This window comes from Homo sapiens, chromosome 7, assembly GCF_000001405.40.
Source record: "Homo sapiens chromosome 7, GRCh38.p14 Primary Assembly".
NCBI lineage: Eukaryota > Metazoa > Chordata > Mammalia > Primates > Hominidae > Homo > Homo sapiens.
Genome location: NC_000007.14, coordinates 16,845,237 through 16,917,325, shown reverse-complemented (window position 1 = coordinate 16,917,325; position 72,089 = coordinate 16,845,237). Strand labels below are relative to the sequence as shown.

Here is a 72,089-nt window from a genome sequence, read left to right as displayed (position 1 = left end):
TGATACCATCACCCTCAGGAGGAGAAGGAACACTTCAAGCACATGATGATGGTTTTAATAAATTCAATAAGATTTTATTCCCAGGCACTTAGGATCAACCGTCATGGACTGGACTAGACTATGTTGTTTCTCTGGCATAATACAAAAACCAGAGTCCCTTTACTGGAAGCCACATCTGAACATTAGCCCTTGTCATTTTACCTTTTCCACAGCAAATCAGGACAGACCTAAGATGAGAGAAAGCTCTCTCAGGCATCCCCAGGACAGAGAGGCCTTCCTAAGCTCCTAAGCATGGCAGATCCCACAGGTCACATGGGAGGGAGCATAAGGACAAAAGCAACCCCAAGAGGCCCCAACACACAAAAGCATCGCTTCCAATTTATTCATTCTTCACACTGCGCTGCCCCCCGCCCAACTCCTAGCACCACGGCCCATCAGTTTTCTTCCCTTTAATACTATTTATGGTGTGTTGACTAAGCACAACTCATGTTGTATGCAAAACACAACTTTATTTTTTGCTTCCTGTCGCCTTTTAAAATATATCCAGTGGGGGTAATCTTTCTTTGCCCCAGGATAAACAGCATGTCCCATGCTTTTTCTGCTCATTCTTAGGTACATACATTTCTACATACATTGGAAGTTGCCAACAGACTAATTTCAAAAAATAAAACTTTCAGTACAAAATATAAATCAAAACTACTTTGATTAAACAGCAAAACCTTCTCCCTTTTCTTGGCTCAGGCTGGCTTCAGGCTAAACCTACAATAGGAGAAAGAGGCACAGATGGATTATTTTGTATTTCTCCTGCTTGTACTTTTCTCCCTCCTGTCTCCTTCCCTGTTTCCTAGCTGGTTTGTTCTTCCTCCTGAATGGAGTGAAGGGCTGGGTACAGGATGAGAAAGAGCAAAGCATTGAAATTAGATGAGAAATATCTTACCTGAAATGGTAGCAAAGACAGCTTGCAACTATCTGGGTCTGGCAGAAGTAAGGATGACTCACTCTTGTAGACATACCATTGTAGGCTCTTCATAGGGGTGCACACTGGGGATTTCTCTTGTAAAGTTTCCTTGACTCGGGCAGATGCTTCTCCAGGCTGGGTGATCACTTGCAACTCCTTCCTTGACCCTTAAGTATTAGGCCTTTTCTTCCAAGTTGCTGCTCCCCTATAGGCAGCACTCTTTAGATACAAATGTCCCTGCTGTAGGAGGGCAGGTCCTCAAGTGGCCTTTTTCGACCCAGCTCTCCCCTCTCCAACTTGTAGTTCTCAGAATTACTGTAGAATTTCTGCAGAATGCATTAACATAAGAAAAAAAGAAACAGGCTAGAATAGCCAGAACTATGTTCCTTCTAGAGCAGGATATTCTGCAAAACTTGAGCTTAGGGAGCAAATGATACCCAAGGCGCAAAATACAAGATGATGTGCTTTGCGGGTACCTCAGCTTCAGTACAATATGGGACACACACAGACAAGACTCTATCCACACTGGAGAGCTTTCCTGAGCCCCGGGGGACCAGCCCACCATGGATCCTAGACTATGTGTTTTTGCTGTCTATCAGTGAATAATAAATTTGCTTTGCCTGACTTGTCGTGAAAGTTCTGTATCTCACTGTCCTCATGCGAATAGTAGAAAACCTTTGCATCTGCCAGTACATTCCACATCTAGACCACAAGAAACAACCATGCATTACTCATCACTCGCAATAAGCCCTGGGGTAACCAACTCTCCTGGCTTCACAATCAGCACTGAAAGCCCATCTAAATACTTTCTATTCATGAAGATACTAGGGTTCTAGTGTTGCAGAACAGGTTCTGGACCATTTTGTACCTGCAGGGTAGGGTGTATGTTACATCACACATTTTGTGATAATGCTTTAACTAGTTCTATAATTCCCCGTAGTAAGTAATTATGGCTTCCTGGAAATTGCTGAAGTAACATATTGAAGACTGAAGCCACTGCGGTTTGCAGGCCCTTATGATTTTTATTTACTTCATAACGCATACCAGCATCTTGGGAATAATAGAAGGAGCATCTTAATTTCAGGTCAAATAATAGTCACTAAAGTCTACATAGGCTAAATACTTTATAATACTTCTCACAGATCTTCTTCCTCAATAATTTAACCCCCTAACAATCAGAATCTTAAAATAGGGACTTGAGAATCGTTGTACCTCAAAAATATCTTCTGGTGATCATAGAATGCTTAAAATGCTAACATAAATAGCGCAAGCCAATGAACACTTGAAAATAGCCAAGTGAGCCTAAGCACACCAGGTCTCTTGATGAGCCACACAGTGCTCAGAGCCAGAGGGCTCCTCCCTGACATCTGACACCAACAGAGGCTATGATCAGGGAGCAAGGTCCGCACAGTTATGAAACAGAGGAGTGATTGCATTGATGTAGCATATTTACCATCACGGATCTAGATGCAGGGTATTGAGCCACATATACACAATGGCAGGGAATCTGTCATCCTAAAATATCAGGAAGAGGAAATTGAAGATTAAAAGAAAGACTGTATTTTTGCTGTTGCCATTTTTACAAGAAACCTTAGTTTTTCACAGTCTTTCATCTATAAACTTAAAGGAGCTTGGACTTGGAGAAATCTACTATCAAGCAATAAATAAAATCCTGTTATTTGTAGAAACATGGATGGAACTGAAGGACACTGTATTAAGCGAAATGAGCTAGGCACAGAAAGGCAAGCAAATATCATATGTTCTCATTCATATGAGAGAGCTGAAAGAGCTGATCTCATAGAAGCAGAGAGTAGAATGACAGTTACCAGAATCTGGGATGGTTACCAGAAACGGGGGAGGCAGAGGATAAAGAGGGGCTGGTTAATAGGTATAGAAATACAGTTAAAGAGAATGAATAAGATCCAGTGTTCTGTAGCATAGTAGGGTAGCTAACAATAACATTGTATATTTCAAAATAACCAGAAGAGTGAAATTGGCATGTTCCTAAAACAACAAAATGATTAATGTTTGAGCTGATGGGTATTCCAATTACTCTGATTGATCATTACACATTGTACGCTTGTATCAAAATAACACATATATCCCCCATAAATACATACAACTCTCTGTATCCATAAAAATTATTTAAAAATTTTTTAAAATAAATAAATCTTTTAAAAAATAAATAAAAGAGGAGGAAGCAGAGCAAGATGGCTTAATACAACTATCGACACAGGGAAACGCATCCTAAGAACCAAAAATCCTGTGAGCACTCACAGTACCTGGTTTTAACTTCATATCACTGAAACAGGCACTGAAGAAGCAGATAAAACAATCCTGAATCTCAGACGTGACCCCTTCCTCTCCCTCAGTAGCAGCAGCAGCAGTGTGGTGCGGAGAGCTCTCTGGGTGCTGGGGGAAGAGAACACAGCAATTGTGAGGCACTGAACTCAGTGCTGTCCTGTCAGAGCAGAAAGAAAAAACAGACCAATCTCAGCTGACACCCACAGAGGGAGCATTTAAACCAGTCCTAGCCAGAGGGGAATTGTTCACCCCAGGGGTCCAAACTTGAGTGCTGGCAAACCTCACCACTGAGGATCAAGGTGTGCTTGGTGTCTAAGTAAACTTGAAAGGCAGTCTGGGCCATAAGGACTGCAACCCTTCGGAGAGTCCTAGGCTGAACTAGGCCCAGAGACTATAGACTGTGGGAGCACGCGACATACTGAGATATCAGCTGGGTCAGCCAAGGAAGTGCTGGCATCATAGCCCCCCCAACCCTAGACTGCACAGCTCACAGCTCCAAAAGAGACCCCTTCCTTCCACTTGAGGAAAGGAGAAGGAAGGCTGGAGATGACTTTGCCTTGCATCTTAGATATCAGCTTAGCCACAACAGGATAGGATATCGGTCAGAGTCGTGAGGCCCCCTTTCCAGGGATCTCATACCCTAGGACAGAAGGGAACCCACTGCCTTGTAGGAAAGGACTTAGTGCTACCAGCATTCATCACCTGCTAACTGAAGAGCCCTTGGACCCTGAATAACCAACAGCGATACCCAGATAGTACATCAACTGCCACGGTGAGCCTCTGGGACTTGCTGGCTTCATGTGAGACTCAGCACATTACCAGCTGTGGAGTTATGGGGCAAAACTCCCCCTGCTTGAGAAAAGCAGAGGGAAAAGTAAAGGGGATTTTGTCTTGCATTTTAGGTATCAATACCACCACAAGGGAGCAGAGCACCAAGTGGGATTTTGGGGTCCCCAATTCCAGGACTTGACTCTTGGATGGCATTTTTGAACCTGCCCGGGGTCAGAGGGGAGCCCATTGCCCTGAAGGGTGAGGCCAAGGCCATGCAGCATTCACCACAAGCTGACTTAAGAGCCCTTGGGCCTTAAGGGAACAGTGGTGGTAGTCTGGCAGTACTCCTCATGGCCTAGGGTGGTGGTGCTATGGGCTGAGACTCCTTTGCCTTTGGAAAGGGAAGGCAAGAGAGGGAAGGACCCCATCTTGTGGTTTAAGTGCCAGCTCACCCACAATACAATAAACCACCAGGTGGACTTCTAAGGTTTTTGACTCTAGTCCCCGACTCGCGGCACTTCTGGACCCACCCAGGGCCTGAGGGACCTCGCCACCCTGGAGGGAAGGACACAGTCCTGGCTGACTTTGCCACTTGCTGATTGTAGAGTCCCAGGACCTTGAACAAACCTGGACAGTAGACAGGGAGTGGTTAGAGCAGGCCTTGGGTAAGACCCAGCACTGTGCTGGCTTCAGGTCTGACCCAGCACAGTCATAGTGGTGGTGGCCACAGTGGTGCTTGTGTCACTCCACCCCTAGCTTTAGATGGCTCACAATAGAGAGAGAAACTCTGTATGTTTAGGAGAAAGTAAGGGAAGAGAATGAGAGTTCCTGCCTGGTAATCCAGAGACTTCTCCTAATTCTTATCTGAGACCATTAAGGTGGCACCACTACAAGTCTGCAAGAACCACAGTGTTACCGGGTTCTTTCAAATATCTGAAAGCCTTCTCAGGGAGGATGGCTACAAATAAGCCCAGACAGTGAAGACTAAAATAAATACCTAATTATTCAATGCCCAGACACTGAAGAACATCTACTGGCATCAACACTATTCAGGAAAACATGACTTCACCAAATGAACTAAATAAGATACCAGGAACTGACCTTGGAGAAACAGAGATATGTGAACTTTCAGACAGAGAATTCAAAGTAACTGTTGAGGAATTCAAAGAAATTCAAGATAACAGAGAGAAGAAATTCAGAATTCTATCAGATAAACTTAACAAAGAGACTGAAATAATTAAAAAGAATCAAGCAGAAATTCTGGAGCTGAAAAATGCTACTGACATACTGAAGAAGGCATCAGAGTCCCTTAATAGCAGAATGGATCAAGCAGAAGAAAGAATTAATGATCTTGAAGACAAACAATTTGAAAATACCCAGTCAGAGGAGACAAGAGAAAAATGAAAAAAAATCATAAAACATGCCTACAGGATTTAGAAAATACCCTCAAAAGAGCAAATCTAAGAGTTATTGGCCTTAAAGAGAAGGTAGAGAAAAAGACAGGGGTAGAAAATTTATTCAAAGGAATAAGAACAGAGAACTTCTCAAGCCTAGAAAAAGATATCAATATCCAAGTACAAGGTTATAGAACACCAAGCAGATTTAACCCAAGGAAGACTATCTCAATGCATTTAATAATCAAACTCCCAAAGGACAAGGATAAATAAAGGATCCTAAAAGCAGCAAGAGAAAAGAAACAAATAACAAACAACAGAGCTCCAACACATCTGGCAGCAGATTTTTCAATGGAAACCTTACTTACTAAAGACTCTCAGGAGAGAGTAGTATGACATATTTGAAGTGCTGAAGGAAAAAAATTTGTTACCCTAGAATAGTTATCCAGCAAAAATGTCCTTCAAACATAAAGGAGAAATACTTTCCCAGAGTAACAAAAGCTAAGGGGTTTCATCAAAACCAAACCCATCCTAAAAGAAATGCTAAAGGGAGTACTTCAATCAGTAAGAAAAGGACATTAATTGGCAATAATAACCAGAAGGTACAAAACTGACTGGTAATAATAAGTGCACAGAAAAACACAGAATACTATAACATTGTAACTGTGTTGTGAAAACTACTCCAACATTCCTAAGTAGAAAGACTGAACAATAAACCAATCAAAAATAATAACTACAGCAACTTTTCAAGACACAGTACAATAAGATACAAATAGAAACAGCAAATGTTAAAAAAGTGGGGGATAGAGTTAAAGTGAGTTTTTATAGTTTTCCTGTTGCTTGTTTGTTTATGCAAGCAGTATTAAACCGTTATCAGGTTAAAATAATGGGTTATTACTTGCAAGCCTCATGGTAACCTCAAACCAAAAAACATACAATGGATACACAAAAAATAAAAAACAAGAAACTAAATCATATCACCAAAGAAAATCATTTTCACTAGAGGAAGACAGGAAAGAAAGAAGGAAGAGAAGACCACAAAACAACCAGAAAACACATAACAAAATAACAGTAGTAAGTCCTCACTTATCAATGATAACATTGAATGCAAATGGCTAAACTCTGTAATCAAAAGACATAGACTGGCTGAATGGATGAAAAAACAAGATCCATTGCTCTGTTGCCTACAAGAAACACACTTTACCTATAAAGACACATACAGACTGAAAATAAAGGGGTAGAAAAAGATATTTCATGCTAAAGGAAAGCAAAAAAGAGCAGGAGTTGCTGTATTTATATCAGAGAAAACAGATTTCAAAACAAAAACTATAAGAAGAAGGGGTCACTATATAATGATAAATGGGTCAATTCAGCAAAAGAATATATCAATTTTAAATACATATGTACCCACCACTGGAGCACCCAGATATATAAAGGAAATATTATTACAGCTAAAGAGAGAGATAGGCCTCAATACAATAATAGCTAGAGACTTCAACACCACACTTTCAGCACTGAACAGAACTTCCAGACAAAAAATCAACAAAGAAACATCAGTCTTAATCTACACTACAGACCAAATGGATCTCAGATATTTACAGAGCATTTCATCCAAGAGCTGCAGAATACATTCTTTTTCTCCACACATGGATCATTCTCAAGGATAGACCACATGTTAGATCACAAATAGGTCTTAAAACATTTGAAAAATTGAAATACTATCAAGTACATTCTCTGACCACAATGGAATAAAACTAGAAATTAATAAGAGGAATTTTAGAAACTATACAAGTATGTGGAAATTAAACAATATGCTCCTGAATGACCAGTGGGTCAATAAAAAAATTAAGAAAGAAATTGAAAAATTTCTTAAAACAAATGACAATGGGAACCAAACATACCAAAACCTGTGGGATACAGCAAAAAATAGTATTAAGAGGGAAGTTCATAGCAGTAAGTGCCTACATCAAAAAAAGAGGAAAAGCTTCAAATAAACAACCTAACAATGTGTCTTAAAGAACTAGAAAAGCAAGAGCAAACCAAACTCAAAATTAGTAGAACAAAAGTAATAATAAAGATCAAAGCAGAAATAAATGAAATTGAAAAAAACAACACAAAAGATCAATGAAACGAAAAGTTGGTTTTCTGAAAAGTTAAACAAAATTGACAAACATTTAGTCAGACTAAATAAGAAAAAAGAGAGGTCTAAATAGATAAAATCAGAAATGAAAAAGGAGACATTACAACTGATATCGAAGAAATTCAAAGCATCATTGGTGGTTACTATGAGCAACCAGTTGTGAAAGACAAACAATGTATGTTATCCCATATTTATATATGGGATCTAAAAATCACAACTGAACTCATGAACATAAAGAGCTGTTTATCTTAATTTTTTCTACCATGAAGACACAGGTAAATTTAGCATAGTTTGACAGATGAATAAAACCTACTATTTGATAGCACAACAGGGTGACTATAGTCAATAATAACTGTACATTTTTCAATAACTTAAAGAGTGTAATTAGATTGCTTGCAACTCAATGGCTAAATGTTTGAGGGGATGGATACTCCATTATTCATGATGTGCTTATTTCACGTTGCACACCTGTGTCAAAACATCTCATGTACCCCATAAATATATACACCTATAATTACCCACAAAAATTTAAAAAACAAATAAATAAATAGTTGAATTTTTTCTTAAAAAGAGGTAAATGCTACCACTCTGTTCTTGCATTCACCTTATCTGAGAGAGCAATTTTATTGAGAGGTGAGAAATTGGCATCTGAAATAAACTATTTTTCTTTTAAAGTCAGAATTTGCAGCACAACAGAGTGATTACAGTCAACAATAATTTATTGTACATGTAAAAATAAAAGTATAATTGGATTGTTTGTAACAATAAACAAAGGATAAATGCTTGAGATGATGGATACCCCATTTGCCCAGATGATTATTACACAATGTATGCCTGTATCAAAATATCTCATGTACCCCATAAGTATATGCACCTACTATGCACACACAAATTCTTTTTTAAAGAATTTGCATTGGTGACACCACTAATCTCTAATTCCGTTTGTTTCCAGCAGTGACTGACCTCTATTCTAAATTCCTGAAATGACAACTGGGAGTAAGACTTCATGACTATCCACTGACGATCCCTGACCAAAAATAAAAGCCTTGGGTGTCTCATGTCAATCCCTCAAATCGGCACCACTTGGTCATTTTTTTCCTCTCTTTGGATATAATCATACACACAATTACAGAAATTAGAGAATATCTAAGAAATAAATCAGAGTTAAATTAATAGCCTGTTGAGGAATGAGAGAAATTAGGAATTTATTCCTTGTTTGATTGCCTCTTTGGTCCTAGATGTTGACAGGTGGATACCAATTGTAGTCACATAAGGAAAATTGAAGCTGAAACTGAAAGAAAATAATCCTGGTGATCAATTTCTGTACAATCCACCACTCATGGCACCATCAATCCAAAATCCAAAGTGTAACATATTAAAGTGCTGCCTGTTTTGAGATGAGATTTTTTGTCCCCCAAAATAATTAGCTAGTACCAGTTTTCTACTAGCAAGAGGCAGAGATAAAGATATTCTCTATTGTCAAACTTGTTTTTCCACGTGGAATTTTGACCTAAAATTTCAGAATCACTATTTTCATCAGTCCAGATTTTACTAACTACACCTAGCACTTACAATACTTGCAAGTTGTAGTATTAACAGCAGAAGCTGCTCCTGATGTCAGTTTTAAACTTTATGAGGAACTTTATTTCTTAAATATGTGGATCTTGAACATTCTAACTACAATCTGTCAAACTATGCTAAAATTTACCCATGTCTTCATAGTAAAAGAAAAGTTAAGGTAAACAAAGTTAAGGAATGCTAAAGCTTCAGGCAACCTGCTACCACCAGCACTAGTTTATGAAGATTCAGAAAGTGGACACTCAAGACAATGTATGTTTTCAGTACTATAAGGCATTGAAGTCAAAATCTTATGTAAAACAGCCAGCTCTGGTGAGACACTGAACTGCTTTGGTAAAGACTTTTCTAAGCCTTTTTTTTTTTTTTTTTTTTTGAGTTCCTTGGTATTTATTACCAAATTTTTTTTTAATTCACTGGTTTTTCTACCTTTTTACTTTTTTATTTTCCCATAGGTTATTGGGATACAGGTGGTATTTGGTTACACAAGTTAAGTTCTTTACTGGTGATTTGTGAGATTTTCATGCAACCATCACCCGAGCAGTATACCCTGCACCCTATTTGTAGTCTTTTATCCCTCTCCCCCTCCCACCCTTCCCCCCAAGTCCCCAAAGTCCATCATTCTTATGCCTTTGCATCCTCATAACTTAGCTCCCACATATCAGTGAGAACAAATGATGTTTGGTTTCCATTCCTGAGTTACTTCACTTAGAATAACAGTCTCTAATTTCACCCAGGTTGCTGCAAATGCATAAATTCGTTCCTTTTTATGGCTGAGTAGTATCCCATCCTGTATATATACTACAGTTTCTTTATTTACTCACTGATTGATGGGCATTTGGGTTGTTTCCACAATTTTGCAATTGTGAATCGTGCTGCTATAAACATGCACATGCAAGTATCTTTTCATATAATGATTTATTTTCCTCTGGGTAGATACCCAATAGTGGGATTGCTGAATCAAACGGCAGTTCTACTTTTAGTTCTTTAAGGAATCTCCACACTGTTTTCCAAAGTGGCTGTACTAGTTTACATTCCCACCAGCAGCGTAGAAGTGTTCCCTGATCACCACATCCATGCCAACATCTACTGTTTTTTTGGTTTTTTGATTATGGCCATTCTTCCGGGAGTAAAGTGGTATCGCACTGTGGTTTTGATTTGCATTTCCCTGATCATTAGTGATGTTGAGCATTTTTTCATATATTTGTTGGCCATTTGTAACTAATGGTGTTTTTGGCCTTTAAATTTGCACCCATATCTTGACCCTTTGCATTTTTCCACTCTATCAGGAAGAATCAAGGATATATAAACTCAAGGAAAATTTCAATAAGAGAAAAACAGAGCTAAGCCAGCTACCACAATCTCCTTGATAAGGCTCTCCCAAGAAAAAAGCACCTTGGGCTGTTTTATCATGTCTGCTTCATGTAAACCCTTTGAGAGGAGTAGCCAAACAGAACACACCATGAAGAAACAGAAGCTTTTAACCTCTTTGAGCTTCACCAAAACATTCACTCCTTTAGTACAATAGCCCAGTGAAAACTTCACCCTTAACCCAAGTCAGAATTTTACTTTGCAAGGAACAAAATAAGCAAAGAGAGTTTTAAACATCTCAAAAAAAGGGATCAGAACTCAGGGAGGCCAGCAGATCACTGTAAAGGAAGGTAGAGTATAATAGCAAAAGGGTAACTCAAGCTTAGTTTTATTCTCACAATTGCATCCAGCCAGGCCAAAGAGATTTAGTAAATACATAATAAAATACCTAGGATAGCATTTTTTCCAAAATTTCAATCAGCTTGAGAAAATCATTTATATACACAAAAAAAGACTCAGAACAATATTACAAAGTAACTTTGACCTGAAGAACCACTGTAGGAAGAGATCATGCCAATAATGCTTGACCAAAAATGAAAAATGAACGAGTCTCATCATGTACCAGGGACCTTTTTGACTAAAAAATTTTAAAGATATTCTTTCCTTATATCTAAGAAAATAACCACATGTGTATATTTATGGAGAAATCTATCATAAACTAGCTGTCCAGACAATTCTTAATAAGTACTTGAAAATTTTAAACCTCAAACATATAAAGAATTACTATAAAGAGCAAAAAAATGTGGTGGGAAATATGTGTAAGATGTGTCCAGTATAGGTAGCAAGTAAGTAAGTAACCAGTAAAACATGTTAGCATAGAATAAATGAAATAAGCAAGTAGCACATATGATATTTTTACATAGATTTAAAAGGATGAGGGGAAAAAAACCCAAGAGCATTATTTAGGAATAAAGAGGAAGAGAAGGATAAGGTAAACATTAACTATGCATAAGGCACAAACCTTCACTTCTTTTCATAAAGGAGTAACTGTTACGAGATTGGACAACAAGACAAGTAGACAAATACTGAAACAACTGTTTTTCATGAATTATACAATAGGCAATATAGGAGGTAATTCCTGAGAGGATAAACAATGAAGTGAGTTCTACGATCACCCGAGCTTTTTGCCTGGAGGTAATTTCTGGACCATAGCACAAGCAAGGATAATATTAACAGAGCTGAGGGGAAAAAGATTCAAGTTCAGGGAGACCACGAGGGTTAGAAATTGTGGACCAGAGGATGGGTTAGGCATAGAAAGGGTTACATACTGAAAGAACTACAGAAATATGCATAGGGTTTTCCTTAAGTCTTTGGCTGAATGCCAATTTACAAACACATAAAGTGACATTCCAGGAGGCCAGAGAAGAACTACTGCTGGGAAAGAACAAATATCAAGAATCTGTAAACTAAACAATTCACTGAGTTCACACAGGGCTGGGAATTGTTTGAGTTTCCACCAGCCAGAGTGAAGAGACCTCATTGAACATACGAACATTCACAAGAAATCCCTTGGGTCACACCTTAATAGTGAGACTAAACTGCCCTAGAATAAAAGCTATACCAGGACCACCTTCAAAAAGCTTAAAAACATGGCCTGTAATAATCAAGACTGTCATGAAAAGATCATACACATTTTAAATAAATTTTTTTTAAATCCCTCAAAAATGTAAAAATTTAAATATTTGTCATCCAATCAAAAATTACCAAACATGTAAGGAAGCAGAAAATTTAACCACTATACAGGAAAAAATCAATCAATATAAACAGATCCAAGAAAGACAGTGATGAAAGAATTTACGAAGAATAATTCTAAACAAGCTTTTATAAATATAAATAGGATAATTTTAAGAATATAAAGAAAAACATAAGTCTAGTAAATAGGGAAATAGAATATATAAAAATAATCAAAGGAAACTGTTGGAGATAAAAAATATAATATCTGAAATAAGAATTTCATGGGGTATGATTAACAGCACATTAGACACTTCAGGAAAAATGAGAAACGACAATATATAACAACAGAAACTATGCATACTGGAGTACAGACAATTCTAAGAAATGCCAAATACAAATATATTTATATATTATATAAACATTCACAAAATGATAGAAGAGAGACAGGAAAGAAAGTGAAAAAAAAAAAGTTGAAGATATAATGGCTGAAAATGTTTCCAAATTTGGTAAAATTTTAAATTCAGTATACAAGAAACTCAATTTATCCCAAGCAGGAAGAACTCAAAGTCAATCACAGCAAGTCAAATTTCTGAAAAATAGTGATAAAAAATTATAAAAACCAGACAGAACTAAAGGAATCAATATTTTAAAAAGAATAAATCTAAGTATTGTCATAAATTTTGTGTCAGAAACGATTTAACACAAAAAACAATGTAATGATATCCTACGGTGCTGAAAGAAAAGAATGTCTATCTAGAATTCTAAATCCACTTTTAAAGAAACAGTCTTTAAAAAACAAAAGGCAAAATAAAGACATTTTTCAAAAGTGGGAGTGAAAAGAATTTATCAGCCACAAACATGCACTCAAGCAAGTAGTTAAGGGCATTCTTTTGGCAAAAGGAAAATGATCACAATGAAAACTTGGTTCTACTCAAAGGAGTGAATAAAGCTTAAAATAGTAAGTATGTAGGATTTTTTAAATCTGTTTTAATTTCTCTAAATAGTAATTGAGAGTATAAAGCAAAAATAATTCAATGTATTATGGGGTTTAAACATGTAGAAATATAATTCAACACATCTGTTCCAACCACTGATAGATCAAGTAGGCAAAATACAAATAAGGACATAGAAAATCTGAACACTATCAACCACTCTAATCTAATTAATATTTATAGACCACCTTACCCAAGAACAACAAAACATATATCTTTTTGTTATATATCTGTGATATATATCTATATGTTTATATATTTATATATATACACACCCAAAAAAGAATAAATCTAAGTATTATCATAGATTTTTTGTCAGAAATAATTCAAAACATCAAAATGAAATTAAAAATCAATAATCAAAATATACCCAAAAAATTCTCAATATTTAGAAATTAACACATTTTACCAACTAATGTGTAAAAAAGGAAAAAAAGATGAGAAATTTAGAAAATATTTTGAACTGAATCAAAATTCTTTGAAAAGGTCAAAATTTGGGGGGATGCAGCTAAAATAGTGTGTAAAGGGAAATCTGTGAATTAAATCTTTTTATTAGAAAAGAAGATGTGAAATCAGTGGCCTAAACTCCTACCTTAAGAAGTCAGAAAATGAAGAGCAAATTAAATAGAAAGGAATCAGAAATAAGGAAATAATAAAGTGTAAACCGGTAAAATATATAACTGAAAATAGAGAAAAATCAATGAAACCAAAGTTGGTTCAATAAAAAGATTAATAAAATTTATAAACTACAACATAGACTTATCTAGAAAAAAGAGAGAAACAAATTGCCAATATTAGAGAAAAAGCGACATTATGGCAGAGATTTTAAGCATAAGAAAATAACTTTATGAAAAACTATATTCCAACAAATTTGAATATATACATGACATAGTCAAATTCCTTAAAATATTCATATTACAATAACTGACCCAAGGAGAAAGAGAAAAGCTGCATAGAATATCAACTTAACTAAACTGAATTCCATAATCAGAAGTTTTTCATTCCACTTCTGCACATATGGAGTAGAAGTAGTACTTTTTTCTACTATTCCCAATAAGTGCAACTAAACAGTCAGGACATTTATATATAAAACTAGCATACGATGACTCTGAAACATGGAGAGAAGAAAGCCGACAAGTTAGAGACCTCTGGTCTTGAAAAAGATTATGCTCGTGAGTTTTGGGAATTTTTTTTATCCTCTTATATCCCAAACTTAGTGTTGAAGAAGGCAGCAAGTCAAAAACACCAGCAGGAGCTGATCAACAAGAAATTTCAACAAAAGTCAGTTAATGTAACCAAAGAGCAGGAAAGGGACAACCTAGAAATACAGAACATTTTTAGACAATATCTACTCTACTCCACCTAAGTACCGTAGAAGAAAAACCCCTACAAATTCACGCTCACTAACACAGGTCAAATAAACAATCTAGATTCCTATCATTGCCAGGCTGGAAGGAATCACCTCAACTTACCTGTCAGAGTGATGTCAAAGAAGGCCAAGGAGAAACCTGGATTTTTATATTCGTGAGGTCACAGTGAGGTCTACTCTCACAGTGTCTGTGAAGACCACACAGGGAGCCTAGACTTCCACACCCACTAGGTGATAACAAAGTACTCTTTTCATTCACCTCCGGGTTAGCGTCAGAAACCTAGTAGAAAGTCGGGACATTCACCGTCACTCAGTGTTAATGAGGTCATCTCCCCTGTGGCCTCATGGAGGCTGAATGGGGAAAAGTGGCAAAGTCCTCCTATTCTTCTCAGGCAGAGTGGTATTAGCAAGGCATAGTGGGGAATCAGTACTCCCGCCCTAGGTGCCAACTGAGGCCATTTGGGGAAACTGGAATTTCATCTTCCCCCAAAAATAAGTGGGCATTATTTCCTAATTCCCTACCCTTACAAGAGTGGAATCAGAGGAGGACAGCTAAAACAGAAAATTTATTAAGATAGTCTCATAACATAACACCAAAAATGTCCAGGTTTCAGTGAATAATCATGCATCATACTAAGACCCAGAAAAGTATCAACCTGCATGAAAATAGACAATCGATAGATGACAGAAATATTAAAATTCTCTGACAAGGATTTTTAAACAGTGATAATAAAAATCCTTTAATGAGCAATTACAAACGTGATAAAAACAAACTTTTTAAAAAAGACAGAAAAGAAAAAGTCTCAATAGATAAATAGAAGCTATTAAAAAATCAAAAGGAAATTTTAGAGCTGAAAAATACAGTAACAAAAATTAAAACTAACTAGATGGGCTCAACAGCAGAATGGAGAAAACAGAAGAAAGAATCAGTGAACTTGAAGATAGAACAAAATAAATGACCCACTCCAAACAACAAAAAGAAAATTGACTGGCAAAAAATAAACAGAGCCTCAGGGACCTGTGAGACCATAACAAAAGATCTAACATCCATGTCATTGGAATTTTGGAAGAGAAGGAAGGTAAGGCTAGAAGAATATTAAAATAAATAATGGCTAACAAATTTCCAAAAATGTAAATGACAGAAATTCACAGATTTAAGATTCTGAGTGAATCTCAAACGGAAAAAAACCCAGAGAACTCCTCCTAGAGACATATCATAATAAAAAATTCTAAATAACTAAATACAAAGAAAAAAATCTAGAGAGAAAAATTATACATTACCTAAAGGGAAAAAATACATTATCAATTAATTTGTGACAACAATTCAAATGACAGCGGATTTATCATCAGACACTATAGTGAACATTTTTCAAGAGCAGAAAGAAAAAAGTTATCAATACAAAATTCCATCCAGTGAAAATACCCTTTAAAAATTAGATGGGGAATCAAAATCAGATAAAGAGAAATTGTTGCCAGCAGACCTACCCTGAAAGAATGGCTAAAGGAAGTTCTTGAAATATAATGGAAATAATAAAAGATAGAATCTGAGAACATCAGGAAGAACAACAGAACGAGTAAGAATATAAGTAAATACAACAGACTTAACTTCTTGAGTTTTCTAAATTATGTTTCAAGGTTGAAGCAAACATTAGAACACTGAAGTAGCTCTTAATTTATATAGAGTAAATTTTTAAGATAATTGTATTATAAGAAGAGGAAGGTTAAAGGCCATAAATGGAGATTAGTGGTTGTCATGGCTTAGAGTTGAAAGAGGGAAGAGGATGGGGTGACTATAAAAGGATAGTATGAGGGAGATTTTTGTGATGATGGAATAGCCCTATATATTAACAGCATAAAAACTGCACAGAACTATATACGCATTTTGTGGCAATACCAGTTTCCTGGCGTTGTTATTGTATTGTAGTTAGGTAAGATATAATCAATAAGGAAAACTGCTGAAGACTATGCAGAACCTCTCTGGACTATCTTTGCAATTCCTTGTGAATATATAATTATTTCAAAATAAAAGCCTTTTTTTTTTTATTTTAAACTTTCCACAAATAAAACTCTAGTTCCAATTGTCTTTATGGTGAATTCTACTACATGTTTAAAATAAAGAAATGGGGGCATGTTTGGACGAGAAAATAGGTGGAGGCAAGATGACTAATTAGAAAGCTAGGGTCCACGGCACTCACAGAGAGGAAAGAAAAGGGATGAGTGAATTCAGTACCTTCAACTGAGGTATCCAGGTTCTTGCATAAATAGGCAAGCAGCTGGACCCATGGAGAACAAAGAGAAGCAGGGAGAGGCAGCGGCCTACCCAGGAGTGGCACAGAACCAAGAGAACTCCCACCCTCAGCCAGGGGAGGTGGTAAGTGATTGTGCAACCCCGCCCAGGAAGCCACACTTCCCCTATGGATCTTTGCAATCTGTGAATCAGGAGATCCCCTTGTGAGCCCAGGCCACCAGGGCCTTGGGTCCAATACACAGAGCTGTATGGAGTCTTGGCAGAGCAGCCACTCAGGCATGCAGAGACCTAGAAGTTTTACATACTCTGACCCCCAGGTCCCTGCCAAGGCGGAAAATCCATCAAACAGAAAACACCACCACCACCAACAACAACAACAAAACACAAAAACCCCATTCAAAGGTCAGCAACCTGAAAGATTGAAGGTAGATAAGCCCATAAAGATGAGAGATAATCAATGAAAAAAAAAGCTGAAAACTCAAAGAGCCAGAATGCCTTTTCTCCTCCAAATGACCACAACACTTTTCCACCAAAGGCACAGAACTGGGCTGAGGGTGAGATGGTTGTATTGACAGAAAGAGGCTTCAGAAGATGGGTAATAACAAACTTCTGAGCTAAAGGAGCATGTTGTAACCCAATGCAAAGAAGCTAAGAATCATGATAAAATAATACAGGACCTTATAGTCAGAAAAGCCAGTTTAGAAAGGAACATAACTGAGCTGATGAAGCTGAAAAACACAACACGAGAACTTCACAATGCAGTCACAACTATCAATAGCAGAATAGACCAAGTGGAGGAAAGAACTTCAGAGCTTGAAGACTATCTTTCTGAAATAAGACAGGCAGATAAGAATAGAGAAAAAAGAATGAAAAGGAATGAACAAAACCTCTGGGAATTATGGGTTATGTAAAGAGACCAAACCCATGACAGATTAGGGTACCTGAAACAAACAAGGAAAATGGAACCGAGTTGGAACACATACCTCAGGATATCATTCAGGAGAACTTCCCCAACCTAGCACAAGAGGCCAACATTCAAACTCGGGAAATGCAGGGAACCCCAGAAAGATACTCCATGAGAAGATCAACCCCAAGACAAATAATTATCAGATTCTCCAAATTGAAATAGATGAAAAAACATTAAGGGCAGTCAGAGACAGAGGCCAGGTCACCTACAAAGGGAAACCCATCAGACTAACAGTGGACCTCTCAATGGAAACCCTATAAGCCAGAGGAATTAGGGAGCCAATATTCAACATTCTTAAAGAAAATAGTTTCCAACCCAGAATTTTAATCCAGCCAAACTAAGCTTCATAAGCAAAAGATAAATAAGATCCTTTTCAGACAAGCAAATGCTGAGGGAAATCATTACCATCAGGCCTGTCTTTCAAGAGCTCCTGAAGGAAGCACTAAATATGGAAAGGAAAGACTGTTACCAGCCACTACAAAAACACACTGAAATATAGAGACCAGTGACACTATGAAGCAGCCACACAAACAAGTCTGCATAATAATCAGCTAGCATCATAATGGCAGGATCAAAGTCATACATAACAATACTAATCTTAAATATAAATGGGCTAAATGCCCGCAATTAAAAGACACAGAATAGCAAGCTGGATAAAGCTCTAAGACTCATCAGTATGCTGTCTTCAAGAGACCCATCTCATCTGCAAAGACACACACAGGCTCAAAATAAAGGAATGGAGAAAAATTTACAAAACAAATGGAAAACAGAAATAAGCAGGGGTTGCAGTCCTGGTTTCTGAAAAAACAGACTTTAAACCAACAAAGGTAAAAAAAAAAAAAAAAAGACAAAGAAGTGCATTACATAATGGTAAAGTGTTCAATTCAACAAGAGGGAACTATCCTAAATATACATGAACCCAATAGAGGAGCACCCAGATTCATAAAGCAAGTTCTTAGAGACCTACAAAGAGACCTAGACTTCCACATAGTAATAGCGGGAGACTTTAACACCCCACTGACAATATTAGACAGATCACCAAGACAAAATTAACAAAGTACCTAAATTCAGCTCTGGATCAAGTGAATCTGATAGATATCTACAGAACCCTCCACCCAAAAACAACAGAATATGCATTCTTCTCATCACTGCATGGCATTTACTCTAAAATCGATCACATAAGCCAAAGTAAAACATGCCTCAGCAAATGCAAAAGAACTGAAATAATAACAGATAGTCTCTCAGACCATAGCATAATCAAATTAGAACTCAAGATTAAGAAATCCACTCAAAATCACACATCTACATGGAAGTTGAACAACCTACTCCTGAATGATTCTTGGCTAAATAATACAATTAAGGCAGACATCAAGAAGTTCTTTGAAACTAATGAGAACAAAGAGACGATGTACCAGAATCCCTGAAAAGCAGCTAAATCAGTGTTAAGAGGAAAATGTATAGCACTAAATGTCCACATTAAAAAGCTAGAAAGATGTCAAGTTGACAACCTAACATTTCAACTGAAAGAACTAGAGAATCAAGACCAAACAAACCCTAAAGCTAGCAGAAAACAAGAAGTAACCAAGATCAAAGCCAAACTGAAGGAGATAGAAACACAAAAAACCCTTCAAAAAATCAGTGAATCCAGGAGCTGGTTTTTTGAAAAAAATATTAATAATAAAATATACCACTAGCCAGACTAATAAATGAGAAAAGAGAAAAGAATCAAATAAGCACAATCAGAAATAAGGGGAATATCACCACTGACCCCACAGAAATACAAACAATCATCAGAGAATACTATAAACACTTCTATGCACATAAACTAGAAAATCTAGAAGAAATGGATAAATTCTTGGACAGTCACACCCTCTAAAGACTGAACCAGGAAGAAATTGAATCCCTGAGAGACCAATAACATGTTCTGAAATTGAGGCAGTAGTAAATAGCCTACTAACCAAAAAAAAAGCCCAGGACCAGACAGACTCACAGTGGAATTCTACCAGAGGTACAAAGAAGAGCTGGTACCATTTCTACTGAAACTATTCCAAAAAATCAAAAAGGAGGGACTTCCCCCCTAACTTATTCTATGAGGCCAGCATCATCCCGATGCCAAAACCTGGCAGAGGTACAACAAAAAAAGAAAACTTCAGCTCAATAACCTTGATGAACATTGATGCAAAAATTGTCAATAGCATACTGGTAAACTGAATCCACAGCATATCAAAAAGCTTAAACATCATGATCAAGTTGACCTCATCCCTGGGATGCAAGGTTAGTTCAACATATACAAATCAATAAACGTAATTCATCACATAAATAGAGCTAAAGATAAAAACCACATGATTATTTCAATAGATGCAGAAAAGGCCATCAATAAAATTGAGCATCCCTTTATGTTTAAAACTCTCAATAAACTAGGTATTGAAGGAACACACATCAAAATAATAAGATCCATTATTGACAAGCTCATAGCCAATATCATACTGAATGGGCAATAGCTGGAAGCATTCCCCTTGAAAATCGACATAAGACAAGGATGCCCTCTCTCATCACTTCTTTTTTTTTTTTTTTTTTTTTTTTTTTTTTTTTTTTTTTTTTTGAGACGGAGTCTCGCTCTGTCGCCCAGGCTGGAGTGGTGCAGTGGCGGGATCTCGGCTCACTGCAAGCTCCGCCTCCCGGGTTCACGCCATTCTCCTGCCTCAGCCTCCCGAGTAGCTGGGACTACAGGCGCCCGCCACTACGCCCGGCTAATTTTTTGTATTTTTAGTAGAGACGGGGTTTCACCGTGTTAGCCGGGATGGTCTCGATCTCCTGACCTCGTGATCCGCCCGCCTCGGCCTCCCAAAGTGCTGGGATTACAGGCGTGAGCCACCGCGCCCGGCCTCTCATCACTTCTATTCAACATAGTATTGAAAGTTCTGGCCAGGGAAGAGAAAAGATAAAGTGTGTTCAAATAGGAATTAAGGAAGTCAAATTATCCTTGTTTGCAGATGACATGACCCTATATCTAGAAAACCCCAAAAGCTTCTTAAGCTGATAAGTAACTTAAGCGAAGTCTCAGGATATAAAATCTATGTGCAAAAATTACTAGCATTTCTATACATCAACAACAAGCAAGCAGACAGCAAAATCATGAATGAACTCCCATGCACAATTGCTACAAAAAGAATAAAATACCTAGGAATACAGCTAACAAAGGAAGTGAAGGACCTCTTCAAGAACTACAAACCACTGCTCAAAGAAATCAGAGGAAACAAACAAATGGGAAAACATTCCATGCTCATGGAAATGAAGAATCAATAGCATTAAAATGGCCATATTGCCCAAAGTAACTTATAGATTTAATGCTATTCCCATTAAATTGCCACTGACATTCTTCACAGAATTAGAAAATACGGTTTTAAAATTCATATGGAACCAAAAAAGAGCCCAAATAGCTAAGACAATGCTAAGCAAGAAGAACAAAGCTGGGGGCATCATGCTATACAACTTCAAACTATACTATAAGGCTACAGTACCCAAAACACTGGTACTGGTATAAGAACAGACACATAGACCAATGGAACAGAATAGAGAAATCAGAAATGAGACCACACACCTACAACCATCTGATCTTCTACAAACCTGACAAAAACAAGCAATGGGGAAAGGATTCCCTATTTAATAAACGGTGCGAGAGAACTGGTTAGCCATATGCAAAAAATTGAATTTGGACCCCTTCCTTATACCATATATAAAAATTAAGTCAAGATGGATTAAAGACTTAGATATAAAACTTAAAACTATAAAAACCCTAGAAGAAAATCTAGGCAGTACCACTCAGGACAACCATGGGCAAAGATTTCATGATGAAAACACCAAAAACAATTGCATGGAAAGTCAAAATTGACAAATGGGATATAATTAAACTAAAGAGCTCCTGCATAGCAAAAGAAACTATCATCAGAGTGAACAGGCAACCTACAGAATGGGAGAAAATTTTTGCAGTTTATCCATCTGACAAAGGTCTAGTATCTAGCATCTATAAGGAACTTAAACAAGTTTACAAGAAAAGAAAAAAACACTAAAAAGTGAGCAAAGAACATGAACAGACACATTTCAAAAGAAGACATACATGCAGCCAACAATCCTTTGGAAAAAAAAATCAGTGACACTGATTATTAGAGAAATGCAAATCAAAACCACAGTGAGATACCATCTCATACCAGTCAGAATGGCTATTTTGAAAAAGTCAAAAAGTAACAGATGCTGGTGAGTTTGTGGAGAAAAAGGAATAGTTAAACACTGTTGGTGTGAGTGTAAATTAGTTCAACCATTGTGGAAGACAGTGTGGCAATTCCTCAAGACCTAAAGACAGAAATACCATTTGATTCAGCAGTACCATTACTGGTTATATACCCAAAGGAATATAAATCATTCTATTATAAAGACACATGCACATGTATGTTCATTGCAGCACTATTCACAATAGCAAAGACATGGAATCAACCTAAATGCCCATCAATAATAGACTGGATAAAGAAAATGTGGTACATATATACCATGAAATACTATGCAGCCACTAAAAAGAATGAGACTATGTCCTTTGCAGGGCCATAGATGGAGCTGGAGGCCTTTATCTTTAGCAAACTAACACAGGAACAGAAAACCAAATACTACATGTTCTCACTTCTAAGTGGGAACTAAATGATGAGAACACATGGACACACAGAGGGGAACAGCATAAACTGGGGCCTATTGGAGGGTGGAGGATGGGAGAAGGGAGAGGAGAGGAAAAAATAACTAAGTCGTACTAGGCTTAATACCTGGGTGATGAAATAATCAGTTCAACAAACCCCCATGACACAAGTTTACCTATGTAACAAACCTCCACACATAACCCTGCACTTAAAATAAAAGTTAAAAAAGTAGAAAAGAAAAAAATCAGAAAAAAAATAGGTGAGTGGCTAAAGAAATTGAGATCTGTTTATATAGTGGAATAACACTCGGCAATAACAAGGAATGAACTACCAATACAAGACATAACATGGATGAATCTCAAAAATGTGGTTAGCATAAGAAGCTAAACACGAAAGACCGCATTCTATATAATTTTATTTAGAAAAGACAAAATTAATCTATACAGACAGAAAGAATAGTGGTTGTCTAGGGTTTAGGGTGGGCCATTGACTACAAAGTGGCACAAGGAAATTTTGGAAACTGATGAAAATATTCTGTATCTTAATTGTGCTAGAAGTTACATAAGACTTTCTTCAAAAGTCTTAGAAATGTAATTTTAAATGAATGCATTTTATTCAAATTAAATATCATTAAAGATGTAAAAGTATATATGTGTAAGTGTGTGTGTATATATATATATATTTGTATATTTTTCTAGATTCAAATCATGCCACCTTCAGTAACATCATAGTTAAGTCAGTCACCTGTTGTTGACACTCATTCTGGCTCCTCATGTTTTCTGCCCCATACAGACAAAAGTCATTGCTATATAAAAATAGCTACTGGTCATTTTGCCCTGTGGTCTCTCAGATATACCAAGGTGACTTTGAGCACCTTCTTTCTGCCGAGCCTCCTTTCCCATGTGCACTCAGTCATCATTTGCCTACCATTAACAGGGAATACTAATGAAGTGGAAAGGGGCAGGATATATGGATAGTATGCAGCTCTAGATTTAAGTATTGTAGTCCCTCCTTCTCATTTGCATCCCATCCAAGTTACATTACTCTTTGTCCTTTGCTTCTCACTGTGTTCTGACTCAATAAGCCACATAGTTTGAGGTCTTAATTTGGTCTATGAGACCTTGGATCCTGACTTCTGAAACAGTAGCATTGTTAGAAGCTATCATGGCATCATGGTAATTTCTCATCTTGACAAGACTACAATCTAACTATACACTGTGAAATTCAAAGATGTACAATGGAATCAACCTTAAGAATTGGAATTTTTAAGACATTTGAACAAAAAAAAATACATGTAACAATGAAATAGAGAGAAAACCCCTAAGTAAAAGTGGCCAAACAATGAGAAATAGTGGAATTAAAAGAAAGTAATTTCACATAATAGTAGAAAAATACAGTTCATCGTGACATCAATATGTCTCTGGTATTGGTGAGACAAGGTCCCCAATCATGATGATAATCAGTGATTGTTACAGTTATAGTGCCAAATATTAATAACATGTTCATATTTTTAAATTGTATGCTCCATTCACACTTTTGTCAGTGAACACTTGGCATAATTAAAACAGCGTGGCACAGACACATTGAGATATACATAGGTAGTAGTCCTCTTTCTTTCCATTATAAAAACAGCAGTTTTAATGCATGCAAAGATTAATATAACCCAGATAATTTAGCTGTAAGTTTCGTTCTGAATCACCAAGAAAATGGTACAAGTATTCAGAAGAACAGCTTAAATAATTACAGTAAATTCAAAACATTACCAAAATCACTGGTCTGAAATCAGTCATAGGTCCGTTTCTTCTCAATGAGAATAATCTACAGAAAACAAAAATATCAATCAAGTATCAAATAAGAATTAGGTAACTACTATGGGCTCAGTAATCTAAGCACTGCATACGATGTGAAAACACCTTGAACATGAAAACTGCCTGCTCTTAGGCCCTTGAAATCCAGTCTTTCTTCTTCAACAAATCTACATGAAACAGTTTACATATATTGCAAACTGGTGCATTAATTCTCATGTAGAGCAAAGGAAAAAAATCAGGACACTTTAAAACAAACTTTGTCACCAATACTGAGAACCCCACTCCTATCCCCAGTATCAGTCTACTAATTCCTGGGATCACCAAGGTAATGTAGTTATGTTAGACACGAGTCTGCCTTTCTGAATCTTCTGAGCTGTATCTGCCTCTTGATGCCCATCAGAATCAAGGCCTTCATCACAGCTTGAAAAAAGAAGATGTAGACATGTAAAGACCAAGCTTCTCTCTGCATATTTCATAAAATTTCCCTCCATGTGGGACCTTCCCATCACTAAAGCAATGTAAAAATTAGCAGCCCAGACCATTATCAAGAGGGTAATGAGAATGAACTTTGATACTTGTACTTGGAACCTAAACCAGAGATCTTGTGGGCTCTTGATAAGCCAAGTTATATATACACAGGCTGATATTCAACCAATAGATACTGGTACAGTCATCCCAGTTATTAATATGTCAAAGTACTTCCCTCAGGAGTTGATAAATAGGTACTGCAGCAGTTGTTCCCCATCAGGTCCTCCCTACACCCATATGGAGCACCCTTATTTTCCCCTGGAAGCCCTAGCCATCGCTAGATTTAATTCATTGGTACCTATGCTGCATCAATTGTTAGATATTCTGAATCTATTCCAATAGTGTGTGCCAGTTCACACACATAAAAAGATATATTTAATATAATATCCCTTGGGAGGATGGACTTTTCAGTTCACCCAGTTGCCTAGCAATAAATGGAAACATTAGTTGGGTCCCCTGCCCTCCAGCTGTTTGTAGATATTTTGCTTAAGTAAACAAATGTGACTGTACCTGGTAATTCTACTCTTAACACACAAATACCAGTAACCTGGGGTTCTTCACATCTTTAAGCAAAGAAACTTTGGAAACACCTGATAAAGTTTATAATTGAAGAATATTTGAAAGACAACTTAAGCTTTAAGCATTAAGCTCATTAGAAGAACTAGACTTAGTGATCTGGTCCAGTAAAATTCTCGTTTAGAACCTATTAGGAATATTCTGCACTGAAAATCCTTGGGGGCCTCTATCAGTTCTATTATCTATTAGGGGAAGAAATACCAAGATGTGCAAAGTGGTTAGGAGTTGTTCCTAGTCAATGTCTTAGGAAAATGAATGCAGCTGTCATACATATATTAAAATTCTCCTTTTTCCCCATGGCAAGGTGGATAGGCAAATCATATCACAAGTTCTTATCCAGGAACTTTGCACCACAATCTAAACATGTCTCTTTCCTCTACCATGTTCAAGTTTCACTTCACTGCTAGGTTGCCCGCTCTGCTTTCCTTTGATTGTAGTGACATCTAATGTCAGAGTCAGAGAGTAGCTCAGCTCAGCTCCTGTTCAGTTTCCAAATTGACTCTTCAGGTTGTAAACCCACCTCCTCGGCAGACAGACAGCTCACTAGGATAATTTGTTGGGCCAAGTAAAACATGAACAAAACTGAATTAAACTTGTTTAAATTGAAATGCAATTAGTACTTGAATCATGAATTTTCAAAACTGGCTCCTTCTCCTCTTGAGAGAAGTCTACCCTCTAAAAAATCATGTTTTGGGAAAATACCTAATACATCAGTCCATCTTATTGCTAAGAGAGTTTTCTCACTAGTTCCTGGGCTTAGTGGGCTCACTTGAATAATAGTTATATAATAAATAAGAGAAGCTAATATTTATTGGGAACTCATCAACTATCATTTTTTAAATACTCATTTATTTTCTCTTCCAAAAAAGGGAGCAACTTGACCTTTGTATTTGCTGTCTTATCTTCATTAACTACCAAAGAGCCTGCTCTAGGGTAGGCCCACATGTTTGGGAAGGTACTGCCTGCTTTCTGTCACTTTTCATGTTCTCTCACATTTCATCATTACAACACTTCTGTGCGATAAATATTATCAACATTTCTATTTGCATTAGTAATTTCTCTGTGGTCATGGTGGCTACTGAGCAGGATTGGAACCCAGACATCCTAGCCCCAGAATAGAAGGACCACTGGAGGCTGGATGCTCAGGGCAAATGGCCCCATGATCACTTCTCCTCGCATAACTAACAAGTCATGACAATTGTTAAGGCAATGACAACAATGTTAGAGGAAGTATCACAAAAGGTGGGATTGAAATCAGTGGTCACACTGTGAAGTAAGGTGTGAAAAGAAAATTCTCTTTTCGTGTTCATGCTTGACTAGAGAATCAATTCCTTGTCATGATCCCCTATGGGCCCACTCCTCCAGATGCCAGAACCTGTCTACTCTCCTTCTCTAGGACTCCCACTCTTAACTACTATGCATACTGACTTCCATAGTGGAAAGAACACAAAATTTGGGTTCAAATGATCTAAGTTTAAGACCAGGCTCTGCTACTTACTGTGAGTTTGGACAACTCACTCAACCTATGTTAGGTTCAATTTAAAGTGGAGTAAATGGTAGCATTCTATACAAGATGCCAAACTCAGCCCACATTCTTCTATTTTGAATATAGTAAGGAGACAATTATACCCACTTGGAAATGACAGATAGATGTACTTAGTCAAACTGAAAATTCAAGAAATCTCTCTAAGACAGCACAGACAGATGTGAGGACTGACATGCCCATAATCTAATACGTATAAAAGACAGCCTGCAGGGCTTAAGGGAAGGGACAGCACCTGCCTCCAAAAGGTTTGCAGTGGGGCCTGAAAATAAAGCTAAGTCATGCAATGATTTGTGGGAGAAATTGTTCATTCTGCTGGCATTTCCAGGAAGTACAATAAAACCTGGAGTCTTCATGCAGTGGGGAGCTACAAAGGCAACCACAGTGTAAACCTGACAAAGGTGCTGGCTTAGGAAATGAGGTCACTCTGGAGGTTTAATAGCTGGCTAAACCCCTTACAGAAGCATCTTATCATACAGATATAAAAACAAGATCTGTAGTCATAAACAAAACAATTTGAAGCTAGAAAAGAGGTTTCAAACTGAAAAGTGTGATTGCTAACTTTTTTACTGTAATGGGAACAATAAAGAATAAACTGACTACTACAAGGATCAAATCGGTTAAAAAAAAAAAAGAGAAATTCAGGCCTCTGTGGAGGCAGACTAAAGAGATGCAAATTATAAAGGACACATAGATAATAATGTCAGATTTCCAATACAGATGGTCTTACTACGGTTTGACTTATAATTTTAACTTTATAATGGTGCAAAAGCCATATGCATTTAGTGGAAATCATACTTTAAATTTTGAATTTTGATCTTTTTCCAGGCTAGTAATATGTAGTAGCAGACTCTCTTGTGCTGGGCAGAGGCAGCGAGCCCCAGCTCCCAGTCAGCCATGAGATCTGGAGGGTAAATCAATACTCTACAGTGCAGTGTGTTGCCAAACGATTTTACCCAGTTGAAGGCTAATGTAAGCGTTCTGAACACATTTAAGGTAGGCTAGGCTAAGCTACAATGTTCAGTAGTTTAGGTATATCAAATGCATTTTCAACTTGCAATATCTTCAACTTATAATGTGTTTATCAAGATGTAACTCCACCGTAAGTCAAGGAACATCTCAAATCTGGAAAACAAGTTTTACAGAAATAAAGAGTTGATCATAATGAAAATCAATAACCAGCTAGATGATAAGAAGAAACACTTCTAGAAACTGAACACAGCCTTGGGTGTTTATAATTAGACACATTTATTGAGTCTTAGGCAAAATTAAGAAGTAGCAATTTATATTTTATAATACCTTGATGAATTTTTTAACCAAAACACTTCTATTTTAGTCTTCGAAGAAACTCTTTTCTTCTTTTCCAAGATAATCATGATTAACTTACAAAAATGGGTATACATCTTCAAAACATTTCCCTTAATAGGAAACTTAGCTTTACAGGATCTAAACACTAAAAGGCAAAAAAAAAAAAAATCTATTTTCTTTTCATTACAAGACAAAACAGAATCCAGCATAAGTCAAGGAAACACATTCATACCTCAGGTCCTCCTCCTCCATGAACCAACATTATTATATTATTTCCGTTTAGCAAAATCTGATCTAATTTAGTATTCTTTCTTCTGGTGGGATTTCAAACTCAGTGATATCTTGCAGTACCATATTGACAAAGTTATCAAATCCTAGAAGAGTATCAACAATTTCCTTATCAGTTTTCATCACAATGAGAATTTTTGATTCTTACATTTGTCTACAAGCTCTAGCAGTAGCAGCTGTAAGGAGCTGGTACTAGTGTTAGCCGCCATAACTGTGATGGAAATGGCCTTGGTTAACATTTTTTTTTTTGGACAGAGTCTTGCTCTGTTGCCCAGGTTGGAATGCAGCGGTGCCATCTTGGCTCACTGCAACCTCCGTCTCCCAGATTCTAACGATTCTCCTGCCTCAGCCTCCTGAGTAGCTGGGATTACAGGTGTGCAACACCATGCCCAGCTAATTTTTGTATTTTTAATAGAGACTGGGTTTTGCCATGTTGGCCAGGCTAGTCTCGAACTCCTGACCTCAGGTGACTCGCCCGCCTCAGCCTCCCAAAGTGCTGGGATTACAGGCGTGAGCCCACCACGCCCGGCCTTGATTAACATTTTTAATTTTAATAACAAGCAAATAATTCTACAAGCTTCTAGACAAGAAAAAAAGATAGGTCACACAATAACGACAGATGGTCCTCAAACCTTTCTTCCATACCAAATAGAAGATGGTGTACACTAAACAGTCAGAACCCTCAACAGCTATATCTAAAATGTACTGAACTATGAATAATCCAACATTCAAGCAAGCTCTCATTCCCATGAGATGAACAAAAAGGCATTTTAGACTTACAAAGATTAATTAATATCACCAATGTACCCTTCTTCTAAAATTATACACACACAAAAATTTTACCCAGCCTATTAGTAAAGTAAAATAAATAATGATAAAGATATGACATAAAAGAAATTTCAATCAAAAATGAAACTAAATGTCAAAAAAGTTTAAATATTTAATTATGAAATAAGCAAATGCTAAATAATGTTATCAATTAAGATGCTGCCTGATAGCTAAAAGTAACAAAAACTCAGCTGGCTTAAACAATACGAAGAAAATTTTTTTCTTAGAAAAAGCCCTAAGATACGACAGTTTCAGGCTGGAGGCTGGTTAAAATGGTGATTCTAATATTTTAACCAGCCTTCAGCCTGACACAGATTCTCTCCATCTTTCTCTCAGTCTCTTTAAGGTACATCAACGTTGTTCTTCCTAAGCATCCTCATGAAACTAAGGTGGCTGTCAGAGTTCAATACATTGCATCCAGATCTGACTATATCAGTGGAAATGGGAGCCATTTTCTTTACATTTATTGATTTTTATTAACGAGAGGAAACTTTCCTTATATTTCCCCTATTTCATCAGCAAGAATTATATCACATGTTTATGCCTAAACCAACAGTGATTTAGAAAGATGACCACCATGATTGGGTAAAAATAGACCAGGGGTTCAGCCTCATCACTAATGACATTTTGGGATGGATAATTCTTTGTTGGAGGGAGCTATTCTGTACATTGTTTAGAATCCTCCTTGCTCTCTACCCACTAGATACCTATAGCACCCTCCCCAATTGAAACAATCAAAAATGTCTCCAGACATTGCCAAATGTACCCTGGTTAAGAACCACTGGAATACACTAATCAATCTAGCCCCTGAGTCTGGCTATGGGGCCCACCTTAAATATAAAACAGCACGGTAGAAAGGGAAAAGCTGAACCAAATCAGTGTTTCAGAAAAGAGAGCTATATGAAAGAAAAATAGTCTTAAGTAAACAACCAACAATATTTTGTACAGTAATTCTTTAAAAACAATATATAGCAATGGTAAAAATATGAACTTAAAATTCTGTATTAATCAACTAAGAGGGGTCAGGTGTAGTGGCTCACACCTGTAATCTCAGCACTTTGGGAGGCTGGGCAACTTAGTGAGACCCTGTCTCTACAAAAAACACAAAAATTAGCTGGGTATGGGTGGCACGTGCTTGTGGTCCCAGCTATTCTGGAGGCTGTGGTGGGAGGATCGCTTGAGCCCAGAAGGTAGAGGCTGCAGTGAACTGTGATCATGCCACTGCACTCCAAGCTGAGAAATAGACTGAGGCCCTGTCTCAATAAATAAATAAATAAATAAATAAATAAATAAATAAATAAATAAAATCAAGAGGGAAATGAATGAAGAGTTTTAGCAGGACTGAGGACTGTCAGTGTATGGTTTAATCATCAAGCACAGAAAATGTCAATTTGTACTTACAAGAATATACAATTTAGTTGACTTTTAGAAATACATCTTTGAAAACTAATTTTCATTGTGGATTTGTATATACAATATTTAGCCCTTAAGAAGAAGATCAACTAGAGGTGCTATATTCTCTTTCAGGAGATAATCTTCTATTAGAATTTTTGAAGCTATCAAAATAAAATGATTCCCTATGGAAAGATTCATAATTTCCCTAGAAACATACTTTATTCTATGGCTTGGTGCTTTTATGTCTGCAACTTATGAATATATTTATTTTTTCATGTTAAAACATAACTTTTAAAACTCGGATCACATTATAACACCTTATTTGCCATCTTAAAAATGTTCTTTATCCTCTAATCTCATGGTAAGACCACATCCATATTCTCCAGCCTGTTGAACGGAGCCAAATGCCCCACACATCACTCAAGAGCCCTACCACTCTTTCCTCCCCACACCCGTTATTGTCTCCCTCCTTTCCCTGCTTCTGTTACTCTCTGGCTCTGCTTTCTTCTTCCCATTTTCTGTATCTATTCTTCATCTACTTGAGAACTATTTGGGGATCTCACTTCAGATTTACCATGGCTGCCTCCCAGCTCTGCACAATCCATTTTAATTTTATTCATGTCTTCCAAAACAGGCCCTCCCTGACCTGGGCTGAGGAAACTGGCCAGGCTGAGTCCCTGATCTCCACCATGGCAGGAAAAAATGATATGCCTGTTTAAGATATAAAAGCATTTTTATGGGAAAAAGTACAAAGTTATCACGACAAGCTACAGGTAAGAGCCTGATTGAAGGACTTGAATCTCTAATCCAAAAGCTACATGCACAATTCTACTTAATCTTACTTAGCTCACAGGGCAAATACCAAGGAATAAATCTCATTTATATTTATATTGTAAAAATACCACAGGTTTATCAAGTGTTTAGATGTAATACCCTGCAAGTTCAGAGACTTTATGCTTAATGGAAATAAAACATTATTGTTTTGCAATGGGAAGTGTAACTAATTTTGACAGAGCAAGAACCTGTAGGTTACAGACATTGATTATGAGAGGCTTATAAAAACACTATGCATTTAAATGTTTGGTATAAAATTGCACAGCTCAATAATGAATTCTGGAGGTATCTATTCCTTTAACCCAAAGAGTCTTTTTTCTCCAAACCCAATATTTTTAAAAATAACTATTTGCCTCTACAGGATTTAGAAAACAGTGATACATAAATGCTCTCTGCAAGACATTATTCTCTTTCATTTACTGAATAGTTTCACAAATACCTGTCCTAATATGGTACAATCTTCAATATTATTACATAAAAAAGAGGTTCAGAAGTATTCATTGAATGGCACCATTTGTGTTAATATACAAACATAAATAGGTAGATGTATAAACCGTTATTGCCTCAAGAAGACCCATAGACTGGGCAAGAGGAATACCTACTTTCCACTGTCAGCCTTTTAAAATGTATATATATTTTCTTAGTAAGAGACTGATAAACTGAAATACAGACAAACAGATGGACACATACACACACACACACACACACACACACACACAAAGTGAATAGGTAATCCTAATCCTATATTTAACCAATGATTTATGTGACCAATTAAACTTGTAAAAATATAGAACAATGCCCTCAAAAGAATCAACTCCAAGAGCAAAACAGCTTGATTTATTATTAAAAGAGTATATAATTAGACACACTTATATTCTGTTCCTGAATAGAATGAAACAGAGAGGCCCTACAATTTTGTAGCTTGGAAATTTAATGAAACATTTAAAATAATTATAAGGCAAGATGACTTATGTTACTTGTTTTATCTTGTAAAATTTTCTGTTGAAGAAGGTACTCTAAGCAGAGGCTAAAAGACAATATTTGAGATAATATTTCAGTAAGATTAAAATTAGAATTAAAACTGTCCTCCAGTGAACTGAACTTTCTCAAATTACTGGGTAACCCATCGGCTATAGAAAAATTATTTTCTTAATTAAAAATAGGATGTAATATGACCTACAGGAAGAGTCAATTGAAGCTGTTGACAATTCCAAATCCATTAACCGTAAGATTGATTTTGAAGATTATTGCAGGCAATTTTATGAAAAAATAAATATGAGGTCACATTGAAAAAATAAAGACAGTTAATGCCAGAAAAATACCAGCCACCTGGTATCAGATAGGTACAGTTAAGAAAATGATTAACATAATTATATACAAAGAATAATTTGTATAATTTGCCATCATGTACATGAATATACTTTAAATAATTTTACTTCTAAGAATAATCTTTCATAGAACCATTTGTGATCTATTACACAATAAAACAAATTTTGGATGACAAATATATATTTCAAAATATTATTTTAAGATGCTATAATTCCAATGACTTTATTACCTCCTTTTACTTTCAAAATTGTCCTGGGTTAGAGGACACATTGCATTATCACCCTAGTGGGAGAGACCAAAAGACACTGATCAGCTCAGACATTATAGGGTCTAGTTTCACTACCCCACAGGTACTCGACTTCCTCTTTCTCACTCTTATCTTATAATTTATTTAAATGAATATTATGTGAGAAGTTTAACAGGGATGCAGAATATTTGGAGATTTTTCCGTAACCACTCTCAGTCAACAAGAAGTTGAAAGCTTTCCCAGACTTTTCACTAACAGAGAAATATAAGGATTATTGCCCAGCCATTTCTTTGCTTTGCAAAGGCTGGCTGGATTTAAAATTAAAATTATATGTCAAGTTTCATAACCTTCAGCAAGAAGGATTCCATTTGAATAGCATGTTCCAGGGAAGGGTCCCTTTGAGAATCCTATGTAAGGAAGAAAGCACAGTTAGACAAGTACACAAATCAGCAGTACAGTTAAAGAATATACAACCTAGCTACATGAAGTTTCTTTCAGGACAATGGAAAGTTTAATTAGGAAAACAGTAAAATTTTCTATAACAAATGAGAAAATCCATATGCCCATCTTTATAGAACAAAATCCAACAGTCCTGCTTTTAAGAGATGTAGTTTAAGAATAATGGTTACCTTCTTAACATGGTCAACTCAGCCAAATCCAGCACTACATCTAAAGTTAAAATACTGGAAGCACACCCGCTTTAACATCAGGAGCAAGACAATCATCACTCCCATTCTTGCACAGTATATTTGTTAATGTATTCAGAGCAATTAGACCCTTCCCCACAAAAAAAAGAAACAAAAAAAGGGTGGGAGAAGGGAGGGATGGAGGGATGGAGGGATGGAGGAAGAGAGGAAGGGAGGAAGAGAGGAAGGGAGGAAGAGAGGAAGGGAGGAAGAGAGGAAGGGAGGGAGGGAGAGAGGAAGAAAGGAAGCAAAGGAAGAAAGGAAGGAAAGAAGGAAGGAAGGAATTTATAAACAATACCCTGGATTAAGGTTCAACAAACATTTTCTGTAAACATTTACTAAAGATAGTAAATATTTTAGGTTTTGCAGATCATACAGTCCCTGTCACAAGCACAGTTGACCCTTAAACAACATAGATTTGAATTGTGTGGGTTCACTTAGAGAAGGATTTTTTTTTAATATATTCCTTCATATGGGCAAGTTCTGTATCCACAACCAAAAGTGGATCAAAAATACTGTGTTCACGGGATGCCAAACCTGCATATGCGGAGGACCAACTTTTCATATCTGTGGGTTACGCAGGGCCAGATATGGGACTTTGAGTGTGCACAGATTTTGGTATCCACTGTCCTGGACTGTACCGGACTTTGCTGTTGCAGTGCAAAAGTAGCCATAGACACTAGTAAGCAAATGCACATGGCTGCATGCCATCCGCCACATCTCTCTCTACTTAAGGACACTGAAATTGAATTTCATATAACTTTCACATGTCACAAAATATGATTCTTTTGGGTTTTTTTCCCCAACCGTTTAAAAATGTCAAAACCGTTCCTGTTTCCTGGGCTGTACAAAAAACAGGTATGCCAAATTTGATGACACACTGCCTTACGTTATTTTAACAGTAATTAAATAATTACTCTCAATTAATTCAACAGTATCTAACTATTAGATAAATTTAAACTTATCTAATGGCCTGTTTTTCTAATTTTTTGTGCAGTAAAGGTTTTATAGAAAAATTGTAAAGAATAATCAAATTATGAAAATGTTCAACTTTAAAACAGAATTTTTATTTCCTTCTCTCTCAAAAAAAAAAGGACCCAATCTCTTTAGCTGTTAATTATATTCCTGTAAACAGAGTAACCCTTAGGAATTTCTATTTGAACAATGGCATGCACACAGTTCTTAAATTCATTCCGTTTTCTTTCTTCCTTTTCTTTTTTTTTTTTGTGCTGAACTTCAGCCAAACATTAAACTACCTTGGGAAATAAAAGGTAAAAGAGAAAGAAGCACAAAGATGGTATTTGACCTTATTTTATGAGGACATTCAATCTTAATTTAGAGAAAAAGAATAGAGCTTTTTTAGTGTGAGAAGCATGAGAACTGGAAAGAAGTACAGAGTTTTTCAGACCAGCCTATTTTTCTAAGTTTGTTTTCCGGTAACTATGCTCTTGTTTCTATGCAGGTGAGGTTGTAGGTCAGGTGTGTGTGTGTGTGTCTATAAATCCACACCCATTTTTAACCAGAAACATCCAGAATACATTTCCAACAAGAGCACTGGCCAAGTCAGGTAAGCAAGCAAATTTTCCAGATTACTTAATCAGTGGTCAAGCTTTGCTATATTTAAATAATCACCTTTTGCTATTTAAAAGTGAAGCTTTCAGTAAAGGGTAGGAAAGTGAAATGAATTTTTATTTTTCTTCTTTTACTGAACTGGATTTCCTTTGCTGGTTTCATAGTTTTATCTCTATTTATATTAATGGTATTAGAATAAATTGACGTCAACCACAAAAACGACTCTTTGAAAAGTATTCTACAAGTAATGATAGCTCTTCTTTATATTCTTTTAAGTCTTGTTTTATTTTAAAATATAGGAACTTATAATATCAGTTACTTACGTTAAATTACTTTTGAAAAATAAAATACTAATGTCATAAAATGCTAATTGACCAATGTTTATACAATCTAATTGCTGACATATGGTTATGTGCCTCCCAAATGCATTTTAAGCTGCTGTAGGCCTGTAACCATGCCACATTTATCTGTGTTCCCCCAAGTAGCTTAACCTTGCAACTGATACTAAAGGACCCTCAGCAGTTTACACTATATTTTACCAAGGAAAGCGTTATTTATTCAAAATCTACAGTGTACAAGTTGTACTGCTTTGTCACAGAATATATTTAATATCTATTTTATAATTTATCAATGTAAAACCAGAAAACCAAGATTTTTATTTTTTAATTAGAAAGTATTTGACAATAATACATAAAGACTTGAAATTTTAAAGAAAAAATGGTTCCCGCTTAACTCTAAGCTTCGCAGCTTTAAAATAGCAAAAATGATGAGGTTATGCTTTTTCTTTTTTAAAATGCAGATTCCACCTGCTTGTCTCTGTAGCTAACATAGAAAAATCTTTCTAAAGATTCCTTCCAGATTGACTTTTCTTAACTCTTCTTTATATCCAAGATCCCTGGAAGAATTTTAATGACGTTTTGGACCCTATTCCCACGGAAAAGGAACAGAGGCAGATAAAATTTTGCACACAATTTCCAGGGGTTTTGAGCCTTCTGTAGCTCAGCCACAGGCCTTCTAGAAGCCTGCTGGATCCAGGTTAAGATCCTGTCCTAGGTGGTTGCTTTAGTTCCTCCACTGCAACTCCCAACCTGTCTAACTAAGGCTGCCTTCCCTGGGTTGAGCTTTGTGTTCCAGAGTCAACTGTCCCTGTCCTGTACTAAAATCCACCCTGTATTTGTTTCAGTCTTTAAAGTACAAGATGACCAAGGCCTTAAGGTACAAGATGACATTCTGAAATGTTTTATGGTTTAATAAGTTATGAGAACTTAAACTGAAATTCTTATCAGGCACCGTGATAATTGTTTAACAGGGTTTTTATATGCCTGGAAAGAAAGGACAGGAAAGGAGGGGAAAGGAGGGGAGAGGAGGGGAAAGGAGGGGAAAGGAGGGGAGAGGAGGGGAGGGGAGGGGAGGGGAGAGGAGGGGAAAGAGGAGGGGAAAGGAGGGGAAAGGAGGGGAAAGGAGGGGAGAGGAAAGGAGTCCGGGCGATGTAGCTCACCCTTGTAATCCCAGCACTTTGGGAGGCCGAAGCAGTTGGATCATTTGAGGTCAGGAGTTTGAGATCAGCCTGGCCAACATGGTGAAACCCCATCTCTACTAAAAATACAAAAATTAGCCGGGCATGATGGTGGACACCTGTAGTCCCACGTACTTGGGAAGCTGAGGCAGGAGAATCGCTTGAACCTGGGAGGCGGAGGTTGCAGTGAGTGGAGATGGCCCCACTGCACTCCAGCCTGGGTGACAAGAGCAAAAAAAAAAAAAAAAGAAAGAAAGGAGAGAGAAAGAAAAGAAAGAAAGAGAGAGAGAAAGAGGAAGGAAGGAAGGAAGGAAAGAAGGAAGGAAGGAAGGAAGGGGAAAGAAGGAAGGGGAAGGAAGGAAGGGGAAGGGAAGGAGGGAGGGACAACTGGGGATTAGGGAGGGAAATAAAGTAAGGTTAACCTGGAGTGGTAACTATTTTCAGTCCATAGAGGGGCTGCAATAGATACACCACTGGGAAGGGGAAAACAGTATAATGGGAGGAATGAGGAAATGTCTGGAGAAATCTAGAATCTGTAAACTTCTTTACCACCAAATTGTTGTTCTCCTCCACGACTGCGGTTGCTACTTTACAATAACTAGGTGATTAAAATTGCCAAATGTTTTACCAATGCCAAAACATTGTGTCTTATATATCTTTTCATTTTCCACAATGCCTACTACAATAAAATATAGCAACATCTTTGTTTGAACAGAATCACTAAAGAATCAGTCACTAGCCATTTTGGCTAAGGAAATTTTACTATTTTGGTGATGAGTTCAATACTAAATAATGTAAGCCAATAGGAAAGACGTCTTAAAGGAACTTCAAATCAATGTGAATGATGTCTGTATATTTATTTTATATTTTGAGGTAAAGTTTCAAAACTGCATGAGTCAACCATTTTCAAATCAGTTTTATATGCTAATGCTGTAACTAAACATCTCACAAGTATTAAAGACTTCCTGTAATATATTTATCAAGTGGTTTATGACCAGATCAGGCCCAACTTTGGACTTCAGTTTTTATCTTAACGTGCAAAGTATAAAAGATGCACATTGAGTTAAGAATCAGTTTGAATTCTAGCTAACCAGGAGAGAATGTAATCATGACAGTCTATTCTTCTCTATACATATGTCTAATTTATAGTAATATGATAGTACTTGATTTTTATAAAGAGCTGTATCATAAACTGAAGGGCAAAAGTCTGAGTAATTGTTGGAAGGATGAGAAAGGTAAGAAACTATAAAGGAACTGAAGGACAAGAATCCTCCATATTCTATTTTTCCTCTGATTTCTATTTTAAGCAATATTTATTCATGTATAATCTTATCTTAGTATAGAGTTAAAATATTTTGACCTATTAGATGAAGGAGAATCAAAAGGCAAAGAATATTTCTGCATGCTAAAAGTCACTTCATAGTTTACAAGACATCAAACAACATGATCTTATTTGAGTTTCGTCTTGTTGGTGTGAACACTACAGGGCGGTTCAGAAGCAGGCTTCGTGTGCCCTGATCCAGCTCTTTTTTAATTATACAGCACCATGCCCAGGAGGCTCAGAACATGACTTCTCACCAACTGAGCATGTACTGAGTTGATTAAGTATTTTAAAAATAAAATGTGAATGAAAGTTCTATGTGGTTGGTTATACCATGTCAAACCAAAAAAGCTGAACAGTCTGTCATCACAGTATTGGTCCAACTCTTAGCAAATATCTTCTAATAATAGCTTGAAGTAATTCACTGGATTCTGAGAATTCCTTTCTGTCATCTAGCTTCTTCTGAGAGAGTCTCTAGAAGACATGATGCTACACTCAGCTTTGGGTCTCTGCCTCTTACTCGTCACAGTTTCTTCCAACCTTGCCATTGCAATAAAAAAGGAAAAGAGGCCTCCTCAGACACTCTCAAGAGGTGCTGTAATCTCATTTTATTTTCTAAACTCAGTCATTTGGATTGCTTTTTAAAATATCTGGTGTCTTCACTCATAGTCTAATTATAAAGCAAATTCAACTAACTGAATGATTTTTGTTGTGTGTGACTTCAAAATGGATTTTTTAAAACAGAAGGAATCAGTTTATTTTAGGCAGTGAATCAAATCAACTAGCAAACAATAACATAAATTTGCATTATCTTTTGCCAAAATAATGGAGAATTGGCTCGCTGTCTATAACTTTGGTAACCAGAGTCCTAGAAAATAATGATTGATTGCTGCGTCATATTGGTGTCCTAATAGCAATTTAAGATTCCTCAAAATTTGCTCAAATTCCCAGTCCTCTATTTCCCAGTCCTCCAAAAAAAAAAAAATTGGAATAATTTTATATAAGCCTTCCCAGAAAATTATACTATACCCCAAACTCTGAGAATTCGGGGTAACTAAGTCTTTGCTATATTGACTCTGGAAGACAGTGGTTTTAGACATAATCAAGGATTGCCGGTGGCTACATGTTTAGAAACATTTCTTTTTGTACTTACTGTTTTACTTGGCCCAAGAAACAAATATATATTCATCTGTAAAGAAACATTTTATTAAAAAAAATTCTCTCTTTTTTTTTTTTTTTGAGACGGAGTCTTGCTCTGTCACCCAGGCTGGAGTGTAGTGGCACGATCTTGGCTCACTGCAAGCTCTGCCTCCCGGGTTCACGCCATTCTCCTGCCTCAGCCTCCCAAGTAGCTGGGACTACAGGCGCCCGCCACCATGCCCGGCTAATTTTTTGTAGTTTTAGTAGAGACGGGGTTTCACCGTGTTAGCCAGGATGGTCTCGATCTCCTGACCTTGTGATCCGCCCGCCTCGGCCTCCCAAAGTGCTGGGATTACAGGCGTGAGCCACCGCGCCCGGCCAAGAAAATATTCTCAAAGTTAGTTTCTATATCTCTAAGTAACAGAAGTAGGAACAGAATTATTTGTCCCCATATAGCTATTCAAAATCAGCAGTATTACCACAAAGTACTTGACCATTTGTTTGCTCCATTCATATTACCACTGCAAATAGTAGTCAAGTGCCTTGGAGTAATACTGCTAGTTTTGAATAACCAAGTGGGAACAAATAATTCTGTTCCTACCTCTGATATATATATAAAATATATATAATTATAACATACAAATTATATATTATATATACTATATATTATATATAATATATATCATAGTATACATTTGTGTTATATTATAATAAATTATATATAAATATATGCTATAATTATAAATATATATTATATAATTTCAAATTCTAAAACACTGACTTGCTTCCCAAGTACATTCATTTCTTAACAGATGTATTGAGTGCCAGCCAAGTGCTCATCAATGTTTACCTAAGCTAATTAACTCTACTTCAGTTTAACAAACACACAATCTATATATACAGAAAGTCAACATATTTTTGCAAAAGAAAGGAATGAAAAAGTTGAAATATTTTCCTAAACATAACTCTATCTCTCTGTATAAGCATAACTGTTGTAAAACAATGAGCTCAGTAGCCCTAAAGTGACAAAGACTAAACTAGTTATTGCCCTTAAAGATTTTCCATGTCTGCATTAAGCAGCACTGTGATAACTATACGTCAAGGCATCAACATTCTGTGTGCTCACTTCTAAATATTTATTTAAAACTCTTGTTGAATGTTTTGAAAAAATATATTACATTTGTATGCCCTATTTTAAACAACTTAAAGGTTCTATTATTTCAATTGATAAGAAACTAATTTAACACAGAAGATGACTGATATTAGCTGAGAACACCATTATTGAGAATTGGTTTATATTTGGCAAAGTCTTTTACCATCTATTGCTACATGGGAGATAATGGAGAGAATGAGGCTCAGAATGAATGAAGATTAAAGGTAGGGGTGAGTGGGAGAAGTCTGGATACAGTATAAAGAGTGGCATATGGAGCCCCTTAGAGCACAGGGCAGCACTAGTTAAGTAGAGAAGGCAGTAAGGAGAAAAGGAAGATTAATTAGAAAAAGGTAGAAGAAGGTTCAGGGAGAAAAAAATACACACACATAGAATGATCCAAAAAAAATCCAATTTCCTTTGAATCAGAATTGCTGAGTACCTAGTCCAGTGATTGGCGGATAGTAAATATTTAATAAATATATGTTAGATAAATGAATAAAATCTCAAAAGACAAGAAAATATAGCCAGAGATAGAGATAGGGCTAGAATTAGAGTAATGAGCAGAAGCCATGAAGTGCATTTAAACTGTGTAACAGCTTTGACCTATTGTGATTATAACAGAGTAAATAAAAAATCATTATAATGCAATATGGCTTTTCTACAGAGCTATGGACAATTTGTTGAGAATAGGGATTATATTGCTCTATGTTTGTATTCCCACTGCTTTGTGGAGTAAGTTATGCAGCAGATGTTCCTTTACTGTTTGTGGAACTAAATTGAGCAGGAGCAGAGAATAGAAATTTTCCCCACTGCTAATGCTCCATCATTGAATGATATTTGCAACAGAAGAGGGAAAATTCAGCAGAGGCCTCGTCTCACTTGCTGTTTTAGAATAACTTTTACTTAATGCAAAATGTGATGTATAGATATTGCATGTGTTCAACCAAAGTTGGAAAGAGAATCTTTCAGGATTATTACAGAGAGCAAGAGTTCCTGTTAAGATGTGGCATTAAACTAACAAGAGATGTTTTTCAATGTTAAGATTTTAAATCAGGCAAAAAAAAACAAAAAACAAAAATGTTGCTGGTGAGTATATAAAATGATGCATCTACTTTAGAAAATAACCCGGCAGCTCCTCAAAAAGCTAAATACAGAGTGACCATTTGATCAGCAGTTCCACTCCTAGGTATATACCCAAGATAAATGAAAATATATACCACTGAAAAACTTGTATATGTATGTTCATAGCATCATTATTCATAAAAGACAAAAAGTGGAAACAACCCAAATATCATTAACTGATGAACAGATAAATAAAATATGGTATATTCATACAATGGAATAATATTTGACCATAAAAAATGAATTAAATAATAATACATGGCACTATAAGGATGAACCTTAAAAAGGTTATGCTGAGTGAAAAAATCTAGTCACAAAAGCCTACATATTGTATGATTCCATTTATATGAAATGTCCAGCATAAGCAAATCTATAGAGACAGAAAGTAGATTAGGGGTTTCTTAGGGCTGTGGCATTTGAAGAAAATGGGGAGCAGGTGATAGCTAAATGGTATAGGGTTTCTTTTTGAGGAGATGAAAATGTTCTAAAATTGATGTGATGATGGTTGCACAACTTCGTGGATATACTGAAAAAAGCACACATTTTCTTTTTTTCTTTTTTTTTTTTTTTTTGAGATGGAGTCTCGCTCTGTTACCCAGGCTGGAGAGCAGTGGCGCAATCTTGGCTCACTGCAACATCCACCCCCAGGTTCAAGCGATTCTCCTGCCTCAGCCTCCCGAGTAGCTGGGACTACAGGCACATGCCACCACACCCAGCTAATTTTTGCATTTTTAGTAGAGACAGATTACACTGTATTGACCAGGCTAGTCTTGAACTCCTGACCTCAAATGATCCACCCACCTTGGTCTCACAAAGTGCTAGGATTACAGTCATGAGCCACCATGCCTGGCCAAAAGTATACGTTTTCAATAGGTGAGTTGTATTGGCGTATGAATTTTATTTCAATAAAGCTGTCGCCAGAAAACAAACATGAAAAACAAGCAAAAATCATGGAATCATATTTATCAAATTACTATCATATTTACCATGATATTAAAGCCAGAAACTGTGGTCTGACAACATTTGAAATGTACAAGAAAACCTGGGCCCAAACTGACTTCCAAATATTGCTAATTTTCACATTAATTCAATCTCTCTCATTCGTAGACTGAGACACTTCCTGAAAATACTCAGTAATGTTTTTGGAGGTTCTGCACATTCTTCTACTTGATGATTTTATCTTTAATTGCTTATACACATTCCCAACTATTCATACCATTTCTTTAAGGCTAATGGGTTCTCTCTATATTCATTGCTTTCTGTTTTTTCTCTCCATTCTTTTGGGTGTTTCCAAAACACATGCGTTTTATTATGTCTCTTGGCCATGAAATTCCCACACAAGAATTTTTTCCATGTCAGAATTCAAAGCAAAACTTGGAATTCCCTTATTTCACAACGTATACTGACTTAGAAGAGGTCAACATCTCTTGGGACCCAAAATAGGAGGGCATTGTAGAGTACAGCCGAAAGGATTCCTAATAATATTACAAAGTATGCAAAGATGAACTGTTACTTTCCAAGCGTTCCTAAAGCCACAGCTTTTACATTATCCAAAGATGTCCTTTCAATCAGCTCTAATCATAACAACATGTATTGAGTACTTACTGGGTTCAAGGCCATGGGCCTCGAGGTTTGAAATGCAGTAGCAAAACCTCAGTACTGCAATCTAAAGGGAAATCACCTCCATATCTTGTGAAAATTGTGTGTCCTCTGCACCATATGTCAGCCAACAGCTTGATGGCTTAGTTAAATATCTGTAGGTAGATATCTGATTATTAGATACCCATTTCCGAGCTCTTCTCTAGTTCTGGGTTACTGCATTGATTTCTCTCTTCTATTTCAGGATGGGGAGATGACATCACTTGGGTACAAACTTATGAAGAAGGTCTCTTTTATGCTCAAAAAAGGTAACATGCTTCTCAGCTCATTTTTTTCCTTTTATTTGTAGTAGACTCATAATAATTGTACATATTTATGGAATATAGAGTGATATGCTGATACATGTACACAATGTGTAGTGATCAAATCAGTGTAATTAGCATATGCATCACCTGAAACATATCATTTCTTTCTGGTGGGAACACTCAAAATCCTCTCTACTAGCTTTTTAAATATATACAATAAACTATTGTTAACTGTATGTACCCTATAGTGCTGTAGAATACTACTCAAACTTATTCCTCCTATCTAGCTATATTTTTGCATCTATTAATCAACCTCTCCTTATCCTTCCAGCTCTGAACCCTCCCCAGCTTCTAATAACCAGAGTTCTACTCTCTACTTCTATTAGTACAACTTTTTTTTAAGCTACTCTATATGAGTCAGAATTTGTGGTATTTATCTTTCTATATCTGACTTATTTCACTTAACACATCCTCCAGGCTCATTCATGCTGCTGTGAATGAGAGCATTTCATTATTTTTATGTCTGGGTAGTAGTCCACTGTGAATATATAACATGTTCTCTTTATCCATCCATCCATTGATGGACATTTAGGTTGATTCTATATCTTGGCTATTGTGAATAGTGATTCCATAAATATGGAGATGCAAATATCTCTTTGATATACTGATTTTTTAAATAAATACTCAGTAGTAGGAAAGCTGGATCATATGGTAGTTATATTTTTAGTTTTCTGAGAATCCTCTATATGTTTGCATAATGGCTGTACTAATTTACATTCCTACCAACAGTGTATAAGAATTCCCTCTTCTCTGCATCCTCACCAGCATTTGTTATTTTTTGTCTTTTTGATAATATCAGTTCTAACTGTGGTGGGATAATATCTCATTGTGGTTTTGATCTGCCTTTCCCCGATGATTAGAGATGTTGAGAATTTCTTCATATCCTTGGCCATTTGTGTGTCTTCTTTTGAGAAATGTCTATTCAGATCTTTTGCCCATTTTAAAATCAAATCATTTGGGGTTTTTTGTTGTTGAGTTGTTTGAGTTCCTTGTATATTCTAGATATAGGCCCATGTCGAATGAATAGTTTGCAAATAATTTCTCCTATTCTACAGTTTGTCCCCTTATGCTTTTGTTTCCTTTGCTGTTCAGATGCTTCTCAGGTGACATAGTCCCATTTGTCTATTTTTGTTTTTGTTGCCTGTGCTTTTGAAATCTTACCCATACATTTTTTTGCAGGGAACAATGTCCGAAGGGCTTCCCTTATATTTTCTTCTAGGAGTGTTATAGTTTGGGGTCTTACATTCAAGTCTTTAGTCCATTTTGAATTGATTTCTGCATATGGTAAGAGTTAGGAGTCTAGTTTCATTCTTCTACATATGGATATCCAGGTTTTCCAGCACCATTTATTGAAGAGGGTGTCCTTTCCCCAATGCATGTTCTTGCCACCTTTGTTAAAAATCAGCTGACTTTAAATACGTGGATTTATTTCTGGGTTCTCTATTCTATTCCATTGGTCTAGGTTTCTGTTTTTATACAAATACCATGCTGTTTTGTTTACTATAGCTTTGCAGTATATTTTGAAGTCAAGTAGTATGATGCCTGCAGTTTTGTTCTTTTCACTCAGTATTGCTTTGAACTATTTGGAGTCTGTTGTGGTTCTATACAAATTTGAAGATTTTTTTCTTTCTGTTTCTGTGAAAAATATCATTGGTATTTTGATAGAGATTGCATTGAATCTGTAGATTGCCTTTGGTGGTATGGTCATTTTAGCAAAATTCATTCTTCCAATCCATGGCATGGGATGTCTTTCCATTTTTTGGTGTTCTCTTCAATTTCTTTCATCAATGTTTTATAGTTTTTCTTGTAGGGATCTTTCACCTCCTTGGTTAATATATTCCTAGGTGTGTGTGTGTGGTTTTTGTTTGCTTGTTGTTTTTTTGAGATGGAGTCTTGCTCTGTCACCAGGCTGGAGTACAGTGGCGCGATCTCAGCTCGCTGCAACCTCTGCCTCCCAGGTTCCAGTGATTCACCTGCCTCAGCCTCCTGAGTAGCTGGGATTATAGGCACATGCCACCATGCCCAGCTAATTTTTTATTATTAGTAGAAACAGGGTTTCACCATGTTGGCCAGGCTGGTCTCGAACTCTTGATCTCAGGTGATACGTCCACCTCAACCTCCCAAAGTGCTGGGATTACAGGCGTTAGCCACCACGCCTGGCCTTTTTGTGGTTATTGTAAATAGCATTGCTTTCTTGTTTCTTTTTTTCAGCTAGTTTGTTATTGTTGTATAGAAATGCTACTGGTTTTGCATGTTGATTTTGTATCCTCCACTCTCCGTTAATTTTAACAGATCATATAGATACCTCATTGATGAATCAAAAAAAAGCATTTTAGTTTTCAAAAGGATGCCACAAGTATTTGCTCTGCTATTGTATGCCAAAGGGACTAATAGTTGCTATTAGAATACATTTTATAAACAAAAGCTCTAAATACCTCTGTATTAATGTCTTCATTACTCAATCAAGCTTTTGAGTATGTTGTATAAACAAAGCAGTATTATTTATTAGGCAGTATACAAGCTTAGACAGAAAACTGGTTTAGGGCAGCAGTTCTAAGGCCTGCCTGTTTGAATATTAGAGCAATTTGAGTAGCTTTTTTAAAAATCCAAATTTATAATTAATCAGTCAAGTATTCCTTGAATGTCCACTGCTATGTACCAGACACTGTTCTAGGCTCAATAACCAAGTATACCATTTTTATTCTTAAAGACCTACTAAGTCTTTGGGAATGAAGCTGAGAAACATATTATTAAAAGCTCCCCAAGAATGAATGAAATATCTAAAGAACATTCTATTGCAATACTCTTTAAAGATAAATTAAGATTCCAAATTAACTATTGTTTCAATATTGGACAAGCATTAGAAAAGAAAGAAGTCTACAGAAGAATCTCACTTCCAAATATCGGTGTAACAAACAAACAACATATTAGTAAGGAGCACCAGCAGAACATTTAAAAATATACCCTGACAAATTGAGATTTAGCCTGGGAATGCCAGAGTGGTTTAGGATTAAGAAATGTACTAATTAAAATAATTTAATATTTATAAGGAGACAATTCATACAAGTATGTCTAATCTCCACCAATTCTGAAAATGCATTATAGAATAAAACATCTATATTTGAATTTTTAAGACTTTGTATTTGACAATATTAATTTCTTTAAATTAATCCCAACAACAGCATTCCAACAGTAGCAACAACAACAAAAAACCAACATTATGCTTACTGGGAAAACAAATAGAAGTGTCCCATTAAAGTGTGGATAAGACAAGTATATCTACAACCACAACAATTACTAACATTTTTCTGAAGTACTAACACAATTATAGAAGGAAAAAGTAGAAAATGTAGAAAGGAAAAGTTAAAATTATCTTTATGTGCAAATGATAATTTATATACGTGAAAAACTAAAAAAATTTAAATATTCAGAATAACAAAAATTCTGTTGAATTAGATGAGAATAAATTGATATTTAAAAATTGACTGCATTTATATATAGAAAAACACATCCAAAAAAACTTGTTAAATACCTCATTTACAATGACAAAAAAGAAAATACCCCAGAATAAACTTGACAGAAGATATGCAAAATCTATAAGAACCTAAATACACTGAAAAGAAAAAAGAAATTTCCAAACCAATGGCAGTGCATATTATATTCTTGGATAGAAAGACTTAACATCATAAAAATGCCAATTCTCTCTATACTTAAAAAACTTTTTAAGATGATCACAATAAATTGTGATAAGATTTTTTAAAAAGATAATTCTAAAGTTGAAATGAAAAAATAATAGACATGAGTAGTTAGGATAGTTAGGAACATTCTGAAAAGAGAGCAATAGGGATTAGGCCTTAATCATTATTAAACATTTTACAAAGCAATAATAAACAGTATATTACTTGTAAATAAATAAAATATAATAAAAGTATAGAAATAAAACTTTGAATGTAAATGGATTTGGACCTCCAATCAAAAGACATAGAGTGACTCAATGGATTAAAAAACAGGTTCCCCCTGCCCCCTGCAAAAAAAAAAAAAAAAAAAAACAAACTCACAAGCCCCAACTATAGGCTCAAGCGATCCTCCTGCCTCAGCCTTTCAAGTGGCTAGGACTACAAATGTGTGCCACCACATGGGCCAATTTTTGTACTTTTGGTAGAGACAGGGTTTCATCATGTTGCCCAGACTAGTCTCAAACTCCTAAGCTCAAGCAATCCTCCTACCTTGGCCTCCCAAAGTGCTGGGATTACAGGCATGAGCCACCATGCCAGGCCTCACTTCACCTTGAAGGATGTTTATTAACTGCAATTGAAAGGATCAAAAAATATATACTATATAAATGGAAACAAAACAAAACAAAACAAAGTAGCTATACTTAGATAAAACAGACTTTAAATCAAAAAATGTAAACAGAAACAAAGAAGGTCATTATATAATAACACAGAGATTAATTTACCAAGAAGGTATAACAATTATAAATATATGTTCATCCAACATCACAGTACCTAAATACATAAAGCAGATGTTAATAGATCTGAAAAGAGGAATAGATTACAACACAATAATAGTAAGGGACTTCAACACCCCACTTTCAACAATGAATAGATCATCCAAAAAGTCAATAAGGAAACATTGGACTTGAACTACACTTTAGACCAAATGGACCTAACAAACATATACAGAGCATTTAATCAAACAGCAAGAGAAGATACGTTCTCATAGCGTAGGAATTATTTTTTAGAACAGATCACATGACACATGAAACAAGTCTAACAAATTTAAGAAGACTTAAATTATATCAACTATCTTTTCTGACCATCAACAGATGAATTGATAAAATATGGTATATGTACACAATAAAATACTATTCAGCCATTGAAATGAAGGAAATCCTGAATAGCTATCCAAAGAGCCTATCTCCTTTGATGCTCACAATCCACTTAAAATTAAAGCGGTATTTAAAAATCATTCTATATACCCAGACATTAGTCTGGGCAATGATTTTTTTTCATATGACCTCAAAAACATGAGAAACAAAAGCAAAAATAGGCAAGTGAGATTACATCAAACTAAAAAGCTTCTGTACAGCAAAGGAGACAATAACAGAGTGAAGAAATAACCAACAGAATAGAAGACAATATATGAAAGCCATACATCTGAAAAGAAGCAAATATGCAAGAAACTCAATAACAAAACAAAAATGGAATTTGTGTTTTAAAAATGGACAAAAGACCTAAATAGACATTTCTTAAAAGAAGACATACAGGCTGGGCGCCGTGGCTCATACCTGTAATCCCAGCACTTTGGGAGGCCAAGGTGGGCAGATCACTTGAGGTCGGGAGTTCGAGACTAGCCTGACCAACATGGAGAAACCCCATCTCTACTAAAAATACAAAATTAGCCAGGCATAGTGGTGCATGCCTTTAATCCCAGCTACTCGGGAGTCTGAGGCAGGACAATCACTTGAACCTGGGAGGCGGAGGTTGTGGTGAGCCGAGATCGCACCATTGCACTCCAGCCTGGGCAACAAGAGCGAAACTCCATCTCAAAAAAAAAAGACATACAAAGGGCCAACAGGTAGATGAAAACAATACTTAACATCACTAATCATCAGGGAAATGCAAATTAATACCACAATGAAATACCACCTCACTCCTTTTAGAAAGGCTATTATCAAAAAGATGAATAATAGCAAGTGTTGGCAAGAATGTGGAGAAAAGAGAACCCTTTTACACTGTTGGTGGGAATGTAAATTAGTACAGCCATTATGGAAAGCATAATGTATAGAGATTACTCAAAAAAATTAAAAATAGAACTACCATATGATCCAGCAATTCCCTGCTGGGCATGTATCAAAAAGATAAAATCGGTATGTCTAAGAGATATCTGCACTCCCATGTTCACTGTCATTTGCAACAACATAGAAGAACCTGGAGAACATTATGGTGAGTGAAACAAGCCAGATACAGAAAGACAAATGTCACGTAATCTCACATGTGTAATCTAAAAAAGTCAAACTCATAGAAACAAAGGAAAATGGTGGTTACTAAAGTCTGGGGGTGAGGATGGGGAGTTCTTGCTCAAAGGACACACATTTCAGTTAAGTGAAATAAATTGAAGAGATCTGTTGTACATTGTGGGAATAATAGTTAATAACAATATATTTTATACATGAAAATTGCTGACAGTAAATTTTAAATATTCTCACCACAAAAAATAAGTATGTGAGATGATGAATATGTTAAATAGCTTGATTTAGCCACTGTACAACATATCCATATATCAAAACAGCATACTGTACACCATAAATATATACAACTTTTACTTGTCAAATAAATAAATAGATTATTGATAGGTAGTTGACAAACTCCATAGATAGATAGATACTACAGGAATTTTTTAATACAGGAAGTGGTATTTTAAATCAGGAATAGGGGAGACAGATTATGTAATAATTAGTGTCAGAAGTTGATAGTCATCTGGGAAAAACAAATAAATTTGTATCCATATCTCACATTTATGCAAAAATAAATTAGAAAGATATAATTATGAAAATTAAATCATTAAGGTGCTAGAAGATACCACTGCAAAATTTTATTTCTTTAAATGCTTGGAATAGGGGAGAGCCAAGATTATAGTGAGGCAAGAAAGATACCTGGGGTACAAAAATAAAGCCTCTAATTTTAGTCCTGTAGATGCTCCCCTGGCCTCATGCTAGTGCTGTCTGCTAGGCTTGAGCATAGCCAAACAAAGAAAAGGAGAAGATAAAAGAAAAAGTCTAAAAAGAAATTACTAATATTTTCAATTACACGGAATTTTCTGGATAACCAAAAACTTACAAAGGAAAAATATTCTTTTAAATGGAAAACTGCAGCACATATTAGAAGGGTGACTTTCTCTAATATACAACGTACTCCTATATATTAACAAGAAAAAGGTCAACAAGTCAACAGAAAAAAATGAGCAAAGAATATGGAAGTTCACAGAACAGAAAAATAAGTAACTCAAACATATAAGATTGACTATTTTTTATAAGAAAGACAAACCACATTCGTTTCCCTCTTTTCACCTGTTGGATAAAAAAAATTTAAACTAATAACCAGCTTTAGTGAGAATAGCAAAAACAATTACTGCTCACACTACCAGAGAGAATATGAATTGGTACAGCTTCTATGGAGAGTATATATCAGAATTATAAATGCACACACTCTGACTCAGAAATTCTACTTCTGGAAATGTATTCACAAACATACCCACCTATGTGCAAAATCATTTTTTAAAACAACAGCATGGTCTCTCATTTCAGGAACCTGGCATCTTCAGGGACAGTTACCTGCTTTTTAAAGGAGGTGAATTATAGTTTAATGTACTACAGGTCCTATACTATGGATGGGAACTATTACAGTTTATAATGTCAAAAACTTTTCTTAGACCAAAGATATCTTCCACAAAGGTAACAGACTGGATTGACCCATCATTCAATGATTTTCTAGAGTATAGAGACATCTCTACTATTACTGCCACATCATTAGGTGTGAATAACTCAAGTCATAGAGAAAAAAATGAGCCTTCTACATTAGAAAGTAAGATATTTCCAGCTAGAAAAATAGGAAATCTGTCTTCCTTAGAACAGATATATGGTTTAGAAAATTCAAAAGACTATCTGTCTGAAAATGAACCATGGGTAGATAAATATAAACCAGAAAGTTAGCATGAACTTGGCTGTGCATGAAAAGATAATTGAAGAAGTTGAAACCTGGTAAAAAGCTCAAGTCTTAGAAAGGCAACCAAAACAGGATGGATCTATTTTATTAATAACAGGTCCTCCTGGATGTGGAAAGACAACGACCAAAAAAACGCTATCAAAGGAGAATGGTATTCAAGTACAAGAGTGGATTAATCCAGTTTTACCAGATTTCCAAAAAGATGATTTCAAGGAAATGTTTCATACTGAATCAAGCTTCCATATGTTTCCCTATCAGTCTCAGATAGCAGTTTGCAAAGAGTTTCTACTAAGAGCAACAAAGTATAACAAGTTACAAATGCTTGGAGATCATCTGAGAACTGATAAGAAGATAATTCTGGTTGAAGATTTACCTAACCAGTTTATAGGGATTCTCATACTTTACATGAAGTTCTAAGGAAGTATGTGAAGATTGGTCGATATCCTTTTATATTTATAATCTGTGACAGTCTCAGTGGTAAAAATAATCAAAGTTTCTTGTTCCCCAAAGAAATTCGGGAAGAGCATTCTACCTCAAATATTAGTTTCAACCCTGTGGCACCAACAATTACGATGAAATTTCTTAATCGAATAGTGACTATAGAGGCTAACAAGAATGGAGGAAAAATTACTGTCCCTGACAAAACTTCTCTAGAGGTGCTCTGTCAAGGATGTTCTGGTGATATGAGAAGTGCAATAAACAGCCTCCAGATTTCTTCTTCAAAAGGAGAAAACAACTTATGGCCAAGGAAAAAAAGAATGTCTTTAAAATCAAATGCTACGCTGTCAAAATCAAAACAAAGAAAAAAAACTGATAGGGTTTTTGAAAGTCAAGAGGTCCAAGCTACTGGTGGCAAAGACGTTTCTCTGTTTCTCTTCCGAGCTTTGGGGAAAATTTTATACAGTAAAAGAGCATCTTTAACAGAATCAGACTCATCTTGGTTGCCCTCTCATTTATCAGAATATGAACAGGATACATACTTGTTGAACCTGAGGAGGTAGTAGAAATGTCACACATGCCAGGAGACTTATTTAATTTATATCTTCACCAAAACTACATAGACTTCTTCATGGAAATTGATGATATTGTGAGAGCCAGTGAATTTCTAAGTTTTGCAGGTATCCTCAGTGGTGACTGGAATACACGCTCTTTACTCAGGAAATATAGGACATCTATAGCTACAAGAGGTGTGATACATTCCAACAAAGCCGGAGGATATGCTCATTGCCAAGGAGAAGGATCAAGTTTTTGACCCTCGCACACACCGCAGTGGTTTCTAATACATAAAAAGTATGGGGAAAATTGCCTGGCAGCAAAAGCACTTTTTCCTGACTTCTGCCTACCAGCTTTATGCCTCCAAACTCAGCTACTGCCATACCTTGCTCTAATAACCATTCCAATGAGAAATCAAGCTCAGATTTCTCTTATCCAAGATATTGGAAGGCTCCCTCTGAAGCAACACTTCGGAAGACTGAAAATGGAAGCCCTGACTGACAGGGAACATGGAATGATCGACCCTGACAGTGGAGATGAAGCCCAGCTTAACGGAGGACATTCTGCAGAGGAATCTCTGGGTGAACCCGCACAGGACACAGAGCTGGAAACCTGGTCTCTTCCTCTGAGTCAGAATAGTGCCAGTGAACTGCCTGCCAGCCAGCCTCAGCTCTTTTCAGCCCAAGGAGACGTGGAAGAAAATATAATAATAGAAGACTATGAGAGTGATGGGACATAGAAGCCAGCCTGCTAATCAGATTGCTACTTCACAGATTCATTTTTGTTTCATTCAGTGGTACTTCAGCAGAGTTAATATACTTCTCTGATGAATTACACAACAGTTTGTTAATTCTCCGTTCCTGTAGTCTTTCATCACGAAAAACTAACTCTTCTGTCACCTTGAAGTAAATAGAAGATCAAGCTTTCAAGTAATCTCTGAATGTTTTTCTGTAGGATTTATTAAATCTATGAGTGGTTTAAGGAGAGGTCAGTGTGTATAAAGTGTGTTTGAACATTATGCCAAATATCAAAATGTGAAGGACTAATTCAGAATGCAAAAACTTTATGGGGGGCTGTAAATATGAACTATACAAGAGTTTAGGATGCAATTATGGGTGTAAAGAAACTGCGTGCCTTAAAAAAAAAGCATGTTTAGCAAATAAGTGTACAAATGTAAATGTTTAGGAACAATCTAAACACAAGAGATTGGAAACAATTTAAATATCCATCTTTGGGGAGACTAATAAGATAAAATATTAATATAATAGAATATAATATAAAAGAACAGTGGCATATCTAAGATTTATATTTTAAAAGCAAAATGTAGATACTTGTGTGCTAGTATTTTTGTTTTTTAAAAAGAAATACATACACATAAATGTGAACATGCATCTGGGTATATACAATATATAAACATATTCATATAGATTTTCAGTTATATGACCTGAAAACCTCTGGGAGAAAATATAAGAAAAAGTAATACAGCATAGTTATAGAAGTTAGCAGTAGGAGGAAGAATTTTTATCTTTTTAACTTTTTATGGTTAAAATCAAAATGACCCCCCAAAAATGTATGAAATAGGGAACTCCCACTCAGGTTGTTTGTATATTCTGCAACGTGCAAGAATGAAAGGATGTGAAAATAGCCAAATATTAACAGCTTTTTTGTAAAAACTTTTTAAAAAACTAAATGTAAAAGTCTTTGACTTTCCTGAAATCTTATACTAAGTGTTCATTGGAAATGAATACATTGTTCATAATAACCCTTTATCTCTGGATACAGAATTGATTTTCTCTAACTGCACTATAGAGTACATAAGAATTACCTAATAAGTTTGTTAAGCTACAGATTCCTGAAACCACCCCTAACCCCAGAGATTCTGATTGAGTGGGTCTGGGATGAAGCCTTTGGTTTTTTGTTTGTTTGTCTGTTTGAGACAGAGTCTCGCTCTGTCACCCAGGCTGGAGTGCAGTGGCGCCATCTCGGCTCACCGCAACCTCACCTCCTGGGTTCAAGCGATTCTCATGTCTCAGCCTCCAGAGCAGCTGGGACTACAGGCTCACACCACTGTGCCCAGCTAATTTTGGAATGGAGGCTTTCCTGATTTGGGAACGGAGCCTTTGAATTTAAATTCCTAATAAGCTACCTAGTGATACTGATACTATCAGTTCTGAGGCCACAAATAGAGTAACACTGCTATTGACTATAGTGCTATGATTTGTAAATCTGAGATTACTACTGTAAGCCTTATTGAAGCTAATAAAATTTTAAATCTAACTCTACTGTATATTTTGACCCAAAGTTAATCATTTGACTTAATTCCATACTTTCTTTGTTTAGTAAGAAGCCATTAATGGTTATTCATCACCTGGAGGATTGTCAATACTCTCAAGGTAATTTTAGCCCCTGATATCTTATTATAATATATAATATTTCCAATATAAAATAGGAAAAGTGACCTGGTAATAATAGCTAAGAAGGCGCTCAGCAAATCCCATTAAAAAAAATAGACAACTGCCAGAGTACCATCATTTTACTAAGGTGCTTAAAGACCACAATGATTGTTACCAATCTACTGAATATTTCTATTATATTCCCTTGGGAATTACATATTCCTCTTCTTCCCATGAAAAGAAAGGGGTGAGCTGAGAAGGTGTAGAAACACTGAAAAAAAGTCGTTGTCTTAACCAATGAGTCAATGAGTTACATAAAATTATAAAAACTAGTGTCTTCACTGTGATTATCCTTTGATGTCTCCTTGAACAGACTGTCCCTCATTGCTTTCCAATGAGGGACAAAGTGGCAATAGGCCAATGAACTATTAATATTTACACCTGAGTTATATATGCAAACAAATGCTAAATATTAGCTTTATTTTGCTATGTTACATTAAAGGTCTCTTGATCCTTAAAACTAACTGGCAATTTTGTTTTCCCCTATAGCACTAAAGAAAGTATTTGCCCAAAATGAAGAAATACAAGAAATGGCTCAGAATAAGTTCATCATGCTAAACCTTATGGTACATAAACTTTGTGATGTTTTCTTAATACTATAATTTCATGGAAATTTTGAATCCGTTTTTTTCTTTTTTTTTTTTTTTTTTAGACAGAGTCTCGCTCTGTCACCCAGGCTGGAGTGCAGTGGCGTAATCTGGGCTCACAGCAACCTCAGCCTCCCTGGTTCAAGCAGTTCTCCTGTCTCAGCCTCCCAAGTAGCTGGGACTACAGGCACCTGCCACCATGCCCAGCTAATTTTTGTATTTTTAGTAGAGACAGGGTTTCACCTTGTTGGTTAGGCTGGTCTCAAACTCCTGACCTCAGGTGATCCACCCGCCTCAGCCTCCCAAAGTGCTGGGATTACAGGCATGAGCCACCATGCCCAGCCTCCTTTTTTTCTATTTTTAAAGCACAAAGAGCTAAATATTGGTTAATACAGAAAGTTGTATGGAATTATAAAAGGCCAAAATAGAATTTACTGACAGTCACACAAAATCATCTTGAAACTATCAAAAACAAATGAATCCAATAACATTCTTTTTTTTTCTTCTCCTGCTAGCATGAAACCACTGATAAGAATTTATCACCTGATGGGCAATATGTGCCTAGAATCATGTTTGTAGGTATGTATGTGATCTCATTTCATCAGATCTACAAAATTAGTAGAAATCAGCATTCTTGCTTTTATTTTTAAATGCTAGTTCAAGTACTATTCTTTTTAAAGAGAAGTCATTTCTAATCCAATAATATCAGCTCTTGTTAGTTCTACAATCAAAATCCACTATATCTGTAATTTGAAAATTTTAAATATTTTTTCAAAGCATGTATGCTATTAAATCTATATCCCAATGTACTTTCAACACAGTGCCCCAGACTAGATTGACAGAGACCTATGACACACTAAAAGGAGAATTCAGGTTAATTCATGAACTGACATGTATGAAAACTAATTTTGCTTATAAATTGGTTTGACATTTGTTTTAGATTATAAATTGGTTTGACATTTGTTTTAGATTAAGAAACAAAAATGATTTTAAGAACGTTTTATGGATGTAGCCAGAGGCCATTATCCTAAGCAAATGAACACAGAAACAGAAAACCAAATAGTGAATGTTCACACATATAAATATGAGCTAAACACTGGTTACACATGGACATAAAGAGAGGAAAAATAGACAATAGGAACTCCAAAACGGGGGAAGGAGGGAGGGAGCCAAAGGATGAAAAACTAACTGTTGGCTACTATGTTCACTATTAGGGTGTTGGGTTCAGCTGAAGCCCAAACTTCAGCATCACACAATATATCTGTGTAACAAACTTGTACACATAACCCCCACATATAAAATAATAATTAAGTTTTTACAAGAGTAAAGAAAAGAACATGCTAAATTATACTTTCGTGACTTGGTTTTTTCCTTGACAGACCCTTCTTTAACAGTTAGAGCTGACATAGCTGGAAGATACTCTAACAGATTGTACACATATGAGCCTCGGGATTTACCCCTATGTAAGTATTCACAAATGATCTCAAACAGTGGTCATAGCTGACCCCTGACTATTTGTTAAGGGCTAGTGAAGCCCTACATCAGTGCTTCTACACACCAGTCACTGAGGCTAGTGGTGGTGTTTAAATGCCAACTTCTAGCTCCCACCAAAATCAGAATTTTGGGGGTACCTCAGAATCTATTTTAACAGGGATGTCTAAGGGATTTTAGGATTACTAAATTCTGAGCTCACTAAAAAGAATATAGTACACATTAAAATGACACAAACTTGAGACAGTCCATTCTCCTAGTATCAAAGATCTCATGTGATTTCATCAAATGATAGTAAAATCATTTCATCTTTCTTTAATGCCTATAAGCAAGGAGGTACAGTCTTACCTAGGACTTTAATCCTTTTTTTTTCTTTTTTGTAGAGACAGGGTCTTGGTATGTTGCCCAGGCTGGTCTCAAACTCCTGGCCTCAAGTGATCCTCCCACCTCAGCCTCCCAAAATGCTGGGATTACAAGCATGACCTACCATGCCTGGCCAAATCTATTTTTTACAACATTCATTATCAACTATATTTAATAAGACAACTGTGCCTGTAAGATCTAGCAATACTAATACAAAGTGATGCATTAAAAAAAAAGAGGTACTCCTCAAAACCCCTCTGATGAAATTGTTCAACATAAAGTTGACCAACCAGCTCTCAATGGTCTAATCCCTAAATTTACATGTACACTTTTAGCATATTCTTTAATGTCATAGACGAATTCCCATGTTCAAAGCTATTAATTTAAATGGGCCAATTTCAGGTTCTAGAGTTAATAGATCATAGCATTTGTACTTTCATTTATTAATAGCATAATATATATTAACTCTTATTTCAGTGATAGAAAACATGAAGAAAGCATTAAGACTTATTCAGTCAGAGCTATAAGAGATGATGGAAAAAAGCCTTCACTTCAAAGAAGTCAAATTTCATGAAGAAAACCTCTGGCACATTGACAAATACTAAATGTGCAAGTATATAGATTTTGTAATATTACTATTTAGTTTTTTTAATGTGTTTGCAATAGTCTTATTAAAATAAATGTTTTTTAAATCTGAGACTGACAATATAGTTTTATTTCTGCCTCATCAGTAGCAAAGAAAGCCTGCCAAGAGTTATAGTGGAGACAAGAAGACCTAAATAAGAGGTGCCTATACAGTTTGTCTCTATTTCTTCACCTCTCCTTCACTCCATCAACTAATCTAATTTTATTTTTAATTTTCTAAATTTTTTTTTTTGAGATGCAGTCTCACTATGTTGCCCAGGCTGGTCTCAAACTCCTGGGCTCAAGCAATCCTCCAACCTTGGCCTGCCAGAGTGCTGAGATTATAGGCCTGAGCCACTGTTCCTGGTCTAACCACCAACTAATCTAATTTTAATTCTGTCTCCTCCCCTGTACCATACCTGCTAACCCAGGTCATAAATGATCTCCATGTTACCAAAACAAGTGGATAAATCTCTGTCCACTTGTGACTTTAACTTTTAGCTACATATTTCAGCACTAACCACTTACTTCTTTTCTTACTTTACACTTAGACATTTAAAACCTAATTATATTTTAAAAATTCAACTACATTTATTTATTTATTTGAGACAAAGTTTTGCTCTGTTGCCCAGGCTGGAGTGCAGTGGCGCACTCTTGGCTCACTGCAACCTCCACGTCCCCGCTGCTACCCGTTCAAGCGATTCTCCTGCCTCAGCCTCCCAAGTAGCTGGGATTACAGGTGTGTACCACCACACCTGGCTAATTTTTGTATTTTTAATAGAGACAGGGTTTCACCATGTTGGCCAGGCTGGTCTCGAACTCCTGACCTCAGGTGATCTACCACCTCAGCCTCCCAAAGTGTTGGGATTACAGGCCCGAGCCACTGCATCCAGCTACATGTTCTTCTTAATTATTGGGTAGATACTTTAAAACTTTTAATAATTTTAAGAAAAGTGTAACTACTTCAGGAAAAATGAAGAATTTCTCCAATTAACTGGTAGGAAAGGATTATATTTATTCTGAAATGATCAAATATCCAATCATCAACTCAGTTCTTTACAGGAAGCCTCCAGAGAGTTAATACCATGTCTTCTATTTATTTAAATAACAGCAACAAGAAGAAAAAATCCTGCTAATAGAAATCCTAAAATCAGCTGGGAGTAATTATCAGAAGGTAGAAAATATTTTAGAGGCTGGGTGCGGTGGCTCATACCTGTAATCCCAGCACTTTGGGAGGCTGAGATGGGAGGATCACCTGAGGTCAGGAGTTCGAGACTAACTAGCCCCTGGTCAACATGGTGAAACCCCATCTCTATTAAAAATACGAAAATTAGCCAGGCATGGTGGTGAGCACCTGTAATCCCAGCTACTCAGGAGGCTGAGGCAGGAGAATCACTTGAACCTGGGAGGTGGAGGTTTCAGTGAGCCAAGATCGTTCCATTGCACTCCAGCCTGGGCAACAAGAGTGAAACTCCATCTCAAAAAAAAAAAAAGAAAATGTTTTAGATGGGCAAAAATTTTCCTAACTCATAGGATTTTATTGCATTTAGCAAAATTTGAATTGCTTTGTGATATAAAACTATACTTTTATATGAGATAGATATGCAATGTCTATGATATAGACACCTGTAATTTCAACATTTGATGAGTCAGAGAAAAAAAGGTTTCCTTTGGGTCTTATTTGATCACTATTCTGTTAATTTTAAGCAAGCTTGTAGTAAATTGATCTATTTGGATATAAATAGGTTACATGATTATCAGTACTAGAGACCCATGTATCCTATTTATTTACAAAAGAATATTAAATATCCTATTTTAATTTTTATATTACAGCCTATTTTGATTTTTTAGATAAAAGTCTAGAGCTTTTATTTTAATGAATGCTAAGAGATCAGAATGCACTGGCATTCTCTGATTTAATAGTTTAACATATGAAGACTAAAGAAATATAGCTGATTCCATGGTTGCATAAATAGTTCAGAGGAACAACATGTTAGCAGTTATTTGCAGTGGACTATAAAAGAGATCAGCTGACAATTTAGTTTTTTTAAGAATTAATAAATAACATTGAACATTCACTTATCTTTCTTCAGTTAGCATAAAAATGTTACTAAATGATAAATTGTTCTTTGTAATGAAAATGTATATACCTTTATATTTTAATATGCATATATTTCTATGTTGTTATACATATAATTTTATTATGCATATAATTATATGTATGCCAACATTTAATATGCACATATTTTACATATAAATATTCCATAATCAGTTTTAGTCACTGTAATCTTGTAACCAATTTAGTTTTCCTTCTCTACCCACTTTAACAAACTCTATAATCCTCGCTGGGTGCAGTGGCATGTGCTACTGGGGAAGCTGAGGCAGGAGGATTACTTTAGCCCAAGGGTTTGTGGCTGCAATGAGCTATGATCAAGTCTATGAATAGCCACTGTACTCTGGCTTGGGCAACATAGTGAGACCACAACGTGTTTAAAAAAAAAAAAAAAACCTTTCTATATTGTAGTTGATATTTCTACCGCACATCTTCTCATAAAATTAATTGTTTGGATTCCATTCCTTCTTAGGTTACCCCTACTTTGGAAATGTAGGACTATGCTTAGTGAATGTGTGTGTGTGTGTGTGTGTATACATATAGGTGTGTGTGTGTGTATGTGTGTGTGTATGTGTATAATTTTACTTCCATTTGTTTTTACCCTTATAACCTCTAAGAAATTATTCCTTCCCTAACACAGCCAACATTTTAAAAAAGTTACCAACATCAACTACCTGAAATAGTATGCACAATTCTATGTGCAAAGCATTTTAATGCAGGCTTTCAGAGTTTTCATTTGCATTTCAAAGAGATAACAGTCAAAAAAGTTGTACATTCAAAAGGGATTAATTAGATAAAGTCCAGCGTTGCCACATAAAGTACAGGACATCCAGTTAAATTTAAATAAGGGATAAACAACATTTTCAAAATATAAGCATATCCTGTTTAATATTTGAAACACACTAAAATGTATTGGTTATTTATGTGATATTTTAAAGTAAACTGGGTGACCTGTATTTTTATTTGCTAATATTGTCAATACTAGTTTAGAATTACTGCACTAGATCCTTCACCTCTTCCTTGTCCTCCTTCCCATTTGTTTTCCTAAAATAGCAACATTTCTATTCAGATCAAGCTCTCAATTTCTGAGATCAAAATAAAACCTAAATTATTTTCTAGCATTTAATCTTTCCCAATTATTCAATGATTAATTTTCACTCTGCCAGATACTAACTTTGATATTGTGGATCCAAAGATAGACTGGATAAAAGAAATTCACAGTCTAGTGGTACGATATATCACTGGTGGGAAATAACTCCTTACTAAATAACCTAATAAAATAATGTGAAATCAGTAGAGAAACAGCTCAACCTTCTAGTAGAACCATCAGGCTTTACACAAGATGCAGTACCCATGAATCCTGAATGAAAGGAGAATGTATTTTACCATCATGGAAAACAACATGATAAAATAGAAAATCAGGTATATTATAGGGGATGAAGAAATTATTGTTCATTGGTATAATCTTACAATACATAAGTATACAAAGTTTTCTTGGTAGGATCTTTCAGACTTTTAGATTAGAGTTAATAAGAGTAGGCCAAGCCTCAGGGAAGCGTACTTTTTAAACCCATTGATTTCATACACACATATAGATTACTTGAGTTTACAAGTAGTACTTCTTAAAAAGCAATTATATGCAATATGTATATTCATGAACCTCCTTACTGAGTAAAGAAAGATAAGCATTCTTTTCTTCTTTTAAAATTTGTTTTTTGCGCAACATCTGCCTTTTTCGCTAAATGGAAAGTCCTTGGGAGCAGAAAGTCCCTGTCCCCAGCCCCCTTCTCTTTCACACACCCATGCCCACACACAATCTGACAAAATAAGTTGTGTGAGTGTTAGGAGGGCGACAGAATTGTGGAGAGCACCCACAATAGGAGGCCATTAAACACTTGGCTCCCCTGGTATTAGCAGTGATTCAGTTTCTGAACATCTTTTCTGGAATGAATTCACTTTTCTGGAATGAATTCTAGAAGTTTAGTGATTACTGAAACTTCTAGAAGTATATCATAGTTACTTTCCAGGATAGGATACAGTAACAGGTTGAATTGTGTCCCTTTCACAAAAAAAAATTATAGGTTGAAGTCCTATCCCTCAGTATCTCAGAATGGAGGTATTTCCTATTTGGAAATAAGGTCATTAAAAATGGGAATAAGTTTTAGTGTCCTATAGTACTGTAGGATGACTATAGTAACCAACAATATACAGTTTCAAATAGCTAGAAGATATTGAACGTTCCCAATACAAGGAATGATAAATGTTTGGGATGATCGATATGTGAATTACCCTGATCTAATCACTATACATTATATGTGTCATAACATTATGTACCCCATAGACATGTATGATTATTATGTGTCAATTAAATTTTCTAAAGGAAAATGTTATTAGATGAGGTCATACTGGAGTAGAATGGGCCCCTAACCCAATATGACTGGGTTCCTTATATAAAGAAGAAATTTGGATACAGAGACATGCATACAGAAGGAATGCCATGTGAGCAGGAAGCAGAGTGTGATCGTGCAGCAGAAGCCAAGGAATGCTCAAGGTTGTCAGCAAACACACTGGATGACAGGCACGGAAAAGATTCTCCTTCACAGCCCTCGGAAGGAACCAACCCTGCCAACACCTTGATCTCAGATCTCTACCCTCCAGATCTGTGAGACAATAAATTGACTGTTTAAGCCACTCAATGTGTGGTGCTTTTTATGACAGCTCTAGCAAACCAATACAGATGCTTTTTCCTTGCCTCTCCAATTTACATGATTTCCATGATGGGTGGGGAAACACCAAAACTTCCTATCACACACTTCAAAAGGAGCTATGCTAGAATGGAAGAATCATTTCTCACAATAAGTTTGTCAGGTTTTTGTTCTATCCTCCAAACAAACTTCTGCCCTATTAAGTATTATTTCTGTACCAAAGAGTTTTATTAAGTTAATCAAGTCTAAGAAATACCTAAAGTCAATGCTGTAGTTTTAATCCAAAAGCAACAGTCATTCTCAGAGAAAGAGCTCATTACCATCAGCCGTGGTGGCCCACGCCTGTAATCCCACCACTTTGGGAGGCTGAGGCGGGTGGATTACTTGACGTCAGGAGTTTGAGACTAGCCTGGCCAACATGGCAAAACCCCATCTCTACTAAAAATACAAAAAAAAATTAGCCAGTCGTGGTGGCATGCACCTGTAGTCCCAGCTACTTGGGAGGCTGAGGCATGAGAATCGTTTGAACGAGAGGCAGAGCTTGCAGAGTGCTGAGATCACCATACTGCACTCCAGCCTGGGCAACAGAGCAAAACTCCATCTCAAAAAACAAAGAGCTAATTACTATATTTGGTATTTTTGTTTTTATTAAAGCCAACATATATTGAACCTTTTCTATTGTCCAGTCACTGTGCTGAGGTCTTTGCATGGATTATCTGATTAATATCTTACTATCAATGTGAAATATTGTTATACTCACTTTACTAAGGAGTTAGCTATGGACTGAAGATTTTCAATAACTTGGTAAAAAGGTTGCACAGCTAATGAGTGGAGCCAGGGCTCAAACCCAGCAAGTCTGGCTCCTGAGTTAATACTATTCTGCTTTATTTTACATACTGTGAAAACTAGAAGACAATCAAAATTGACACTGTACAATTGTTACCAACGGGTCTTTGTTCTTAGAGCTCCCAAGATGGGGTGGGCTGCTCCCAAGATGGCGGCAAGCCTTTTGTTCTTTGATCTGGGGTTCTTGGCCTCATGGATTCCAAGGAATAGAACCTTGGCCCCTGCAGTGAGTGTTATAGCTCTATTAGAAGCCATGGGTCACGGAAGAGAACCATGGAACCCAGTGACCAGTGTTCAGCTCAATTAGGACGAACCCAGGCACTTAGCTACTCAGGACAATGGCGAACCTCTAGCCGGATCAGAAGTGGCAATGGGTGCCTTGCTGGAGCAGAAGCGCAGCGGACACCCTGCTGGATCTGGAGAGGTGAAAGTCAATGGCAGGTCTGGGGCAGCGGCGTTCAACAGTGGTGGACTCTGAGTGAAAGCTCAGTTCGAGCCGGAACAAACACTGACCAGAAGAGTGTGCAGTTGCAAGATTTAATAGAGTGAAAACAGAGCTCCCATACAATGGGAGGGGACCCAAAGGGGGTTGCCACTCCCTGATCGAATGTCTGGGTTTATATCCTGATCACTGTCCCTCCCCCTGTGCTCTCAGGTGATAGATGATTTGATTATTTCTTTACCTCCTGCTTTTAGCCTAATTGGTATTTTAATGAGCTTTCTTTTTACTACCTGATTGGTCAGATGTGAGCTGAGTTACAAGCCCTGTGATTAAAGGTGGGTGCAGTCACCTTCCCCAGCTAGGTTTAGGAATTCTTAGTCGGCCTAGGAAATCCAGCTAGTCCTATCTCTCACAATGACTGAAAACCCTTAGAGTATATCCTTTATTAAAGAAAGGCAGTTAACATCGATTTTAATTATGTTTTATAGCAAAATCGTAGGCAATCCTTCTTTCCCCAGCCCCGAGTTTCCACTCTGCTGCCCAACAAACCAAAGGGCAAGGTTCTGTCAGTTTTTGGTGGATCAGTGTAGCTGTGATGTTCAAACTGAGAGACTTGGGGGCCAGGAGGGGAGGGACAAGGTAGTATTGTTTTAATATCACGTACACATGCACCCTCATTTAAAAATCCCTGATCTAAATGCCCCAGTGTTCTTACTCTATAATGCTATGCAATGTTACCCATAAAAAAATTTTTAAGAAGACAGGTGATCTTTGGTGGCACTCTTAACTTTCTTTCAGACCTCTTCCCTAGTCATTCCTTGCCCTCTTAACATCACTCACTACTCAACTCCCTCCCCTCCACACTTGCTCTAGGTAAACTCTTACTTTGGGATCTTTTGCTCTCCTCAGTCTCTTTTGCTTTTCCTCAAGCCTCCTGCCCACCACCCCCCACCGCCCCAATATCTTTCAAAACCTTATCTGCCCTTTGTCTAGATTCCCCTTAGAAATCATTCATGATTAAAGTAGCAAATATCTTCTGTAAGGTATTTGCAATTAACAGTATTCCCACCTGTATTTCCATATTTAACAGTGGAAAGCTGAGGAAATCAAAACTTCAGAAGTTCCAGGCCCCAACAGTAAGTGATGAAAGAGAGTATGTGAGGCGTTCAAGTACCTCTATGATACAGTTTGGCTCTGTGTCCCACCCAAATCTCATGTGGAATTGTAATCCCCACTTGTTGAAGGAGGAGCCTTGTAGGAGGTTATTGGATTATGGGGGCTCAGATTTCCCCCATGCTGTTCTCCAGATAGTGAGCTCTCACCAGATCTGATGGTTTAAAAGTGTGTGCCACTTCCCCTTTCACTCACTGTGCCACCATGTGAAAAAAAGGTGCCTGCTTCCCCTTTGCCTTCTGGCATGATTGTCAGTTTCCTGAGGCCTCCCAGTCATGCTTCCTGATAAGCCTGTGGAACTGTGAGTCAATTAAACTTCTTTTCTTCATAAATTACCCAGTCTCAGGTAGTTCTTTATAGCAGTGTGAAAACGGACTAGTACGCTCTAAAATCACTTCTATCTACCAAAACCTGGATATTGTACCATATTGAGGTCATACTCTTCTGATTTTATTACCTGTATGGAACACTTAAGAATCTTACTAATCCTAATGACAGAACTCTGCTAGCAAAAAAAAAAAAAAAAAAAAATCGTAAGAATTTATGATAAAGACCCCAAAAGCAAATACGATAAAATTAAAAATGAGACTTAAAGATCTCTGCAAAACAAAAGAAATTATCAACAGATTTGAAAACAACCTACAGAATGGGAGAAAATATTTGTGCACTATGTGTCCAACAAAGGACTGAGATACACGATCTACAAGGAACTTAAGCAAATCAACAAGAAAAAAACAAAGGGCGGTCGCCGCTGTAACCGCTTCTACCCCGCCATGCAGGGCACGGCGACACACAGGCCCCTGCAGGAGGCAGCTGCCCACATGGGGAGCTGTGCCCACCTGAGCACGGCAGCCGCGCCTTCTGCCACCACAGACCCGACCGCCTAGGTTCCTTCGGGGCTGGGATTTGCTTTAAGATGTGCCCCAGCAGGAGGCTCTGTGGGGAGAGCCGCGGAAGCCGGTGAGGACGCTTGAGTGGAGCCCGTGCCCTCCGCAGCCGCAGACCCCACTCAGGGCGCGAGGCTGAAGCCACTGGGATTTGACGTTGGAGGTGCGCGCCCGCAAGGGTCATCTGAGGACCTTTCCCGCCCCTCAGGGCCAGCCCTGCTGCCACCTCCCCCGAAACCCCCCAGCCCCCCACGCCGCTTCCTCGTTCTCCATATCTAGGGCCTTATTCTCTCTCTGAGCAGACCCGGCAGCCTCCCTCCCATCTCCAGCTGCCTCCCGCCTCATCAGCACCCCGACTCCTCCCTCAGTGGGGGCACCAGGCTGGAGGGGAGGGATCCCCGTTCCCCGACCCCTCAGCGTGCCCCTGGATCCCCCGCAGTGGCCTAGGTGAGTGCGGCCCTTCAGCAGGATCAGCTCCGAAGTCGTCAGGGCCAGCAATGCCTGACTGTGCGCTTAGCCCTGGAAGAAGAAAACACTAACAGAAAGGAGAAGTGCCACAGCTTTTAGCCCAGATAAAGTCCTGCAAAAACTTTAACCCAGGGAAAGTCCTTCCACTAGCATCACACATGTGCAATTCTGTCATCATTTGTGTGCTCCAATAGGACTCTGCGGATTGACAGCCAGGTAGAACTCGGAAGAGGCCTGCACAGACAGGAGGAGCAGCTTTTCCTATTCAATGATCTGTTAGGTGTGGCCAAACTCAAATACAACATAACTGTAAGATACAAAATAAAATTAGATTAACTGGTATATGGACAGCAAGCTGTCTGGATGAAGTGGCAGAAGGCAACACCAATTCCATGAAATCCTTGGCTCTGGGCTGACTCACAGTGAACTTTGTGGCCACTTTCAGTTCTCCAGATCAGAAGGACAAATAGCTCTCTCTCCTTCAGAGATACATCAATCTAGAGAAAGAGAAGGACGACCCAAAGGGCATTTCCCTCAAAATCTCCACCAAGGACATTGAGAATTATGCCTATTCTAAAACTATAACAGTAATGGATTCACATACAGAAAATGAAGATATCAACATATCATTACCAATGCTAAGGATAGCTGGCCCTGAGAGAGGTTACAAGTTATGGGTCAATTCTGGCAAAGAAGAGGCTTCATGCCTACTCACGGGGCATGAAGATCTATATGGAATTAAAATGAGCCACCTTCGAGACACTGCACTGCTAACACCAGAACCAAAGGACTCTACCACCCTTTTCAACCAACAAGCACCCTTCTTCACAGACCAGCTCTTGGCCTGTGGAGGATGTGGCCAGCCCAGACTCAGGGCCTACAGTGACCTGTAGTCCCAGCTACTCAGGAGGCTGAGGAACGAGAATCGCTTGAACCCGGGAGGCGGGGTTTGCTGTGAGCCGAGATCACACCGCTGCATTCCAGCCCGGGCTGCAGAGCAAGACTCTGTCTCAAATAAATAAATAAATAAATAAATAAATATGTATTTTTTTGTACATGCAGAAACTAGAAGCTACTGCTAACTTTTAAAATTCTTTGGTTTTCAAGGCACTGATAATGTATGTGTATGAAGTCCATGCTGCCTGTTAAATAAAATGCCTTTTGCAGAATTAACCATCACACCAGAAAGAAAAAAAAAAAACTCCATTACAAAGTGGGCAAAGGACATGAACAGAACAAACACTTCTCAAAAGAAGACATACAAGCGGCCAGCAAAAATATGAAAAAATATTCAATATCACGAATCATAAGAGAGATGCAAGTCATAACCACAATGAGATACCATCTCACACCAGTCAGAATGGCTATTTTTAAAAAGTCAAAAAATAACAGATGTGGCTGAAGCTTTGGAAAAAAGGGACAGTTTATACACTGTTGGTGGGAACGCAAATGACTTCAGCTACTGTGGAAAGCAGTTTGGAGATTTCTTAAAGAACTAAAAATGGAATTACCTTGTGACCCAGCAAATCCTATTACTGGGTATATACCCATAGGAGAATAAATCTACTACCAAAAAGACATCTGCACTCATATGTTCATCACAGCACTATTCACAATAGCAAAGACATGGAATCAATCCAGGTGCTCATTAACAGTGGATTGAGTAAAGAAAATGTGGTACATACACACCATAGAATACTACACAACCATAAAAAAGAACAAATCATGTCCTTTGTAGCAACATAGATGCAACTAGAGTCTGTCATCCTGAGCAAATTTATACAGAAACAGAAAACCAAATATTGCGTGTTCTCACTTATAAGTGGGAGCTAAATATTGGGTACACATGGATTTAAAGATGGGAACAATAGATGCTGAGGACTCCAAAAGGTAAGAGAGGCAAGGATTGAAAAACTGTCTATGGGGTACTACGTTTGCTACTTGAATGATGGGATCATTAAAAGCCCAAACCTCTGCATCATGCAACGTTACCCATGTAGCAAATCTGCACATGTACCCCCTGAATCTAAAATAATAAAAAATTGCAGACTAAAGCACTATACCTCAAACGAACAGGTTTTGCTTGATTTGCTTTCATACCTAGATTCGGCAAATAACATGTAGAAATTTGTCTAAATCACCCAGGAGTCTTAGACAACCAACTTTCAAAATCTAAAATACGATAACTAGTGGATTTCTTGCCTTCATTTTGTATTAGGGTTTTCCCAAAGAATAAACTCAGAGGCAAGCCCTTCAGGGGAACGCTTGATGTGTTATGGTGAATCTGAAACTTTTGTCCTCTAAAGAGCCTTTTTTTTTTTTTTTTTTTTTAGAGACAAGGTCTCACTGTCACCCAGACTGTAGTGCAGTGGCACAATCACAGTTCACTGCAGCCTCGACCTCTCAGGCTCAAGCCATCCTCCCACCTCAGCCTCCCTAGTAGCTGGGACCACAGGTGCATAGCCCGATGCCTAGACAATTTTTTATATTTTTGTAAAGACAGGGTCTCGCTATGTTGCCCAGGCTGGTCTCAAACTCCTGGGCTCAAGTCATCCTCCCGCCCCTGCCTCCCAAAGTGCTAGGATTACAGGCATGAGCCACCATGCCCAGCCAGGAGGGCTTCTTTTAAAAGCGATAATAGCTACTTCAGAGAACAAGCCCCCACTACAAATTCATTTTCCAGATTCTATAAGCTTCCTGTTGAGTGGCAAGAACAAATATTTCAGGGAGAATTCTAAGGTATAGTATCAGTCGAATGTCTGTCAGTTTAAAATGGGGACTTACGGTCATTTAAAAGATAAACTAGCATGAGGATGGCTTGAGACCGGGGGAGCAGAGGTTGCAGTGAGCCGAGATCACGCCACTGCACTCCAGCCTGGGAGACAAAGTGAGGGTCCATCTCAAAAAATAAATTAAATAAATCAATAAAAAGTAAAAGATAAACTACTATGAGCAGAGTGTCTTTTTTTCTACCCTGCTTTCAGTACTTGCTAGGAGTAAGGTGATGAAGATCCCTTTCTTGCTCAGTTAATGTGACAGCAGTCATGCCTGCTGACATAACCGCGGAATGCCAAATGACCTATTCATTCATTTCATTCCTTGCACTAGAACATCAGAGCAGAGAATCCACAAATGCACCCACATATCCAAAGCTGATGGCATTTTGGCCTCTTTCTGCCCCCATTACTGTGAAAAGATTTCTCCAAGGGAACCTGAAAGTAATCTTTGTGGGTTGCAGCAAACGTACACACCCTTTTGGAATTTTATCAGGCAATCTTAGCACAGGGCAGCTCAAACAAAGCAGGGCCCCACAGCGTCAGTGGCCTTCACTTAAGCACTAGAGGAACACAATACCAGCCTGTAACCGTCTCCTTACAGGTGGGTGTTGGCTCATTTTAAGCAGATGGTGGATTTATGATTCTAATGTGCCGTATATTGCTCAATGGACAAATATTTGCACTGGACCAGAATAAATAAAAAAAAATTCTTCAGCTTAGCTTCCAAAGAATATCAGAAGTTTTAGGACACCTCAGCATTTGAACATTATAGGAAGTGAGTGAATAAGCCGCGACTCCTATCTTTCCTTTTTCTTCTGCTTCAAACCTGCCCTGAAAAATGAAAGAAAATGTTTGGAAGGCACAAGCATAGTGAGTTATATTCAGGAACTGCTATGTTTCTCCCATTGAGAGAACTCTTAAAAATGTACAGTATAAGCATATTTTAGCTCTAACAAAAAGATTCAAGTTAAATTTCCAACTGGAACCAGAAAATGGAGCCTATCTACTTTCCTTCCTCTAGTAATTTCTGTTGTTTCTTTCCATAGTATGACAGGGGTCATTTTTTTCCCCCAGGTGTGAATGTACTCATGAAGAAATCTGAGTAATGCTCAACAGGTTTAACAAAACATTAGTTTCACATTACACCTTTAGGGCAAGGGTATCTGCTCTGTCTCTTCTTTATGGGCTTTTTCTTTTTGTTTTTCATATACTTGTCGAAGAGCTGGATATTTTTATTTGATCTTGTTTCCCTGCAGAACTTGAAAGGGCTGCACCACTGCCGAGCTATGGGACAGATGGATTTCAACAGAGTGATGACATTATGGGAAGCACATTAACCTTCTCCAAAGCAGCAACAAAAGAAAAGCAAGATTCAATCACTGGAATGAAAAACTATTTCACAAATTCAGTGAATGTTTTAAGTCCTCTAAAATTTGGCATTTTGACTTTTGGAATTAATGAGTAGGAAAATTTATTTAAAATGAATATTCCCCCAAAAAGAGAAGCCATTTGAACCCTAAACTCTCTCATCCAACAGAGCTAGCAAATTAGATTTAAGAAGAAAGATAATTTGATTCCTCTGAGTTTCTCTACAAGGAAACATCAATCAGAGTGAAAGAAGAATACACACTTTCCAAGGAACTTCTTGCATTTCCCTCCAGGAGGAAAGTCCAGAGAAATAATTGGGTCTTTTAATCCTCCGAGAATGGTCTCCAATGGCTGGCACTAGGACCAAAAATCTCAGCAACCACGGGGAGATGGCAGTGTGGTAAGACATGGGGGAAGGTGGAATAAAAGAGAAACAAAAGAGATGGGTATCTGCAAGAGATGTGGGAAAAATATTAGGGACAAACAGACACACACGTGTATACACACACATTCATTGTTCCCCTCTCCCCTCTCTCTTCTACAAATTTGAGAGAATTAAAGGAGAAAAGGAAAGACACTTAAGAGAAATGAGGCTATGAACTATGGCATAGATCTCCATTAATGTTCTTTGAGAACTGCAAGTAAATATGGGAATATTTTCAATTCTTTTTATTGGATAGAGCCTTATAGTGCCTGAGAGTTAGTTGAATTAGAATCATTACTTTGGTAAAATGTTCTGCTTACTTTATTTATTTATTTATTTATTTATTTATTTATTTATTTTTCTCTGAAATATATGGACATATAAATGACATTCTGCTTAATTATGATTCATCATTCATGAAATATTATCTTCAAAGCATAGATATTAGAACATATCTGTCTTAAATATAAAACATGATTAAATTATTCTTTGATTATATACATATCTTTCACTCCCTACTCAAACTCTCATCAGGATTCCACAGTGTTAATACCCCTCTTGAAACAATTCCTCTTTTTGTTACTGTAACTCTCCATCCTCCATTTCCCAACTGCCTTTCTGGCCAATTTTCCCTAATCTCGTCCCAAGCTCTTCTAGTCAACCTCCAAACTTTGAAGTGCATGAGCTCTATCCCAGGCTCTCCTTAACTCTTTATCTACAATCTCTCCATGGATTACTTCATCTCATTTCATTTATTTAAAACCCAATTACATGTTGATGTCTCGCAAACCATATCTTCAGCCTTGATTTCTCCACTGAGTCACACACTCATATATAAAACTATATAATTGGCATATCCTCATCAAAGAAAAACAGTTCTTTTACACTTTAACATATCGGGAACTGAAATCCTTGTTTTCCACCCATGCCCAAACCAGCTACTCCCATTTCAGTAAATGGCATCATCTTAATTTTTTAAACCAAAACCTTCCTACAGTTTTGGGGAGGTCATCCATGATTATTTGTATTCCTCGTTTCCTAAAAA

At 36.9% G+C, this 72,089-nt stretch overlaps 1 protein-coding gene and 3 pseudogenes across 3 annotated transcripts, besides 2 other annotated features; 3 read left to right on the top strand and 1 right to left on the bottom strand.

The window, feature by feature from the left end:
* Positions 25,667-25,961: a silencer, noted in NCBI's record as "tiled region #11479; HepG2 Repressive DNase matched - State 12:CtcfO". NCBI's record gives its function as "represses a minimal TATA promoter and a strong SV40 promoter by Sharpr-MPRA in HepG2 cells {active_cell/tissue: HepG2}" and the evidence as "EXISTENCE:reporter gene assay evidence [ECO:0000049][PMID:27701403]".
* On the bottom strand, positions 28,438-28,705 carry LOC100131425 (LSM5 homolog, U6 small nuclear RNA associated (S. cerevisiae) pseudogene; annotated as a pseudogene).
* AGR3 (anterior gradient 3, protein disulphide isomerase family member) lies at positions 35,343-62,645 on the top strand. 3 transcript variants are annotated; one of them, XM_047419928.1, is made up of 9 exons: positions 35,343-35,382; positions 36,571-36,602; positions 38,681-38,816; positions 43,483-43,546; positions 54,664-54,716; positions 55,266-55,342; positions 55,879-55,942; positions 56,743-56,826; positions 57,695-57,914. In XM_047419928.1, the coding sequence occupies exons 3-9, from the start codon at positions 38,708-38,710 to the stop codon at positions 57,742-57,744; spliced, it is 501 nt and encodes a 166-aa protein (XP_047275884.1). In that variant the 5' UTR covers positions 35,343-35,382; positions 36,571-36,602; positions 38,681-38,707; the 3' UTR covers positions 57,745-57,914. The 3 variants fall into 3 exon arrangements, with proteins under 3 accessions (XP_047275884.1, XP_011513454.1, NP_789783.1); XM_011515152.3 differs by lacking the exons at positions 36,571-36,602; positions 57,695-57,914 and adding an exon at positions 62,411-62,645; NM_176813.5 differs by lacking the exon at positions 36,571-36,602.
* Positions 50,956-53,461, top strand: RAD17P1 (RAD17 pseudogene 1; annotated as a pseudogene).
* Positions 54,246-54,415: a silencer, noted in NCBI's record as "fragment chr7:16902535-16902704 (GRCh37/hg19 assembly coordinates)". NCBI's record gives its function as "represses an EF-1alpha promoter that drives an FKBP-Casp9 reporter gene in an ReSE screen in HepG2 liver carcinoma cells {active_cell/tissue: HepG2}" and the evidence as "EXISTENCE:reporter gene assay evidence [ECO:0000049][PMID:32094911]".
* Positions 66,387-67,335, top strand: LOC100287613 (Rho GTPase activating protein 20 pseudogene; annotated as a pseudogene).

What these genes read in the sequence shown, in the direction of transcription:
- AGR3 (NM_176813.5), top strand. Translation starts at nt 38,708, where the DNA reads ATGATGCTACACTCAGCTTTGGGTCTCTGCCTCTTACTCGTCACAGTT. An exon ending in TCATCATGCTAAACCTTATG is followed by an intron (nt 55,343 to 55,878) that starts GTACATAAACTT and finishes TTCTCCTGCTAG; the next exon opens with CATGAAACCACTGATAAGAA. An exon ending in GCCTCGGGATTTACCCCTAT is followed by an intron (nt 56,827 to 57,694) that starts GTAAGTATTCAC and finishes CTCTTATTTCAG; the next exon opens with TGATAGAAAACATGAAGAAA.